Source organism: Muntiacus reevesi, chromosome 1 (assembly GCF_963930625.1).
Source record: "Muntiacus reevesi chromosome 1, mMunRee1.1, whole genome shotgun sequence".
NCBI classification, from domain to species: domain Eukaryota; kingdom Metazoa; phylum Chordata; class Mammalia; order Artiodactyla; family Cervidae; genus Muntiacus; species Muntiacus reevesi.
The window spans coordinates 224,118,613-224,179,560 of record NC_089249.1 but is presented as its reverse complement, the minus strand read 5'-3'; the positions used below and the strand labels follow the sequence as shown (position 1 = coordinate 224,179,560).

The window sequence follows — 60,948 nt, the reverse complement described above, 5'->3', positions numbered from 1 at the left end:
GGGGCGGCCCATGAGAACCACGGAGCTTCAGTGAACAAATCCCTCTGGCTTCCTGGCCTCTCTAGTCAGCCTGCCGGCGTCAGGGCGCCCTCTGCCTTAACCTCCGTCCCCCTCCTCTCACAGTGATTCCTCATTCTAATCACCGCACATCCAGGCCCACTTTGATCCACTCTCAGCCATCATGCATGGGGTGGGGCCCAGCAGGAACGCTCATCCTCACTTCACAGATAAGGAAACTGAGGCCCAGAAAGGGCCAAAACACAGTCCCTAGTTCTCCTTTACCCCAAAGCCCACACGAATCCATTTCTAGTCACTTCCTCATGTGCGGCGCATTCCTGGGTGAGTTTTCTGGACTTGAGTGGCCACAAATGGCTAACGATAACCAAAGATAGGGGTAGAATAAGGCGGATTGCCCACTGAACACAAACCCCTAGACCTGGGCAAGCCACCCTACAACTGCTGTCACAGAGCCCGCCCCACACCCCCAGCCCTTCCAGAGAGGCGTGGGTCCCACTTCCAAGCCTGCAGGACAGATAACTTACCTTCCTTCCATTGCCCACAGGTCCTGCCCAGCACTTTGCCCTGCCACCAGCGGGGCTGGATCTGGTGCCTCACTTCATGTTCACCCCCATGGTTAATGCTGACATGAATCTGTGGCCACCGTGGCATTCTGACAATGTGATGACCCTGAACTTCTTCCTGGTCTGGCTCTGCCCAAGTCCAGTCTGGAGGCTCACTGTAGCCCCAGTCAGTCCCGCCTACACAGCTGGCCTTAAGGTAAAAGGAAGGGCCCTGGCGGGCTCTCACCTGACCCTCACTGACCACATCCTCTGACTATGGGCTTTCCCACCAGGACCTAAAGAAATCGGTATCCCCAACATCTTCTATTTGACAGATGGAAAAACTGAGGTACATCAAGTCAACGGCAGAAGACTAGAACCTCAGTTTCCTGATCCTGGGTTAGACATACTTTCCTACCGCGCTGTACAAAAATCACTATGGGAATGGGGTTAACAATAATGAAAAGAAACCTCCTTGAGTCTGAGTTGGGGGACCCAGGGGAGTCATGGATACTCTAGGAAAGGAATTTTTGCCATGCTGTTTGGCTTGTGAGATCTTAGTTCTGCAACCAGGGAATGCAACCCCAGCAGCAAGAGCGCCAAGTCCTAATCACTAGACCACCAGGGAACCCGCTTTTTTGCTTTTTAATGTTTTAGAATGATTTCTTTTTCCTTAACATTGTGTTTGTTGTTACAACAAAGCAGTTGCACATTATTAAATGTAGTAGGTTTTTTTTCCCTCTATATAGGATTCTTTTCTCAAAGAATTGTGGGGGGAAAGGACAAAACAAAAACACACAGTGTCAGGCATCAAGACTGGGCAGCAGATGGCGCTCCAGATCCTACCTACCTTGCAGGAGTTTCATCAGAACAAGGGAAGCTCAGGGCAGGCAGAGGAAGAGTCCCTCCCCTCTGCCACACTGTCTGTGTGTAACTGCACCTGGCTTTGGGACTGTGGGATTAAAGTCTGTCTCCCCCACTGGCCTGGTCTCTGCATAGGACATTTGGTCATCCCAGTGTCCTCAGGGCCCAGCAACTGGTGCCCCATGAATGCTGAATCAATGCGTGCAGGAACAAAGTGGGGGAGTGGACACTTTGTCCTGGTGGAGCCTGGTGGAGCCTCCCCTTGGATTCCTGTACATTGGCTCATTAGTGATTATTTTATATTGATTACAGGTTCAAATGATCAAATTTTGGATATAATGGAGTAACTAAAATATATTATTAAAATTCATTGTACCTGCTCCTTTGTACTTGTTAAAGATGTGGCTACTAGAATTACCTCTGTACCTCACACTTCATTTCTATTGCACATTGCTGCTTCGGGCCCACCGGTGTTTTGCCCTCTCCTGTCCCACGGTTATCGCTGGGTCAGCTTTGCAGCTGCAGGCCTGGCAGCGGGGCCCCTGCATCACTTTCTAGAGCACTGTGGCCAAGTGGGCCTGGCTCTGGGAGGAGGGAGAATCTAGGGTGTCGACAGCCCCAGATCACAGGTAGGGGAGCTGGCCACGCAGGCGCCCTGTCAGCCTGGGGACTGATCTGCCAGTACCTCATGCTGACTGAGGCTGGTGCTAAGTGAGCCCTTCACTGTTGACTGAGCCCCCTGAGAGAACACACATGTCTCAGTCAGACAAGGTTCCTTGATCCCCAGGGATGTGGCAGGCATGGGGCCCCTCAGTGAGAGATACCTTCCTCCACAGTCATTCAAAGCACACCAGGTTTATTTCCACCACCTTCTACATTGTGGAGTCACAGAACCTTGGATCTGGAGGTGCCCTTGGGGACCCACTGTCTACTGCATCAGTGAGGAAATGGGGCACTTCTCCGTGCTTCACAACCAAGTCAGCAGCCCCAGAAGGTATTTTCCTTTCCACGCTCCTTCCCTTGGACTGTCAGAGGAGGTTCAAGACCCTTCCATGCATAGCTGAATCCAGCTTTGTTCTTGTGGACCTCTCTGTCCAGAATGCTTGTTGTCCCTTCCTCACAGCCAGCTCCCCTTGGGCAAGCAACTAGTTATCCTTCGAGCCTATGTTACCTGGAAGCTCTGGGAAGCAGGGTCCTGGTGCCACTCACAGCACACAACCCAGCACACTGGCAGAATGAGATGCATGCTCAGTAGACAATTGTCTATGAATGAATGCATGAATGGTGTTGCTTCCTGTGTCCCCCCACCTCATCCATAAAGGCCTCCACAGTACCTCCCAGTTCCCTCATTCCCTCTCTGCTGGACTGTGAGCTCCCCCAGGGCAGAGACATTGGCTTCATTCTGCATACATTCTGCATACTGGTCCAAAGTAAGTACTAAGGAAATAACCAGTGAAAAACAAGTCTGGATTAAAACCTTTCCTGATCTAGGGACAGATATCAGAATGGAAGCAGTGAGATTCTATTTCTTGGGCTCCAAAATCACTGCGGATGGTGATTGCAGCCATGAAATTAAAAGATGCTTGATCCTTGTAAGAAAAGCTGTGACAAACCTAGACAGTATATTAAAAAACAAAGATATCATTTTGCAACAAAGGTTCATATTGTCAAAGCTATGTTTTCTTCAGTAGTCATGTAAGGATGTGAGAGTTGGACTATAAAGGCAGCTGAACATTGAAGAATTGACGCTTTAGAATTGTGGTGCTTGAAAAGACACTTGGAAGTCCCCTGGACTGCATGGAAGATCAAACCAGTCAATTCTAAATGAAATCAACCCTGAATATTCATTGGAAGGACAGATGCTAAAGCTGAAGCTTCAATACTTTGGCCACCTGATGTGAAGAGCCGATTCATTAGAAAAGACCCTGATGCTGGGAAAGACCGAAGGCAAAAGAATGGGGCAGCGGAGGATGAAATGGTTAGATAGCATCACCAACTCAATGGACATGAGTTTGAGCAAACTCCAGGAGATAGGGAAGAACAGAGGAGCATGGCATTGCAAATCCATCCCATGGGGTCGCAAAGAGTCGAACACGACTTAGGAACTGAACCACCACCACCACCACCAGAGTTTCCTCCCAAACCTTCCCACTGGAGGTGGCTCGAGCGTCCTGACTTTGATGCCGAACTTCACCTCTTACCAGAGGTGTGGTTTTGGGAAGCTCCATCATCCACTCTGAACCCCAGGGGATGACAGCTGTGAGAAGCAAATGAAGTAAGCCCAGCCCCAGTGCATACTGAGCACTCACTATATTCCTTGGGACACTCAGGGACCACTCACTATTTCACTGAGCCCACCCTCTTCTACTCCCCAGCGCAACAGAGCCTCAGACCAGCCAGCACAGAAAACATTGCTTTATTAACTGCGTTTGCCAACACACGAGGATTGCAGAGGGGGTCCTGAAGCCACAGGCTCCAGTGAGGGCTAGGCTCTGGAAACCCCCATGAGTGAGCAGGACAGGATGGGACTGGGAGCTACGTGATAGCGGGGTCACAAGAGCATGCAGGGGACACGGGCACTGGCCACCCCGAGGCAGCCATACATTCTATTGCTCGTTAAGGGTAGCGAACATGGACAATGTACAAAAAGGAGAAATAGGTTTTTGCGTTAATGAAAAATACATTTTTTTTCTACAAAGGAATCTTTCCTAATACAAGAAAATAAATATTGCAACATAAGCCAAAAATAATTTAAAATTGCTCTTTTCAATATATTTTCAATATTTCTCTTGTATATTAACAAATGGCACATCAACTTTCTTTGAAACAAAGACAGAAGGTGTCTCCTCCTGTGACATTCATATCATCCCCCCACCCCGAGCCAATGTGGAGCGCAGAGTGTTGTGCGTTTGAGGGACAAGGTGGCAGGAAGTGCCTTAAAGAACAACCAAAGGTCCTGGACTCCAGCCCTGGCTCTTTGGCCAATGTGGCCAGCTGGACCAGGGCCATGGGAAGTGGCCTCCCCAAGGGCCTTGTTACAGGCATCCAGACCATTCTGCAAAGCTTGGGGTATGGGCAGAGGTTGGCCACATCTGGCAGTAAGCAAGGAATGCCAAGTCCAGCTGCTGCCAATGTCTGTCAGAACTGGGCATGTGATTCTCTAGAAACTGCCCTGGCAAGTCCCACTGTGTGCCCATACATGACACACAGACACACATGCACATGGACACACAAGACGTGCCCTGGCACACACTCACACATCCACAGCTCAACACCCATGTTTGGAAACCTGGGTGTCTTCTCCAAGGAACCTGAGACCTTCACACTGCAAATGTTCACACACTGTCACCAAGTCAGAGCTCTTTTAATAAAATAAACCCTTCTAACCTTTCTTCTCCGTATTTGTTCTAAAATACATTTATGATCCATAAAAATACTTTCCTTGCACATTATCCTTTCTCACTGTGAGAAGGGGGAAGGAGGTGGGCAGCAGAGACCAGGAGAGTGGCAAAGACCGCCAGGATAACTTCCAGAGCAGCTTGTCCCTCCCTGAGGAGGGCCACTGAGTGTGGGCAGATATGGTCACATCACAGACATACGTCAGCCTCTAGTCTGGAAAAGGCCTCCTGCCTTCTCCTCAGCTTCCCATCTTGACCTCAAAGGCAGCAAAGCTGTCTGCACTGTGGATGGGAAGCTGGAAAAAGTGTGAAGGGGCTGTGGCTGATGGCAGAAAGGCCAGCAGTGAGAACCAGTATCCTTGTCTTCTTTGTAGCCTGCCGGACATCCTAGTAGTGGACGGCTGCCTGGCAAACAAAGCTCTTGGGTCTGGCCTGGCAGACCCTGGGCAGCCAGCTTTAGAGGCACCCGGACTCCGTGCAGGACACGGGGCCCCAGGGATAATTCAGTTCAAAGCAAGAGCCAATTGAGAAGTGGGTTGAAATCTACAGGCCAACTTGAGTAGAGGCCCTCTGAAGGAGTGCTGGTCTCCTGGCCTGGCCCATCCAGTCCAGGCCCTGACCAGACCTACCACCTTCCTGCCCTGGTTCTCTGCCCTACCTCGCCCCCAGAGCTCCCAGACCCGGCCTCAGGATGGATGAAGGGTAAGCAGGCTAGTGCCGAGTCTACTGGACCTGAGCACCCCACCTCCCGGCAGAGTTTGGTTGTTCTTTAAAGCTGGTCCCTTTGCTTCCTGTGAGGTCAGACCAGGCAATCCAGCACAGACAAGGTTGTGACCCGAGGTGACCCGAAGCACGGGGAAGGAAGAAGATCTGTTCAAAGGCAGTAAACAGAGAATGGGGTTAGGACGCTGCTGCTGACACTGCACTGGCCACTACCACCAAGGCGCCAGGCAGACTAAACTCTACACAGTAGCTCATGCCATCCCAACGCCCAGAGTCCGTGAAGCCCACTCTGAGTCTGCTCCGACTGGACACATCTGTCCAGCCCTTTAAACTTAGTCATTATCTTTGTTTCCTGTTTTGATAAAATTCACATGAAACTGAGTGTCCATGACCATGCCACTGTCGTACCTTGAAAGTCTGGAGTCGGGGATGGGTGCTCAGCCTGCTCCCCATCCCGCTGATTTGCGCTTTGTGTTATGTGAGGGGGATCCCCATGGTGAGACTTTTGCCACGCTGGTTTCACCGTCAGTCTCCTCCTGCGGAGTTTTAGGGTTCAGGAGAGCTCACAGTGGGCCCAGGATCCGAAATCCAACACCAGCAGCAGCAGAACAGCATCTTGTCCGAGAGCTTGGGCTCACCTCCTTGGGTGTGTGCAACGAACATGTTTCTATACTTGGTTGCTAAAGAATTCCATTTTTAAAAAAAGTCCAAGTGACAAGTTGTCAGGTCCTGGCTGTGCTGTATTATGGTCAAAATATTCTTTGGCATCCACAGAATGATTCGACTGATTCACTGGACTTTTGCAAGGTTCTTGTTGGAGAAGTTCTGGCTTTACCAGTGGCAGAAGTGACCCAGGAGTAAGTCATAAAAGAAAAAAAAACATGTTTTCACTGAATTCCTTTTTGTTTTTCATTTGTTCCCTGAGCTATCACCCTGGGGCCACTCCACTGAAACTCTTCAGAGCTACTACCTGGGACTTAGAGGGTGAAGCGGAGAAGGCAGGACGGTGACGGTGGGGAGGGAAGGGCTAGAAGGGCACAGCTGGGAAAGGGGGTTAAGGCTCAGAGGGGAAGAGGAACCAGGAAGATCCAGCAAGACTTCAAACAGCCCCGGCAGGCCATCACTAACCCGTCCCGGGCCCCGGGATCCCACTGCTTGTTGGAAGGAGGAGTTTCCAAAAGGAAACCGAGGAAGAAGCTCATCACTTAGCAGGAAACTTGAAAAGGCAAATGGTCTGGTCTGGTCAGCTGTCTGGGATTGATCAGACCCCGGCCAAGACTGGCCCCGAAGGAAGGAAGGAAGGAAGCTGGAGTCCCAGAGCGATTCTCTGTAGTGGGCGAGTCTGAGCCCCACGCCCCTGACCGGGCACTGGCCCTCCCTCGCAGCCCTCCGCCGGCACTGGCGGCTGGCTGGCTGGGAGTCCCCTGAGAAAATGGCACAGCTCAGGAAGGACTCTGGGAAGCCCTCCCCAGAGCCGCCGGGCTGGGCATTGGCAGGGGCAGAGCAGCAGGGGAGTGGAGGATCGCAGGGTGGGCGGGCAGGCCTCCGATGATGTGGGTTGACCAGGAACAGCTATGGTTCCCTTGGAACCAGCAGGCCCTCTTCGCCCCCTCAGTGCTTTCTTGTATAAGCTCATTGTGCTTGTGACAGTGAGTAGACTCTGGCTGGGTATCACTTATCATACTTCCTTGGGGATCAGTGAAGTGCAGCAGGACCCCCCCAGATGGACCCCAGTGGGATTTGGGAGCAAGGCGGGGCAGGCCCATCTGCCATATAATGCCCAAACGACAGTCTGTGTCACCCAGCGGCAGCGGGCGGGAGTCCTGAGCTCTTCATCACCTTGCCTACATGTAGCCAGGAGCCCAGCAGTACTGCGTGGCCCAGGCAGGGACGCTGCCACGGCTGTGATGGTGCACAGGACCAGGGCTGGTCCTTGTGGCCAGAGCCGTGGAAGGAATCCTAACGTCCTAGGCCAGCACAGAGGAAAGACAATAGTGTGGAATTCGAAACTCTCTTTATATTAAAAATAAAACCACATCAGAGTGGCAGCCTCAGGGGTCTGAGACACTCAGCGGAGATTGGAAATGGCAGTTGTCACTGGGCTGAGGCCTCACGGGGGGACCAGGACAGGGGAAGGGGTGACTTAGGAGGCCAGCACCCCCATGCGGACCACCTCTTCAGCCCCTGCTTCCCGGGGACCTCGCTGCACCCCGCTGTCCTCAGCCTCCACATCTGAGTCGCTCATCTCCCCATCAGAGAAGTAGCCATCAGTCTCAGTGTCAAAGTGTAGGCTGACCTTTGGCCTCTCGGCCACAGCAGAAGGCGGTCCCGTCCCCGCATCAGGCCTGGCACCTGGCGATCTCCGGTTTCCCTTGCTCTCACGGGGCAGCCGGAGCCGGCCTGAGGGCTTGGGACTCGCTGTAGGGCCAGGCACTTGGACATTAGAGTCGGCAGCCATCGGGGCTGCCTCCTCCGGGGTCTCGGGGGCCAGTGGTGGGGGGCTCTCGGGAGCTGCTGGGATGGGACAGTCCCCAGCTGTAGGGCTGGACGGCAGGTGAGAAGGTGTTCGCCGTGGTGGCTTCCTGGCAGGTGGTCCCTGACCCCCTTTGCTGCTGCCAGTATCCTGGCCCCAGGGCTTCTTGGGGGGCTTGTCTGGTGTCGTCCGTGAACCGGGCCCATCCTGTGGGGGTTTCTTCTTAGCAGGCAGGCGGGTGCGGCCGCGGGCCTTCCTGGCAGGGTCGCCAGGTCGCAGCGAGGGGTCCCGCATGAAGCTCAGCAGTGTCTCCTCGTCCTGCAGCAGCTCCTCGGACAGCAACCCCGGGGCGGGGTCTTCGCGGTGCCCATTGTTGAGCGACCACTCACTCATGGCCATGTTCTCTGCGGTGATCTGCACTGACTGCGCCAGCCAACTGTTGAAGAAGGTGCCGTCGATGGGGAACGAGGTAGACAGGCCTGCCAAGGAGAGGAAAGAGGCAGGTGAGACGCCAGCAGGCATGTGTCCCACCCTCCTTCAGGAAGCCCTCTCCCCCGCTGCCCTGCACGCCATCACGGACCTTCCTCCCTCTCTCCCTCTGCACTAGACCCGGCCGAGTTAACCTGCTCTGTCCATCCCGCCTGCAACCCCTGAACACCCTTCTCCCCAGACAGATGATGTCCTGCTCCTGGGGACTGTCTTCATAGTTTGAGGAGCAGAGTACAAAGTGAAAATGTGGACTCCTTATTCAAAATTATTAAGAATTTCAAAGTGGCTACAGTGGAGCATTAACCCAGGCAAGGGCCCTTGCTGACTGCACAGGAGCACACCCAGCCCTGCTCACCACCCCACATGGCATCACCCTGGGACCATGAGGGATGGGGGGATGGAGGAAGGAGCCCTCTGGTCACCAAGGGGCGCTGGGTTTTCATGAGTGTCGGTTTCCTTGGATAAGGGTATCTGTCAGGGCCAGCTCCAGTTACAGGCCCTCCTTCCTTTACTGAGGTCTTGGGAGGCGGCCGCTGATGTTCCCATCAGATGCCAAGCTGTCTCCTTCCTGAGACTGAGGAAAATAAAAGATGACCTGGGGCTTCCATGCTAGAGGTGAGGTGGGGGCTTCCTTGCTAGAGGGGACCTGGGGCTTCCTTGCTAGTGGTGAGGTGTTCCTCTAGAGCACGCCCCTTCCCTGAGGAGTGCTCTAGAGGAAGCATATGACATCCTGGGAGACAACGCCCAAGGCCAAGAGCTCCTCTAGGAATACCATGCTTAACGGGGCAGCAGTCAAGAGATCTGTGACAGACAGCTGTGACAGTGAGATGCACTCGGCAAAGACCACCGCTGCAGGGGTCTCTGGTGGCTCCCAGAAAGTTTGCAGGGGATGAAGGGAGGGCCTATTTGAGGACATTCTGGCAGAGGGGAACAGGGACAGAGAATTATGGCAGGCCCTCACCCCACAACATGACACAGGCTTCCTTGAAGGGCCAGGATGTCTAGAGGCTCCTGAGTTCCTAGGCCCAGCCTCTAGTCTATGAGAGGAACCCTTGGGAGGCCAGATAGGGCTCCAACACCCCCAGTCTCCTCTATACCTGGAAGGTGGGAGTGCCTGGACATGCGGGGAGCTGCAAGTGCAGTGATGGTATAAGCCTGGCCATGTGCACCAGGCCACTCACCAAGCTGCCCCAGGACTGAGTCGGACCCTGCCTTCACTTTCTCTTTCTTCTCGGGGCTGCCCTTGGGGCCCTCGCGGCCTTTTCTTTTTGAGTCGCTCTTCTTGCCCTTTGTTTTCCTCCCAGACCGCTCTGCATCAGGGAAAGAGAGAGCAGGAGGGAGATGGTTACCCCAAGCAGGCCAGACAGAACCAAGACCCCTGCATGGAATCCCAGGAGAGCCCCATCACTTAGCGTCTCGCCTTCTAGGTCACCTCCCCTGCACCTCTGCGGCCCCCATCCAGAGCCATGTGGGACCTGGGATAACTGTGGCTCCAGCGAGTCAGGGAATAGCTGATGTGGGAAAAGGGGGTTAGAGTCCCTGAGGGCCTTGGTGAGGGGCTCAGCGACACGAGGAGGGGGAAGACCACTCTACAGGACCTGAGCTGCAGTTTGATCTCTACGGACTACAAAACCCAGGAGAGAGTCCTGGTGGGCAGGAAGGCTGGCTGGAGGTGAGCGGACAGGACAGGGCCTCACAGGCCAAGGCCACGGAGGTAAAGGTGCGTAGGTCACTGCGGGGTCAGCAGCCTCGGCTTCTCCTCCTGACAGGGTCGGCCCCCTGCCTTGCTCTCGTGGTCTGCTCTGGAGGTTAGACAGTTGACGGGAGACTCGGGGTACACCCCTGGCCCTCATACCCTTCTAGTCCAGGACCACATGGGTCTGCGGAGTCACAGAACAATACAGAGCAGGGGAGGGACATGCTGTGGTGGCGAGCTGCCCCGACTCTTCTCCTAGCTTCTCAGCCAGAGGCTGGAGGGCTTCCAGAGTAAGCGTTTTAAGAGAAGGTTGAGGAGTGTGGGCCCAACTCCCGGACTCTGCCTAGCTCTACTGTTTATTCCAGGTGTTACCTCGGGCCAGCCTCAGTCTTCTCACCTATCACACAGGACAGTGCCTAGATACTTGGAGGGAGGCTTCCCAAGTCCCCCACTGCACTCGCTGTGGCCTGAGCTCCTCCCAAGGGCACAGACCTTACACAGTTGACCCTGGCAAGCCTTTAGCGTCACTTCAGACATTTTCTTTCTTCCCTGGCTGCAGCTATGCCAGGGCCCTTCCAGTTTCTCTAACAAGACAAGCTCACCTCCAGGTCCCCAAATATATGGTTTCTTTGTCCCTCCCCTGGTTCTGTTCACAGCCTAAGTATCACCGCCACTGGGAAGCCTTCTCTAGGCTCCTGGCCAGACAGACCTCAGGAATATACTATGGGTGAAGCGTCATAACACTGAGGGCATTGGCTTCGGGCAGAGGCAAACCAGTTTTCTCTCCAAATGCCTTGCCCTGACCAAAAGGTGGCCTGTTGCTGCTGCTCAAGTCTAGGAGCTACAAATGTCTCCAGACTCAATGCGAGAATGCGGACCCTCCGAGCTCCTATGTTTCTGGAATCCTGTGCCTAAGGGCACTGCATGCCTCGCCACTCTCCACTGCCTTCCTGCAGTGGGATGTATCGCCTGTGTGAGTCCCAGGAAGCCTGAGATGTTCCAGTGTCACCACCACCAGGAAGCCATCCCTGATACCTGTGTCCCTGCACTGGCACCCATGGCAGCCCCCGGACACCACCTTCCTTTGTCTCTCCAGATAGTGAACTCCGTGAGGACAGGAAGCCCGTCGTTCAGTCCACGGCAGGGCACCCTGTGCCCAGCACAGAGTCCAGTATTCTGTCGACCTCAGTCAGTGCTTGCTGAAGGAGCCGACAAACAAGAGGGAGCCTGGGAAGGCCTGGGGGCCTCCTGTCTAAGCTGCCCTAGTCCTGGGGGTGCACAGTGAGCCCTGACATCTAAATGGCCGTGATGCAGCATCTGTATCAGGCAATGCTGATTTCCGGGGCAGGGATGGGGCATGGAAGGTCCTCAGTTGTTGACTCTGGTGGTGGCCCAGCCACTCTCCTCTCTCTGCTCCAAGCCTAGCCCAACTGACAGGCTCTACCTGCAGTGGCAGCTTCTGGCTTAAAAATCTCTCCATCCACCTATTTTTACTGCATGGAATTCAACATCAGAGCACCATCTTCTGCACTAAGCACTGTTCTCTTTAATATGTTAACACTCCACAAAGGGCCCTGTTGTCTCGCAACATCCACACCTAACAAGACAGACCACTCTCAGAGCTTCTTTAACCTTTGATTTCCAGATCTGTTAAAGGCATGTGATGGTAAAAGCCTAAGAAAGAGGAAAAAAAAACCTACTGGCACAGGGCCTCAATCCTGTCAGATGGGGTCAGAGAGAAGGAACACACAGGTCCTCTTCCACCCCTGGGGCAGTTGCCTTCTTCACAATCAACACACAGGCACACAGGGGTTCAGGGAAGCTTGCCAGCTTGTTCCCTTCCTGCCCTGGAACCAGCACAGAGCCGCTGAGACTCCTGGTTTGCACTTGTACATGTGCAGCTCCCTCCTGAACCACAGTGGGTCCCGTACTGCCTCAGAGTCCCGTGAACCAGAAAGCTCCCTGAGGGCAGGCCTGATGCCCACATCACATCTTTGCTCCTTGCCTGCCAACACACACCCAGGACCCTGGGAGGCCCCTGCCTTGGCCCACTAACTGGGTACAGAGGGTAGGGGTAGGGTCAGTGGCCGCTGATCCCGTACACATGCCCCACCAGGCTCTGAAGACACACAGCTCCCTGGAACCTAGCCCCCTCGAGGGTGTGCTCACGAGAGGTGGCCACCGGCAGGCAGGGAAAGCGCCTACCTCGACACAGATCCTGTTCGATAAGTTTCATCTGCAGGTGGAATATCTGCTCCTGGAGCTTGCAGATGGCATGTTTCGTTCTCTCGCGCCTTGTCACCATGTAGCACAGATTTCTAACCTGAGGAGACACAAGAGAGATTTTCCACCTTACTCATGGGCAACCACCTCAACCTCCCAACTCTGGGGGGCCACTCTGCCTAACCTGCCCAGGATATCTGGGAATCAATACCCAGGCCCCGAATGCATTCTCAGTCCTGAGCTGCAATTCTCTGATCTCAAACACAGGGCCGGGCACAGGCTTGGCCCCAGGACCCGCAGTGGAGCCAGTGTGGGCAGGGAGTGTGTCCACAATGGTCAGGCTGGCAGCTCTGCCTTCCTTCCCTGGGCCTGCACTTCCTGGCTGAGTCATGCCATCGCTCAAGGCCCTTCCAACATGACTGCTCTCCCCTGTATGTAAATCCCCCAAGGCCTGTCATGGCCTGACAAGGTCACTAAGTTCATCCTTCAGCTGCCTGTCCAAGGCTTCTTACACATCAACGAAACTCTTCAGCCACCAGCCCCTGGGCAAAAACCACCTCCTATCCTGAGACACAAATGACTGGCACATGAGAGAGCTCCAGCAGAAGAGCTCTGAGTAGAGAGGCGGTCCCTGATGCACTGGCGTCCAGTCTGCAGCTGACCCTTGTCCACGTGTTGCACTGGCTTGAGCCAGGTCCCAGCTGCTCTGCTCAAGGTCTCATGTGCACTCGGCCATGTTCCCTCTGCCAGGGACAGACTCCTCTGGGGGAAGGGCAGGGCCTCTAGGACTACCTTAGGCCAGCTAGGAAGAGCCTCTTGGGGCCTGGGACACCATCTTGCTGAGCCCATGGGACAGGGCCCACCCTGCAGCTGGTTTGGAAGCACCTGAAGAACGTTGCTTCCTGTCCACCTGGCACCTGGACCCCGTGTGCCATCCCTCACTGGCTGTTCTCAGTGTACATCATCTCTCTGGGACCAAGTCCAGGCCTCCTCCCTCGTCAGGACACCACCTTGCTCTGACACTGTCTTCAGATCGGGTCACAATCTCCAGCAAAAGGGACAGCTGGCCACTGGAATCCTGGGTCCCACCAGGTTCTACCTCCTGCTGGGTTCCATGTTCAAGGCTGAGTTCGGTCTTCATAGCATCAAGCTGCCTGGGCATGACCTGAGGGTTCCAGGGCCCTTGCCTCTTGTCGAGACCATGACTTCTCCCACCCTGGAGTAGCCATGATGAGACCTCCCGGCTGGCATAGGCCGCCTCCTCTGTTCCCTGAGCCTAGCTGTGAAAGAGACCCCGACCACCTGCGCCAGGCTAGCAGGCTTCTAGAGGACGGGCTCTGGGTGGGTTCTCAGCACCACTCTGCACCTCAGCCTAGACTGTGAATACCAGGCTCTCCTGTGGTCAGCACCTCCCCAGGGGGCTCAGCCTGTGAGCCCTTGCTCCCGCACACTGGCACCATCTCACTTCTTCACAAATCCTGGATTCCCTAGGACCTCCCTCCAGCTAACCGCCTCCTACACATCCCTAGGCACAGGCTTGTGCTGGTCCCTGGGCTCAGCTGCGAGAGGTGCCACCAGAGTCCCCTTCTTAAGGCTTGCTGCTCAGCGGGGCAGAGAAGTACCGCTCTGAACAAGTCCTGACAGGACCAGGCAACCCTGATCCAGACTTGGGGGTGGTGAAAAGGCTCCCTGGAGAAGGGGGAAGACAGGCAGGACCTCATCCTTCAGGTCTTGGCTCCAGGGTCACCTCCAGGAGGCTTCCCTGTCCATCACATCTAAGCAACCCAATCTCATTCTCCTCATATCCTGGTCTCCTTCCTTCCCAGCAGTCATGTGGCTGAGCACGCACAGGGACAGTGGGGATAAAGGCAGCTGGGTGGATGCATGGCTACTTTGGGGGCCTGAAAACACACTAGTCAATATATCTAGCCTAAAAACAGATCAGGTCTACTTCCTATTTAAGTACAGATGCAGTTTTCTTTCTTTTTTTGACTTTTAGAAACATTAGAACAAGATTTCTCAAGGCAGGCCAAAATGAATTCCTGGTCAAGATTAACCCCCAAATCCCTGGGGTGGCTGGTTAAAAGCACAGATTCCCAGGCTTGGGGGAGTATCAAATTCTCTGGGGGTGGGGCCCTCAAATATATATTTTACATAGCACCACAGAACCTGAGAACTATTGCCAAGCTCCAAAGTGAGCTGCATGGGCTACTGAGTTTGACAGCTCAGCACATATAGGAAGATAATATTCCAGTGGGGGTTTTTTTGGTCCTATTAGAAATTCTGATTATGTATACTTTACAAAACAGCACAGTAGATATGAACGAGATATTAAAAATACAATATATTGGAGGTAAATGCTCAATTTTTTTCATAAGGGTACATACACTACCCAATCAATAATGTCTGGAGATTTCTGCTATAGAAGATTCTGTGAGAATCAAACACATTGTTACACCTTACTCCCAGTTCACTATGGAATCATCAGCTCCTCTAATTTTTCCTAAGACTCTGGTAACACAGCTACATGTAACTGAATGCTGTGAAATTCCTTTTCCATGATGGCTTTTAGGGAAAAGTATTGCAACCATCCTAGAAGCCAACCCAGGCTATTGGACTCCTTACATTGTTTTTTTCTGATTATAAATACAAGCCAAAAACAAACAATCCAATAAAAAAGTGGACAGAAGAACTAAATAGACATTTCTCCAAAGAAGACATACAGATGGCCAACAAACACATGAAAAGATACTTATCATCACTAATTATTAGAGAAATACAAATCAATACTACAGTGAGGTATTACTTCACACCAGTCAGAATGGCATCATCAAAAAATCTACAAACAATAAATGCTAGAGAGGGTGTGGAGAAAAGGGAACCCTCTTACACTACTGGTGGGAATGTAAATTGGTGTAGCCACTATGGAGAAAAGTATGGAGGTTTCTTAGAAAACTAAAAATGGAATTACCATATGATCCAGCAATCCCACTCCCGGGCATACCCAGAGAAAACCATAATTCAGAAGATACATGGGCCCCAATATTCACTGTAGCACTATTCACAGTAGCCAGGACATGGAAACAACCTAAATGTCCCATCAACAGAAGAATGGATAAAGAAGCTGTGGTGCATATACACAACGGAATAACACTTAACCATAAAAAGGAACAAAATTGTGTCATCTGCAAAGACGTGGATGGGCCGAGAGACTGTCACACAGAGTGCAGTAAATCAGAAAAACAAATATTGCATATTAAAGCATATATGTGGAATCTAGAAAAATGGTAGAGATGGTCTTATGTGCAAAGCAGAAATACAGATACAGAAATAGAGAGCAAACGTATGGACGCCAAAGGGGAAAGCTGGGAGAGCGCAATGGACTGGGAGCCTGGGACTGACACATATACACTGCTAGGCATGAACAAGACAGTGAGACGCCACTGCACAGCACAGAGGACTCTGCTTGGTGCGCTGTTATGACCTAAACGGGAAGGAAATCCAAAAAAGAGGGGATACAGGTATATGCGTGGCTGATTCACTCTGCTGTACTGCAGAAACTGACACAGAAGTATAAAGCAACTATACCCCAATTTTTAAAGAAAATGATAAAACAAACATCAAAGAGCATAAAAGCCAATCAGGTAGAAAAGTCCTCCAAAACTAGAGCAGGGATCAGTAATAAGAGCAGTTTTTATGTTTTGATAAAGTTTTTTTTTCTTGGCCACGCCATGTAATCTTAGTTCCCCAACCAGGGATCAAATCTGTGCCCTCTGCAGTGGAAGTGCAGAATCCTAACTGCTGGACCACCAGGGAATTCCCTTGATAAAGTTGTTTTGACAATAGCAAGTTTGGCAGAGAGAGACTGGACGTGGGCTAAGGAGGGCAGGGGGCAGGGAGGATTCTTAGCCAGCTACCTTAAGCTAGAATGGACCAGGGTAGGGGCATTCACGGAGCCTAGGGAGGTTATAGGAGGAGCAGAGCATACTGGGCATGAGATGCTGGAGCTTGGGAGGCAGGTGTGGGATGGAGTCAGCCTCCTGACGGGGAGTAAAGCTGTGGAGCAGAGGCACAATGAGAGGAAAAGCCTAGTGCAGTGAATGATCGCAGGGACCACGGAACACTCAGAGAGGGAGCAGCAGGACTGGATTATCAGGGATGGGGAATCTGGTCAGAGCATCCACAGGAAAAGTTATCTCAAGACCAAGGGCATGTTTAACTGTGGCGACCACTGCTGACAAGGCTGGAGGATAAGGGTGGAGAAGTGGGATAGATTGGAGGCTGCTGGCAGACCTGGTGGAAGGTTCTGGAATCTGGTAGTGGCAGGGGTCTGGCCTGCCACTATGGTAGATATAAATGAGGTATTAAAAATACAATATATTGGAAGTAAATTGCTTCAAGGAAGCTCCAAGAGTGAGAAGCAAAGAAGTAAGAACTGTGAGGAATGACAGAAAAGGAAAGATAGAGACGAGGGTAGAGAAACCGATGATTAGAGGGATGTGGGGGAGGGAGGACTTGCTTTTGAAGATAGGACAAGGTAAAATGGATTCAAACAATGGTGCAATCCTGGAGACAGAGAGGGGATGAAGAAAAAATAGATCCTCCTGTGCTGTGGGTGTGGGCTGGAAAGAGAGCCCGGTGCGGGGCAGGAAGGGGAGAACATGAGAGCAAAGGGCAGAGAATGGGTCCAGAGGGCACTAGCAGGCAAAGGTTCTGGTCTGAGGAACAGAAGATGAGGTCTGCTAAGAGAACAGGCAGTCCTGAGGGAGTGGGGGCAAGGCTGGGAACCGGTGGTGGTCGAGAGCCCAGAATGCTGCTAGCTAATGTCTTCATCAAGGCTGGCTGGCAGGCACCTTGGGGTGCTCGCCCACTCACTGCTATAAGATCTCTGCTGGTTGGCAGAGTGGCTCCTACTGGGTAACGCTCTGCCCGGCATGTGGCCTTTGCACAGGGATAAGGGACTGGCAGTGAGCTAATGCCACAGGGTAAGAGTGAGGAAAGCAGAGGACAGTGAAGGAGAAGCTGAGCAGACAGAACAGGGGACTTAGAGGTCTGGGGCTGCTGATCAGAAGCAGGGGGAGTGGCTGACAGGGCCTGAGTGGGTAGAGAGGGGGCAATGGGGTGGAAGAGTCTCAGAGTTGGGAGCCGTGGGGTTGAGAAGCTAGAGGCTGGAGACTACAGCTGCCCACTCGGCTTTAGTAGGAGGTCAAAGAGACACAACCCAGGCACTGAAGATAGTAATGGTGTGTGACAATTGACAAGGAAACAGGCGGAGTGTGGGGGAGGCAGGGCCAAGTCTCCTGGGGAGAGCTATGGACACGGAAGCTGGGGGGAAGTTCCTACATGTCTGTCCTCTGGGGCCAGTGTCTGAGAGCCGCTCCTGCCCTCTCGACTCTTCTCAGGCCAGGTAAAACCTTTAATAAACTCTTGGTAATCAGATCCGGAGCCACAGGCAGTAAGTGAGGCCTCGTGTAGCCCACACTGCCAGCCCGGTTGCTAGGGGACACCAGCCAGTGTTTGTCAGGTTGATCGCTGCTCATCAGTGCTGCAATTTTTTTTTTTCTGTCAGCTGTGAACAACTCTGAGAGGCTGCGGTAGCCAGGCCTTCCTGTGTTGCCTGCCAGGGCCGAGGCCAAAGGCTGAAATATGAGGAAAGCACATCTTCTAGGCTAAGCATAAAATGGGATTTCATGCTGGTGGCACCATGACCCCGGCTCCTGCTTCTCTCAGCAAAAGTCTCGCCTGGCCTTGGGAGGCAAATCAGTCAAGGAGGACCCAGGATTCCTGGGCCTAGCCCTGGGCCCGCCCTTTCAGTCCCTGGAGCCCACCCTCCGAGCAGCCCGTCAGCTAAGGGTCACAACAGCAACACCAATCACCACTGACAAGGGAGGGTGGAGTGCTAAGCCCTGTCCCTGCCAAATGTCCCATGATTCAAGGTCAGCGAGACTCTTATTCCCATTTCACAGACAAGGAAACTGAAACCTGGACAAGTAGAAAGTGAAACTCAGAAGGCAGAGCTGGGCCTGCTCGAACTGGATGCAAAGCCAGGCTACCCACAGCCTCAGTCTCAACTCCTCCCCTGAATCCCCGATGGATCCAGCCCAAGCTGGCCTGGTGCCCAGTGACAGGCTGGACACTCTTGACTGTTGGCACCGGGCCATGGTCAGAGACAGAGCCTGCTGGACAGGCTGACAGTTATGGGTCTTTGCAGAAAGCCTCCCCCGTGGCACAGTTTTCAGCCTGCTTCACTCACTCAAGTCACCAACGCGTGGCGTGAAAGGTTCTGAGGCTGGACTGGAGTGGGGGGTCCACAGAGCACATGGCTGCCTAACTTCCTCTCCTCAGCCTGCCAGGGCTGTGTACTCAGCTGCTGCTCTTCAGCCTGGCTTGGAGGCTGCTGGAGAAGCAGGGACCCTCCTGAGCCCTCAGAAGCTGAACAGACTGCAAGGCTGGCCCTGCCTCCTCCTCCTGGGGGCAGAGTGGACTGATTCACACCTGACCTGGGAGGGCTCTGTGCCCCAACCAGAGAGGCCTGTGAGGTGGGGATCCCACAGCTGCCTCGGCATCTTAGCCAGTGACACCCTCAGCCCCTGGCCTCACCTGCACCAGCTGAAAACGGGGTCGAGAGGCTGGGGCACTGAGGAGGGAGTACTTTTGCCCAGGAAGAGTACAGAACAGAGAATAGGCCAACAACTCTCTGACGAGCCCCTCCCCTCTTCAGGTCCAAATTCAGCTCAACTCTAGAAAACACACGTTCCTCCAAGGTTCTCTCAACCTCTGAGCCTCACTGCTCATCAGGGATGGCACCACAAACTTCTCAGCTCCTTCTCCAGGATGATGGTTCAACAGGTGAGCCTGTCCCCTGACCTCCCCATGCAGCCCAGCCAGGGTCAGACACGTGCTGAGCAGCAGAGATCAGAGAGGTCAGACATGATGTGTCGTTTGGAAACAGGAGGGCTAAAGGCAGGGTGTGTGGACTGCAGACCCTGGGGGTGGCCTGAGGATAAGTGTGGAAGCAGCTCTGGTCTCAGAAGGATCTGTCCCTGAGGGCCCTGTCCCATGGGATGGGAGGCTGGGCTGCCCAGGGAGTGGTGACTGCAATGCAGGTGGCCTTGCTCTTTGTCTCGGGTGACACTGTGGACTCGTGATGATTTCCCCACCCCCCACCTTCTGGTTGCAGGCTGGCCTCCAGGCAGTAAGCTTCCTCCCTCCCAGGCCAACAGGGCCATTTCCGCTTGACCAGGCCTCAGGGCAGATGTATCTGGGGGTGAAGGAAGGTAGAGAAGCTAGGTCCAGTTTCAGAGCCTCCACCTCATTGCCCCTTACCCCAGTACTCAGTAGATGCTGAGTATCTCTAACCATTGTACAGCCTTGCCAACTGAGACACACCTGAGCAAAGTAGCTGCCTTAAGTCACACAAAGCCTCCAGAACGCTTCCACCCCTACCGCTTCCTAGTGTGGCCTGGGAGATTCTAGGCATGCGTGTTGTGTGTGTGTCCATGGAGGACACCCTGACATGACCCCTCATGCTCCAAAACCCTAGAAATGAGTCCCAGAGAGGAGAGGAGAGGCCAAAACAGCACCTGGGGTTCGGAGGACTCGATCAGGGACCTGAAACACCCTGCTTTATGCTCAGGTTGCCTCCAACTCGGGGGTGGGACTCTATCTAGAGGGGCTTTAGCTGGAGGAGTTGGGGAGGGATGTCAAAAAAGCCAAGTCTAAGGGCACACAACACAGAAGGCAGGACCCTCTCACCTGTTCTCTGGGAGGAGGAGGAGGGATTAGAGGCTTTTGGGGGGCCTCTGTGCTCTAGGAAAGCAACTCTCACTGGCCCCGGATCTCCACAGCCCGGCCTAAAACCATGAAGTCTGCACACCAGCCTTGTCTCACTCAGCCCCCAATGCTGTGTGCCTGGACCAAGGCAAGATCGCCTGCCACCCGGCACACAGCTGAGGGGTTCCGGCTGACCCACTCACTCCATCTGGGCCCCGTGATGCCACCTCCAGGGTGAGTGTTTGGAATCTGCAGCCGCAGCAGGACAGTCCCTGCTTAAAATCTTTCTGCAACTTCCAGAAACATCGTGGTCCACCCACCCAGCCCCACGCTTCACTCCATGCAGGCTGTTGCTGGTTTCTAGCCCAGTCTCACGCCCCGGGCCTCCGCTCACATGGCTCCCTCAGTCCAGAACCCCAGGAGCTGCACTCACAGCTGTCTTCCCTGCTGAGGCAGCACATGCAGATTATACTGATTTAACTCTCTTGTGATGCCCCATGCCTCCCCGGTCTGACTCTAAGCAAAGCTCCTGTGTTGAGACCAGGCCAGGCCCACAGAGACAGCTAGGGGTCAGATGCCTAGATCCTCCCCCAGCTCTGAAGTCTCCCAGCCTCACAGTCGTGGCAGGGCCCTCACCCTTGATCAGACCTGCAAAAGGGTTAGGACAAGAGGGACTTAAAGAGCCCAGAGCCGGATCCTCCCCTGTTCTGCAAACTCTGTTACTCCAACCTGTCCAAGATCCGGAGGCCCTCAGCACCTTGGCCAGAGCTCACCGTTTGAAACCTGGAGAGCCACGGCTGTGCCGGGGAAGTGAGGGAGGGGTGGAAAGGCCTGCTGGGACACCCACCAGGCAGGCAGGTGGGCGGGGAGCAGCAGGGGCACTCACTCTCTCCAGGTCCTGCCGCAGGTGCGTGAAGAGCTTCAGGCGGCGGTAGAGGACGTCCTGCTCCTGCTGAGCCAAGTTGTCCACCTCGTCCGTCTTGGGCGTCAGCAGCGGCTGGTTGGAGTTGGCTTTCCTCTTCAGCTTCCAGTACTGGTAGATGAAGTCGACCAGCGCCTCGGCCAGGTCAAGGCGCTCTGCCACCTCGGCTGGCTCTACCAGCTCATAGAAGTCTTCCTCCAGCTGTTGCAGCCGCTGCTTCCGAAGAGTCACCTTTTCCAGGTCCTCGCTAGCTGGGCTGGGCTCCACAGGCTCAGACGGAGCTTCACCCCGTGGGCCCCCATCAGTGTGCTCCTGGCAGAACGACTTGAACTTGACCTCATCGTTGTCTGCTAAGATAGTCCTCATTTCCAGGCTGTGGTCAAAGGCGCATGTGACATGGAATGCCGTGACGCAGGAAGGCATGGAACACTGGAGGGAGACAAAGAGCAGCATGAGGTATGAAGGGAGCCCTGGTGGGAGGGAAGAAGGATCGGGGGGCATCCCTCAGGGTGCCACTGGGAAGGCAGCATGCTGGTGAGACCCTAAACAAAACGGCTGCCAACATCCTGCGGGGTGTCGGGGGTAGGGGCCATGCAAGAGGGCAGGGGAGTTCTGGGGGAGCTGAAAAGGAATGGGGTACAGCATCACAAGCCCTAGGGAAATGGCAATAGTTAGGTGACTGACAGACTCTCTCAGGACGAGCTGCATTTCTGTGTGGACAAATGACTTTGGAATCTGAGACGTCAAGAGAGAGAGGCTATTGATGGTTCCCTGCCTCCTCTACTCCTACAACATCATCTAAGATGGGGAGCTGTGCCCCTCTTTTGTCCTCTGGGAAGCGGGGCTGGAGTTGGGCCCGTCTTCCTCTCTTGTCCAGGCAAGCATGGCCAACTCACGGCCTTAGTTGCCTGGGATGATGATTGTGGGCAGCTGCCAAGTGTTTCAGTGACAACCCACCAAAATATTAGTGAGGCCCTTTATGCTGCACTCACAAGCCATTCTGAGAATCTTACAAACGGTGGAGGCACGTCCAGTATTTGCAGTGACCACTGTTCCCGGAGACATGAGAGAAAGAAAGGCTGACCCTTCCACCTCCCAGCCGATAGACCAGGAGCATCAGTATCACACAAGAACTTGCTAGAAATAGGCAAATTCTCAGCCTCACCTCCCAGCCTACAGATTCAGAACCTCTGGGGGGTAGGAACAGCAGTCTGTGTTCTCACAAGTCCTTTGGGTCATACTGAGGCACCCTAGAACTTGGGAGTGGTTACTGCTAACAAACTAGCACAGCCCTGCCCTGTGTAGGGAGAGCCAGTCAGTTTAGCTCAAAGTAAAGTTTAATTCCTATTCCTCTCACATGTCCACCTGACATTGGAAGGGAAGTCAACGTCTTTATGAAGCTCAGAGGCACTTGCTGTTAGGGAAGCCAGAGTCCTTGGTACTATGATGGGGTGGTGAGCCTGGCTCCCCAGGCCTTTACCCCATGCCCAGTGATACTATGGATGGAGGAAGGTCCAGCAGATGGGGAGCTGACTGTGGTCCCCATCACAGGCCCAACAGTGGCTGTGTCGGCAGCACCGTGGGGAAGGCGGAGGGTGGTGGCAGCGGCCTGCTGTAGAGGGTGTCCCAGACGTGCCCCTTGACATAGCTGTAGCAGCCCCCTGAGTGGGTTCCCAGGCAGCAGCCGCGTACCTGGATGCAGGTGCCCGTGCACTCCTTGCAGAGGCTGCAGGACAGGGCCCAGCGGCTGGCTGGGATATGCGAGATCTTGGTGATGGGCTCCATCTTCTCGGGGCAGCCGATGCTGACCTGGGCAGGACACGGGGAGCTGCGTCAGGCCTCTCATCTTTAGCCGGCCTCCAGGGCTTACCCAAAGAGAGGACTGTCTGCTGGAACCAGGCGGTGGGCAGACAGGGCAGTGGGGGAGTCCCCAGTGGACCACTGAGCAAGCGTTAGTGTGTGCTCTCCAGTGGCTAGGCTTAAACAATGACTGGGAGAGCATACATCAGTGTGTGAGGCTGACCAAGTATATGAGTGCCTGTGACTGTGTGGGTCTCAAGACAGAGACATTTCCATGTGCAGGTGAGTATGTGTGCAAGGTCCCCTTCTCTTTTGTACCTCAGGCCTTTGTTAACAGCATCTTCAGAGTTATTAGAACTGGTGATCATTTTGCTTATGTTTCTGGGTGGCAACTATAGGTCCCCACAGCAGAATCTCTTCTTGGGGACTTCCAGGGCTTTATTGGCCAAGGGGGATGTGTCTTTGTTCAGCCCCTCCCAGGGGGACAGGCCTATAACCACTCGCATCTCCTGGGCACAGCCCACCCCTCAGCCTCTGAGGCAGAGCCCATGCCTGAGGATAGGAAGAGGGTCCCTGTCCAGAGATCCTGAACCAGAGTCCCACAAGTAGGTCCTGGTTGCTTCTCTGTGTCTCTGCTGTGCCTTGCCCAGGGTATACTCAGAGGTCATCCCAGCCTTCAAGATGCGGATGTGGGAGCAAGCGACTGCTGCTGACATAACCACCAAGATCACAGAAACCTGCGAGGTGGGACGCAGCAAGGACTTTCAGACTGCAAGCCCAGGAAAGGGAGGGGCCGCCTGCTGACCGGGCCACCTGGCTTGCTTCCGGGCACAGGCAGCATTGGAGTGGGGCCTCATTCTGGCTCAGGGCACACAGCAGGGGAAGGGCTGAAACGTCAGCGAATGTCAGCATTTCACACATCAAATTAAGATGGGAGTTCAAGGCCTCTGCTCACTCACTGTGGGCCCAGACCACCCATAGCCCCTCCCCTCCATCCCAGTCACAGTCCTACTACCCAGTTTTAACCAGGCTCCCCACCTGATTTCCTTTTGGGTCATTTGGCTCACTTTTAAACAAATGCTTTCCTTTGCTTGGGGCCACTGTCTAGATCTGGGCAAACCTATAACCTGCTCTCCCCTGACTTCTGTCCAGCTCGCACACCTACCACCTGGATCCCCTAGTGGCTCAAAATCCCATTTTCCCACGGAAACCACCACCGAGTTCTGCGTAGGTCCAAGAGTAAAGTTCCCTGTGGGCTGCTCCTGAGTTCTTCCCAAGCTGGACATTTGGAATCTGCCATTTCATGTAGCCCATCACCTTCTTTTCCCAGTGCTCTGCCATCTGGGTTCTGAGTTCTGTTCAGACCCACTTCCCCATGGCTGGGCCCCAGGGCCACCCCACCCCCACCTCTGCCCACCTCAGGAATCCACAGGGCACAGCTGACGTGCACCCACTTGGTCCCACTTCTAGTGGGCTTCAAGGCTCCTCCTCGCTTCGGGCAGAGCAGGCACTTCGGCTGGACACCCAGAGCACATGTCCGGCACAGCCAGCTGCCTGTGGGCACCTTGAGGATCCCATAGCATGCCTGGGGAGAGAGCAGGGAGGACACAGGTCAGAGGCAATGGCCAAGGTGCGTCTGCAGTGTGCATTCAGCTGCAAACAGTCCTAGCCCCAGCCCATACTGGGAGCTACAGAGTGACGCTGCTACTCAGCCCCACCAAAGACCTCCTGAGGGACTGTAATGCAAGGGCTCCAGTGAAGCTCTGTGCAGGCACTGTGCACTGAAATGTCACCGTTTCACAGTCCTCTGTGAAAGGGCTCAGCTCTGCCCTCTGCTGGGAGGACAGTCACTGCAGCAGAGGTTCCTAACCCGGGATGGATTTCAAGGGCATCCATGAACTCCCTTAAACGGAATACAAATTTGGGTATGTATGCTGCCTTCGGACAAGGCCCAGAGCTTTCGTCTTTTTTCCCAGGTGTCTGTGATCCGGGATCCTTCTGGTCATGCCTAGGGATTATGGACCTAAGAGCTGCTGGGTGTAAGGGATGTGAACAAGGTGAATGGGGAAAGTGGCGTACCACCCAGCCACCTGCCACCCAGGAGAAGCCACTCTGAGCTCCCTGGGCACCATTCCAGCAAAAGTGGGTGAGGGAAGGCCTCAAAGTCAGGGCTAGAGTGGGTCCACGGAGTTCTAGTCAGGTCTTCCACATCTTCCATGAACTAGGTCCAGAGCTGCCCCAGACCTACAGCCGTGGGGCTCAATATCAACAGGGGAGCCTCGTCAGGCCGCACGTGGCTCATGATACTAATAATGTTAACAAATATGAACAGCCCTTACTGTACGGTTCTAACCAAATGACTCAGAGTAAGGCACTTAATCCTCACAACGACTTACTTTTATTTATACTTGAGGAAACAGCAGCTCAGAGAGGTCAAGAAACTGACCCCAAATCACACAGCTTGCGAAGGGCAGAGCCATAATTTGAAACCAGGTGGCCTGGCTCCAGGCTGTGCTCTGCATCACTACACTGTGCTGCCTCGTTGTGAGCTGAGGAGCAGAGGAGGACGGGGTAGGACGGTCCGTGGGCAGAGTCTGAGGGAGGCTGGCGGCAAAGGACAGGAAGACCATCCAATAGGCATTACTCAAATCTGGCCGAGGGGGCTAAACCCTGGAACCATGGGCACTCACACCCTTCCCTTCTCCCCACTTGCCCTTCTTAGGCCTGCGCCCACAGCGCTGCTACACCCCCACAGCCAGGGTGAGCGGTCAGGCAGGGGCCTGCCAGCATCACACAGCAGTGGCCATGGGGGCTGCCCACCTGGTGCACGCAGACGTTGCATTTGTCGCAGAAGACCATCTCGTTGCCATCTTCGCCCTCGGGAGAGCGGCACACGTCACAGACGACATCCTCATCGTACTCGATGCCCAGCCCCTCCTGCGTCTCGATGGCCCGCGCCATGTTCTGGTGGCACAGCGTCTCCAGCTCCTCCAGCACACGCTCGAGCGTCAGTTCGTCCAGCTCTGGCTTCTCTGTGAGGATAGCAGGGCAGGGGGTCAGAAGCCCAACCTCTCGGAGCAGGTGGACAGGAGCGTTTCTACCTGCACACTGTGTTTACTGTCTCCAGCCCCAGTTCCGTCGTCTGAAAACCGACTGGGTTCGACCATGCAAAGGCCCCGGAGGCCTGGTATGGTGCTGTGACTTCAGACCCTGCTGGTGACCACACACACACGCTTGTGTACACACAGATGCTATGAGGGTGTCTGTCTCTGGGATGCAGCCGCCGCCATGGGGAACCCACTGCCTGAGCTGTGTGTATGGGGGGCCCCTGAGAAGGTGGCTGAATCCAGCAGAGCTGGCCTTTCCTGGGACATGGTAGGCCTTCAGCCAGAAGGCCCATACCAGCTGACCAGCCCCATGTATCACGCTAGACTTCTAACTGCTCACTCACTCCTCATGTAACAGTCAGGCTTACTAAGTGCGTGGGTGCACGCTCAGTCATATAATACTCCCCCAAACCCTGTAAATGACATGCTATTACTGCCTCCATCTGACAACTACAGAAATTGAAGCACAGTAATCAGTAACACAGCAGGGACTTTCCCCCAGACCTGTGCAGTGCCAAAGCCCAGCAGTGGCCACTGCCATTCTGAGAGGTTTAGAAGAAAACCCTGTGTGGCCTGGCCCCGTCCCATTCTCACCTGGCAGGTCACCTACCCATCTCCTTGAGCTCTGAGTTGATGAGTTCCAGCCAGTAGGCATCAATCTCGTCCAAGTCATAGCGGCTGCCCCCTGGCCAATCAGGCTGGGAGCCCTCACCAAGTTCAGAGCCACTAGGGGACACCTGGGTAGGGGGGCCTTCCAACGGTGGAAGAATCCTAGGAATTCAAGAGAAGATATGAGGAGAGGGTGCCCTCAGCCTGCTACTCTTGCTGGCTCTGAGGGCCACCCCCAGGGAGCTGGCCAGCCTGACTGAGGGGCTAGCAGGAAAGTGAGGTGTGAGACTTTGATGCCAAGCAGGGCCTGCCTTCTTCCAGTCCCTCCTCCCACCTGCCCACCCTGCAGAGGCTGTAGGAGGCCATTCCCTTTGCCATCCTGGGCAATGCCCGGTGCCAGTCACTTTGGCACAAGTTGGATAGGGCCGGCTGGCCCCCAGGTCCTTCCATATACCCTTTCAAAGCTGGGGAAAGGCCCCCAGAAGCTCCAGCCCCTCCTCCACCAGTAGCCTCAGGGGACCCGAGGCCAGGGCTCCTCTGGGGTGAAGAGGATGCACCTGCTACAGTCCCAGGGTCACACTTCAGGTCAGCCCTCTCTCAGGCCATGGCTCTGCCTCGGAGGCAGCTTGCAAGGGTCCTGGCTACAGGGCAAGGTCTCCAAGCCCAGCTCCGCCACTTAATGTGTGACTGGGTAAGCCACTTAGCTCCTCTGCGCCCCAGAAAATGGACTAATGGTAACAGCACCTAGCTTCCAGTTGGCATAAGGATTAAATGGATGAACACGTGTGGAGCTCTTAGAACTGCGAGTGGCGTGTAGTAAGCGCTATATTCGTGTGAGTGTGTATTTTAAGACCTCTGGATATCACTTTGCTCCTTCTGAAATGGAATATGAGGGTTTTCTGCCTTGGGAGGGCATGGCTTCCTCTCTTGGCTCAGCTGTGTGCTGCCCCTCAGTTGCTAATGCCAGTTCAGAATGCCAGCTCTTCCCACCCCCTACCAGTTGCCATGGTTATTGCTGTGGAGCCTGGCCTCCATCTGGCCGGCCCTGCCAGGGCTGAGAGGCCCCTTACTTGCCCAAGAGGCCTCCTGGGGTCGAAGGCAGGGCTGCCAGGGGCTGTGACTCAGCGTAGACTGGAAAGGGGAAGGCAGGGCCAGGGGCGCACAGACATGGCACAGCTATGGGGAGGGCTCTGGGGCTTCAGTAAGAGCCCCGGGTGTCGGCAAGGGGGGCAGGTAGGATGCAGGGCGGGGGGCGCAGAATGGCCTCCAGGCAGGAGGGAGGCCCAGAGGAGACTGAGGGAGGCAAGGATACAAGGGAAGGGGCTTAGAGTCCCCTTCTGCCACACAAGATGCCCAGATCAAGGAAAGTCCTAGGCAACAAGAATGACGTGACGCCCACCCCCAATCCCAGACCATTTCAAACAGAAGCAATAGTATTTGCTTTGCAGGACTCTCAGTCCTACAAAGTTCTGCCTTGCCTTGGGAGGCTCTTATTTAAATTAACACATTCTTTCAAAAACATCGTCATTTTGTCACGACCCTGCTTTGTTTGTGTCCCCAGCATATGCTCAGCCTGGGGTTTGGGATAGCCCGAGCGCCCACCGCCTAATGGCCTAACTACCCACACTATGTGCTCAGGACGTACCTGGCCAGACCTCTTGGGGCCAAGATCACATTCCTTTCTCCGGGAAGCTGGGGTTAAAGGGCTATCAACAGACAAGGCATTTCCTGTGCTTCCCGGGGTGCTCATCGTCACCTGTCTGGCCTCTTCTGGCTCCGACTATGGAGGAGGCGCCCCTACCATGGGTGGTTTGACATCACCCTCAGTCAAGGCCTCAGTCTTGGCTGCAGCCAGTAGAACCGAGGTCAGCTGGGAGGAGATGGGTGGCTGGGCTGGGATCTGAGGGCGGGGGGGGGCGGGAGGCTCTCACTCCAGAAGACCAGATAGAAAACAGAGGCTGGTTTTGCCCTGGGCTGTGTCTTTCGGCCACCCCCGAAGAACAGTGCAGGCCCTCCTTCAGTTCATGATGTGACAGTGAGGGGTTCTCATTATCCAGAGATGTTTAGGACCATGAAGTGGGTAGACCTGCTCAAGGGCCAGGGAGGACTGGGCAAGAAGAGAGGGATGGAGGGGGCCAGGGAGGCAGTGGGGGAGGGCAGAGTCAGCAAGCCAGGGTGACTGGGGCATGAGACTCTCTCTGGGCCACACAGAGGCAGCCCAGGGCCTGTTCCTGTGGCTTGTGACTTCCTGGCCCAGCCCACAAGGCCCTGGCGGTCATGCAGGGAATTCCCCAGAATTTCCCAACTTCCTCCTCTATAAAATGGGGACAGCAGTGTGCCTTTTAGAGGGCTGATATGATAATTAGATGAGAAGATGAACTTGAGGCTCAGCACAGCAAGTTCTCAGGAACAGAGCTCCTGGAACAGTTCTGACCACGGCACCTGCTGTGCCGGCTTCCAGGTGACAGCTGTGAAGGTGGTCCGGCAGATGGAGGTGCCAGGCTGCAAGGAGACAGGGAAAGACGGGGCCCAGAGGTATTTCCATGGGAGCATCCCTCCCCTTCCAGTCTTATCCTCTCCAAAGAGCAGGATAGGCCAGGCGTGCCTGGCTCTGGTCAGCCTAGACCTGTGTGTATGTGGGGAATGTACCTAGAAGGGCCAGAGCTGTGTGAACACATGCTTCCATCGTGATCTCAACAGATAAGACACCGACTGAAGCCAAGCTACTTGTGTGGCGGCATCTGCAATTAATCACCCAGGCCAGCAGATGCTTCCAGAACCACCTGACATTAACATCGAGGACAGGGGACAAACTGTTGGGCCAAGCCTAATCAGGACTCACCCCTCTCCGCCCAGCTGGTGGCCTACCCTCTGCCTTGTTACCCTGGGCCCTTGGCATGTGAATTCTCAACTAATCCTCAGCACTACACTATCAGGCATATACTGTTATTAGATCCATTTTATGGAGAAGGAAACAGGTTCAAAGAGGTCAGTTACAGTTCTTTGGTCTGTAGAGTAGACAGGGTGAAGCTGGCTGGGAGCCTGACCCACGTTTTTGGCCCTGGGTGGAGGACATGTAAAATAAAGTGTTTCTCCAAACTCCACATATGCTCTCGTCCAGAAAGGCCTGGAGCTTCCCTGATTCTCAGAGGGCCAAAGATAACAGGCCTTGTGAGCCCAGGATGATAAACACTGCCCAATACCCAATCCTCACTGGGCACCAAGTGGGGCTTAGTATGTGCTTTGTCTCTGTAATCACGTGCCCAGCACAGGCCTGGCACCAGGCTGTGTGTCTGTGAGCCCATCATAGGTGTGGCTGCCAGGGAAGCATCAGTGCCAATGTCAAGGGAGGTGACAGCTGAAATCTTTGCCCTAGGCCCTGGCAAAATGGACCTAAGCGAGAGCCCCAGGGCTGCCAAGGTTGGGAATGGACTGTCAGTTAACATAAATCTGCCCAGCCCCGGCAGGCTGATGTGCAGGGGGGACGGAGGGCCAGGACAGCAGGCCCCTATGGCCCAAGACATGACTTGGAGGGTTTCCCAGGGTGCAGGAAGAAGCACTTGGCTGAATTCTGTCACTGGAAGCAAGGCCCACGGCCACAAGGCCACCTCCTGACAAGAACACAGGAGTCTCTCTGACCTACAAGACCACAAGGCTCCCGAGCCCAGAGAGGACTCAGCCCTGATCCAATTCTGATTCCTAGGAGGCAGCGGGCCCTCCTCAGAATCTGATCATAGCAACTGTTCTGTGGACATCTGGTGTGTACCAAGCACTGGATTTCCTGCTCCTAAGAACTCCTCAAAAAGGTTTTAAGAAGCCAAGAGCACAGTTTGTCCCTATTTTAAGGACTAGTTAGAGGTCTGGAGATATCCCTGAGAAGATCTTCTGGCGGGACCCAGTTTGGAATGACATCAAGCTAATCCACGGCCAGTTTTCACTGAGTGTTCGTGTGGGCTAGGTCTTGTGTCCAGGGCCTTCCACGCATCATTTCTCTACATCATCTTGACCACTGCATAGGGCAGGTGCTGTTGTTATCATCCCCATTTTATAGACAAGGAAACTGATGCCCAGGCAGATTACATTCCCTGCCCAAGGTCCCACTGAACTTGAGAGGCAATTTGAACCCAGGCTGTCTGGCTCCAGAGCTGAACCCAAGGTCAAAACCTTGGCCTTAGAGGTAAAACTGCAGGATTTCTGGAACACTGCAATGTCTTTTCAAGAACAAAAGAAACAGAATAGACACAGACTAGAAAGGAACCCCTTGCCTGGGCCCCACGCCTCCCCTCCCTATGACCCCTGGCCTGGGCCCCACGCCTCCCCTCCCTATGGCCCCTGGTCTGGGCCCCACACCTCCCCTCCCTATGGCCCCTGGCCTGGGCGCCACGGCTCACCTCACCACTGGCCCGGGAATGGCCTCTGCCCCCGCGGGCACCTGCACGCCCTTCTCCTGGTCCTTGCCTCCCCTCCCTATGGCCCCTGGCCTGGGTGCCACGGCTCACCTCACCACAGGCTCGGGAATGGCCTCTGCCCCCGCGGGCACCTGCACACCCTTCTCCCATTCTTGCCGCCATGGGTCTGCCAAGACATAGTAGTCATCCGGGCTGAGCTGGTACGAGTCTGGGATCTTCATGGCTGTGATCAAGTCTGTCCGGAAAACCTGTGGGGAGACAAGGTGGAGAAAGAATGGTTTCAGGTCGTCTTCAGGTGATCTGCTTCACAGCCCAGGGCAGGAAAAGGCAAATGCTAAAAGCCCACTCACTCAAAATGAGAATATGACACAAAAGCAGTAAGTACAATAACCCATCTTCCCTGAACCCAGCAGAGTGCTTTGCACACAGAAGATCTCCAATAAATGTTGAATTGAATTTACATGCTCAGATCTGCTCAAGGACAGAGTCTGAGTGATCGATAGGAGTGGACCTTAGAGGGAAGAGGAAAGACATGTGGGAAAGGCAAAAATACTGAGGAAAAAATCAGTTGGCAGAAAGGCTTGTGTGAATGCAATACTGCCATGAAGTGTCTGTTTAGGGAATTTCTGTTGAAGATTCAAAATTATGTTTGTTGTTGTAACCACAGCCACAAGTGTAAAAGAATCCAGGCAACTACATGCCGGAGCCTCAGGCAAATAGCTGAGGGAGAGGCCAGGCTTTGGGACAGCCTAGAGAACAGCCTCCCATGGCTCAGGGTCTCCATGGTCCCTGAAGAACAACGGTACCATATGTTCTATCCAGTGGGCGCTCTGCTGTGCCATGCGTTATATGACGGGGAAGGAGAAGCGTGTTGAATTCCTTCTCAACCAAGCCCTTCCAAACCGCCTGGGGCCAGGCCATAAGTGGACACACCCTCATGCTTTGGTTTCCTTGTGAGCACGTGCTCACTCGGGGAAACTTGGGGAAGCTTCTTTTCCCAGCGTTCTATCTGTGGCCCCCCACCCCAAAGCAATCCCCACGCCCAGCCCCAGGAGCACTGGCAGTGCCTCATCTGCCCCAGCTGCTTGGCCTCACCTGGGCCCCACCAAGGGCTGCTCTAGGACTTGGTGGCAGCTCTAGATACTATGTGACTTTCTTTGGTACCAACTTTCCCCGTGAACATCACAAATTAAAGGAGAGTTCACATCACAGAGAGAAGAGAAACCACTATAGGGAGTCCTCCAGGTTTCAGACCCGACTCCAAGCCCATTCCCCTCCCTGGAACACCAGCCTTCCAGGGTTGGTGGCCATTCACTGGTAACCTCTGCCTGCAGGAGGCCCCACCTGCTGGCTGTCTGTCTCACTTGAATCTAGGAGACAACTGAAAGGGGGCGCCAAGGGGGCTCAAGGCAGCGTCTTGCAGAAATCTAATTAACGTCTGCTTCTAGCCAGAGAGGGCCCTTGCTTGCAAAAGGTCAAGTTTCTTGAAGACTCTATTTGCCAATATAATTTAATTGTTAAGACTAACACCCTAACATTTAATTAGGGTGTCAGTGTGAAAAAATTAAAATGAGATTACGATTAAATGCTAATTACACAGAAGATGAAATGTGGCAAAGATTTCACAGCCCTGATAATTTGCATATCTTATTAGCAAGTAGCAAGACAACTGATATAAGAACATAAACTCAGGTAGTGGGTGCTTCTGTGGCGTCCTTCAGCACCCTCCCTTCCTCCGCTGGCTGGGGCCAGGTTATTTCCCTCTGGGGCCCCCTGTTCAGGACCCGGCAGGGGTAAACTGAACCCACAGCAGTCTGGCGACTGTCTCAAAGTTCTCCCAACCCTGGCAAGCCCTACGTGGTACATCTAATGCCCTGTTGCTCTGAATGCCATGAGGAACCACCCTCCAGGGAAAGCCTGTCATCTTGCCCCTTCCAGAGCCCAGTGTCACTGTGTGCCCCTCCAAAAAGGCACTGGTGAGTCTGAAATCTCTTGCTGTTCCCTTTTCCTGAGCTATAGTTCAAATGCTGCCTCGTGGGATCACCCTGATCACTCCAACTCAGGGTGGCCAACCACCCAACAGAGCCACTTTCCAGCCCGTGGTCCTGTCTCACTTCCGAGTATGTATACTTCTGAAAATTAACTGGTGTGTGCATGTTCCTTGCTTCTTGTCATCTCTCTTGCCACACCTGTCCTGTTATCTGCAACATTCTCAGGGCTTGGCAGGGTGACTGGCACATAGTAGATGCTTGATAAATAGTAACTGAGAGAATGATTAAATGAATGAGTGAATAAAAGGGCCCCTCTGGGGAGTTACCTGATAAGTCTGATGACCCCAGCTGGCTCCTTGGCAGTGCTTTTTGAACCCCCATGAACTGGAGAGACACCTCATGGATATATCCAGAGCTGAAACAACCCAAGTACGTGGAGCGAATGGAGCAAGAGGCAGCCCTGGTCTGCAGGTGCAGACAGAGTGCCAAGCCACACCAGTGGGGGAGAGGTGGCTCTGTCCTAGGAACAGGCTTGGTGCTGGGAACTCAAGAGCAGGAAAGGATCCCATGTACAACTCAGCTACGGAGATTCAGGAGAGAAAGAGAGTCTGGTCCCAAGAGAGTTGCAAGCTTCATGTGGTGTGACTGGATGCCACTGGCCCCTTGGGCAGAGGACTGATGGAAGCAGAGGAAAGGCAGCACCATCTTACAGGTACCAGCCAACACTTAAAAGAACACAGTGTGTCCAGCACCAATCTAATGGCTGTCCTTGAATTAAATGTTGGCTCCTATTCCAACTCTGTGAGGTGGATGCTATTATCATCCCTAGTCTACATTAGAGAAACCTGGGACTCAGGTCAGTTTAATAACCTACACAAGGTCCTACATGTTAGAAGTGGTAAAAGAACCCAGACAGACAACTCTGGAGCCATCCAGCACTCCTCTGCAATCTCGCCCCTCTTGGCCACCTGCTCACTGCCAATGCCCTTGAATTAACCCAAAGCCAAATCAAGGGGTTTCCCCAAAGGCTGGAATATGCAAATCAGATGGTGACCTCTGCAAGTTCCAAGTTCTCCAGTGGCTTTCTACTGTCTTCTCACTGCCGTCAGGACAAGCCACGACTGCATTAGTAGTCAGTCTCCCTTCCAAGCACGCCTCACACTTGGCACAGGGGAGGACCCCACTGGGACACATCTCCCTGCCAAAGTGGGGGCGGCCCGTTTCACCCTTAGGGTGTTACTCCAGCCCACAACTGCTCTAGGAAGGCTTCCCTGATGCCAGGCTGGGCTCTGGGCTTCCTCTGGACTCCCACAGCCCCTCTACTGGTATCCCTTGGTTTCCTGCCAGGTCTCCCCCACTGGAAGGTAAGCTCAGTGAGGTCTGGCCAGGCTACAGGCATCAACAGTGCATGCAGGGCCTGACACATGCTAGGTGCTAACTAAGGCTGAATGACTGAAGAGCCTCCCGCGGATCTGCCACCATCTTTCTGGGTAGCTGCCCGAGGATACAGCTGGGGACTCTGTCCCTTCCAAAGGAACCCCTGAATACCCATATAAAACCTGTCCACAAACAGGGCAACCCAAACATCTTTCTGTCTTGAATAGCCAAAGGTTGGGCTTCCAAAAAAAGGCTCAGTTATTCTCCTAAAATGCCTCTGAATTATTCACGAAAACTAAATAAATAATAAAATGGACACTGATGAACTGGAGGCCTTGCCATGGCAAGGAAGCTGGAAGCTAGAAAACAAGCAATTTTCTAAGAATGTGAATGTTTACTATTTTTCTCTTTTGGCAGAAGTTGACAAATTGTCTTTAAAGGTCTGCTGCCTAGCAACCAAGTTCTGCTGAGCTGCTTGGGAGACGTTAATTGTAGCTTCTTCAAACAGTATGAAGAATGTTTAAAGGTCTAAAACTCTAACCTAGTAACCAATGTGAGTGCCAGAGGTGCCAACGCAGCTCTGAAGAGAGCTGGAGACCCTGCTCTGCCCAGACGTGGGGAAACTGCATGGAGTTTACCTTATAGTTCCTCTTCCCAAGAGTGAGACCACAAGCACTGAAAAGTCTATCGCGCTTTCTGAGCCTATTTCCCCAAGGAGAACCAAAAATGAGCTATGCCAGAAAGCGTGTCATGTCTCAAGACTGACATGATCTCCAAAAGCAGATGAAGACGATGACAACAGGCAACTTTCACTCTGCTATCCTCAGCATTCCTGTACATGATCATGAGATTTATGAATATTATTTGAACATTTCATCCTGGGACCTTGGTTTCTGTTTCCTTTTCTCAAGAGTGAAGTATTATATATCATAGTGTATTTCAGACCAAAAGAGGCACCAAGGGGAAGTTCCGTTACTTAAGGAAAAGCCCCAGCACTTATCGTAATTACTGAGTACAATTATCTGTGTAATTATTTGTTTAATGTCCATCTCCTCTAATAATCAAGCTAAGAGAGGCAGAGACTACGTGTCCCGCTTATCATTGTGCCTATTTGTGGCACCATGTGCCTGGTACACAGCAGGTATTCAAGAAATGTTTGTGAAATTAGTGAGTGAGTGAATGAATGAATGAACCCCAGGATTTGTCTAAATCCTATATAACTAAACTCTGAAACTTCCTCTCCTGCCTAGCAGGGAGAGTGAAGGCAGAGGGCTGGCCCAAAGGATTCTTCCAGGCAGAACTCAGGAACCGGTCTTGGTTGCTGTCCCAAAGCCAGTGAAAATAGCTTTGGCCAGGAAAGCCTCTCCTTGCCTTCTATCCACATCAGAAGGCCCAATGCAAAGCTAGGAGTGGCCACTCTCTCTAATCTCCCAAAGGATGTGTGACAGTCTGTCTTGCAAGAGTCAAGTAAAATTACTACCAAATGCCTCATTTGAAATCACCGTGTTTTTCTGAGCACCTCATCTCATTAGAAAGGACAGCTAACAGCGAAAAGTAATTGCCCTGCTGTAGCATGCTAGGTGCTATGCTAAACGCTTTATATATACAATCTCACCTAATCCTCCCACTTTACAGATGTGGGAACCAAGACTCAGAGAGGTTAAACCACTTGTCTGAGGTCTGTCCTGTGCTTTAACCAATGCAATCCAGCCTGCAAACCAGTCTGCTATTTCTTCTCTTAAAAAAAAAAAGAAATCTCTCTCTTGGGCTGGAAATTGATAAAGAGTATCTCAGCCAAGAGCATACTTAGATACTTAAAATTAAGCATAAAACACCAGAGAAGGGCTCTGGAAATAGCTTCCCAGTCCCAGTCAAGCTACCACTAGGCTAATTTGGTCAGACACTTACACACACACACACACACACACTCAACATCTCTTTCTCTTTCACAAGGATAACAGCACTTCCTGCTCTTAAAGAGAATTTATTACACACATTTCTTTTGCAAGACAAGTCCCAGAGGCCGGGAGGCCTTTCCAGCTGGCGGGAGCAGCAGTGTTTCCGACTGTATGAGAAGTGGATTCTGCCCCCCACCCCAGAGCAGTGGGAGGCCCAGTGGAAGGGCTCCCCTCACCGCCCGCCTGCCTCCCAAGGTAGCAAAAGAGCTGTTGGCTAGAAACATGGCTCAAAACCACAGGGTCAAGCAAAAAAACCCTTTTCTGGAGAGTCTCCTGTTTTACTCTCAAGTTTGGGAGCACTCTGCCTTTCACTACAACATATGCCATCACTGTTTTAATATACAATATTATGTCATTTCAAACATTTGGATAATACCTCTGCTCCTCTAGGAGCATATTATCCCATGGCTTTGAACCCCAACACCATCTGGCCACCCTTGCGTTCACCCAGGGGGGAAGGGGCCCATTTTCAAAAGCAATGGGTCAAGCAGAAATGCAGCATTTTCACCCTCCACTCGTTGCCTTTCCTAGGGAGGGCCATCCTTACATAGGAACTTTCACAGACACTGGATCTGGAAGACCTCCGCTGCTGGCAGAGGCTGTTCACAGGGTCACCTCTTTCTCCCAGGCCCCGCTCCAGGGGTGAGAGGCTGAGCACTGGTGAAGGGCCTCTGTGGAACCCACAGAGAAGCCCCCCATTCGCTCATCTCAAGGTATGTACAGTTTGTCACCAGGGCCTAAAAAGGAGCCCAACTCCTGCCCACCCCGTTCTGAGACCATCCAGGCTTCCATCCCAGGCATGCGAGCTCCACCTTCGCTCACGTCTGGGTTCTCCCCCTCCCCTAGGCTCCACGGGCCTCAGGACAGGACAGTCACACCTACAGAACAGAAACTGCAGGACAGCACTCTACAGACAACCACCCTGAGGCTCACAGAGAGACTGTACTTGCCCGAAGTCTCACAGTTCCTCAGTGGCAAGCTGGCTACATCCCTCGTAACGGACCCTTTCCTGTGCAGCACCTGCTTCCTGCTAACAGTCAGAAGACAGGCTCCCCAGGGACAGGGCCTGCGCTTTCTGTGTCCCTGGCACTAGGCTGGGCCTCAGAGGTGCTCTTGAGTGTTTGCTGAGTTTAATCACTATTATTAAGGTCCTAAAGACCTATCTCCCTGCCTGTTGGCTGACTTCTGGGGACTCTTGACTTCCTGAAAACACAGCTTTCTACCTCAAAAGAGCCTGTCCGGGGAAATCCTCACTTCTCAGCCTGCTCCTCCATCTGCCTCTCTGCCCCAGGCCGGAGGAAGACATGGCTTCAAAACAGCAGTCTCCCAACCACCTGGCTTCCAGGTCTCTTCTCAAACTACCCATCCCACCCATGCCAGGCCAAGGGCTTAGCAGAAACCTGTCAGTCCCATGGTCGTTGTGGGAGAAGGGAGGAGCTGTGGGTGATGCCACACCCACATGGCGAGCATTTGTTTAGGTTACTGAACCAGGCTGGAAGGCCTTCCATTTTTCCCTCAACTTTTAGTGTGGACCAAGCTGGAAACTCCCATTTAGCAGATCATGGAAAAAGGTCTACGGCAGTAGTTCTTAACCCTGACTTCCAGCAGGAGGGCTTTGAAAAAGTACAGGTGCCTGGGGCCCTACTCCAAAGCATTCAAGTCAGAATTCTTGAGAATGGTATGGGATAAGGGTCTGATATTGGTATTTTAAAAAATAATCCCTGGTCAGTGATCTCCATCAGGCTCTCAGAGGTATGACCCACAAAGTTACATTCATGCTATTTAGTGAGACAGGCCAGGCCAGAAACCCAAGGCCTAGAGCAGCTCCCCCGGGCTAGGATAATCCCGTCCTCTCCTTCAGGACGGGCCTGGCCAACTTAAGCTCCAAGGGACAGAGTTCAGCTTTGCTGGGATCCCACTGGCAGGCAGAGCAGAGGAAGGCAGCAGCCTGTGTTCCTGGGGTCAGCCCCACCTTTTCCCTCCACTGCCAAACGGATCCTGGGGCCAACTTCAGACTAAGTGTACTGCCACCAAAACTCCTAAACCAGCCTCCCAGGAATCCCAGGGCCTGTTCTTTCAGCCCCGAGTACTGAGGCCTGCAGTCCCCTCTCAATCAGGCTGAGGAAGCCACCCACTGGTTAAGGGCCAGAACGAGAAGCTGGGCCTCAAGGCCTCGGCCCTGTCCAGGGTCCTGACTCCTGGTCGGAGCATCCTGTTCCAGCCTGGGGCCTCTCCCTCTGGTGTGTAGGGCGCCCCTTGATTTGCACCCTCAGAGTGCACATACCATCTCAGGGGCAGCCCTGCCAGTCTCATCTAAACCCATTCCCTGCCTTTTCCAGATCTGGTGGCTTCTCTGTGCGCCAGTGCTGCTATCATGCTAAATACTCCTGATGCTCAAATCCCCATTCATCACTGTCCATCTTCAAAGATGAGGAGACGAAGAGACCTCCCAGTCCCGTGGCTCTGCATGCAGCTACCAGGAAGGGACTCCTGCACCACACACATCAACTTGCATGTACTGAAGCTGGGAACTTGAGCCAGACTGGGAGCAGACCGTGTGAACAGCCTGAAAACCACCCCCCAGGCTTCCTACTCTGGGACCGAGCGGGAGGGCCTCCAGAAGCCCTTTCACCAGGGTGTCGGAAGCCCTCAGCCCCCAGCACCAGCAGATTAGGAAGGCCTTTCTCTCCAGCCCGTTCACAGAGAGAGAAGGGACAGCCAGTGAAGAGATTTAGTGCGAGCATTATCTGCCGCCAAATCCTCGCTTTCATCTCCGCCTTCTCACGAGCCAAATCACTTGGAAGCTTTCATCGATAGTTTCCTCTCTGCCCCACGAAAACTTGGAATTTATGCCGGCTTATGGCTCAGTCTCCTCGCTTAGGGGACGAGGGAAACCTCGCAGGCTGCTCTCCCCCTGCTGTGGGAGGAAAAGCTTGTCCTTGGCAACAGTTCAAGACAGAGAAGACTTCCTCAGCCCTCCAGAAGCCTAGGACTTGAGGGCGTCAGAGGCCCCCCTGCCCTCGCAGAGGCTTCTGGGCTTGAACCCAGGGCTGTGCAGAGCCAGTCCCCATTCAGCACCCGTGCAATGGTTCGATTCTATTTTTGGTGGAGAAAGGTTCAAAGGCCCTGCACAGGAAAATCCAAGAGGGAGGGGAATTCTCAGCGCCATGCAAATCACACTTTCCCCTCAGCCTCTGCTTGACACCTGTTTCCCCTAGCCGGCAGCCTATCCTGGGTATTGATAGCAGCCAGGTCCCCAGGATCTCCGCCCAGAGCAGAGGCCCCTCCTCCTGCTGCTTAAAGTGAGAGCTAGGGGAAGGAACTAAGCCAGCCCCAGGGGCTCCCCAGAACTTCCCCTCCATTCTCCAATCTGAATAGCCCACGAACGCAGTGATGAGGTGAGATTCTCAGAGGCGGGTTGCTCAGTTTCAAAACAGCAGGGTGACTACTGCCTTTTAGGACCTGCTGCTGCTGCTAAGCCACTTCAGTCGTGTCCAACTCTGTGCGACCCCATAGACGGCAGCCCACCAGACTCCCCCGTCCCTGGGATTCTCCAGGCAAGAACACTGGAGTGGGTTGCCATTTCCTTCTCCAGCCTTTCAGGACCAGGGAGACACAAAAGGTGGCTAGGGTTTTACTAATCCAGCCCAAGTAGTAACTGGGAGCCCTTGCAGCTCTCAAGATGAGGGTGTGGGTAGAGGAGTGGTCCCAGGGACTCCCAGGGCCCTATCACACTCTGCCTCCTACTTCCCAGTGCACAAGAACACAGCCTGTCCACCCAGTGAGCAGGGCTACTGTTAGTCACTCAGACGTGTCCGACTCCTTGCGACCCCATGCACTGAAGCCCCCCAGGCTCCTGTCCGTGGAATTCCCCAGGCAAGAATACTAGAGTGGGTCGACACTTCCCTCTCCAGGGGATCTTCCCGACCCAGAGAGAGAACCCTATTAAGAGCCTCAAGAATAACATCCTCCCATGCCCACCTCACTCCCAGTTTTTATTCCAGTCCTTACTGCATTCCTGGAGATTCCTCCTTCCGTCTCTACCCCTCCACTGTAGGGCCAAGGGAGGACAGTTGGTTAGGGGATCAGAACAGGAGGCTTCAGAACTCAAAATGGTGTCCCCAGCTCCAATCCCCACAAAAGATGAGTCCCAGGGTAGGCCAGCTCGGCGGGGAGTCCTTTTTCAAATGCAAGATTCTGTGGAAAACACCCCTAGGGACTGGCTAAGGACAGCAGCTCCTGGATCACCACTGCTGCGAGAAGGGGAAAAGAGGTTGCCAGGCTCAGAACAAAGATATCTTCCTTCAGTCCGGGCCAGGGCCAAGTGCTTTGCCCTAGAACTCTGAGCCTTCACACTCATGCTGTTGGCCCCAAAAACATCACATCTTGACTATATATATAACCTCAGTTTCCTTACTATAACAGGAGGGTTAAAAAAAGTAAAGTGTCCAGCCCGTGTGTGCGTGCTAAGTCGCTCAGTCGTGTCTGACTCTTTGTGACCCTAAGGACTGTAGCCCGCCAGACTCCTTTATCCATGGAATTCTCCAGGCAAGAATACTGGAGTGGGTTGCCATGCCCTCCTCCAGGGGATCTTCCTGACCACCGGATCAAACCTGTGTCTCCTGCACTCCTGCATTACAGGTAGATTCTTTACTGCTGAGCCACCGGGGAAGCCCTGTGGGTTGCAGAACAATGTCTCTCTTAAAGGTCAGACTCAAAACCACCCCACTGGGGACTCGGGGCTCTTGCAGCCTCATCTGTTCCAAAGGTCTCTTCTGTGCCCACTATAATGCATTAAAGACCTAAGAGGGAGCAATGAGGTTCTAGGATGTTATTTTCAGGGGCTACAGGAGGCAGGGCCCCATGTCCATTTGTCTACCCACTTCTAAAACTTCTACAGCTCCAGATGTCATAAATGTCTCTTACCTGTCCCAAAAGACAGGGTCAAAGCAGGGAAGGAATAAAGTGCAGATGCACCTGAAATGGGCATAATAGAGTGGATGACCTAACTGGACGACTCTGAAGACGCCATCCTTCATCAGCAAATCCTGTCACTCTTGGTTCAGCTCCAAAATGTCCCATATCCTACTGCTTCTTACTCCACTGCAATCACCCAGCTCTAAGGCCACCATAATTTCTCTCCTGGACAAATGCTAAAGAAGCCTCTCTGCTCCCACTCTTGCCCACCACATTCCCTCCCCCTTACAGCAGTCAGTGGGACCTTTCATTAAAACATCAGACTATGTCATTACCCTGCTTAGAATCCTTGAAAGGCTCCTCCCCTCACTCAGATCAGTAGGAACATCTTTACAACAACCTATAAGGTTATGAGAACTGGCACTCCCACCCTTTCCTCTCAATCACTTCACTCAGCCACACTGGTCTTGTTTTGCAATGACTGCGTCCTCTACCAGGAATCCTGTCTCCCCATACACCTGCACTTCCCCCGCACAGTCCTCCCTCTCCAGAGGTCTCTGTTCCTGTCACCCTTCCACTTCTGTTTCATCTTTCTCCAGGTTACTTGTCATTACCCACCTCGGAGGGCTTCTTTTCGTTCTGCCGGGGCCAGCCCGATTTGGTGCTGCTGGGCAGTTTGGAGCATCTTGATGCAGACGTAGCGTGACCTGCAGAGAAAGCACAGCCCATGAGGGGCCCCTGGAAGGCCAGGAGCACCACCCACCATGTCCAAGGAAAGGAAACCTGTTTAAGGCAAGCTCTGGATTGAATGTTCAGGAGGTGGAGACCTCTGTGAGCATCTGGTGGACTGTCCCTGCTCTGGGCCTCTCCAATGATGAATGGGGTCATTGACGCCTCCTCCACTTACCAACCAGAAGAGACTTGGGAGGTGAAAGGCAGTGGGACAAGGACTCAGTATTAGCTTTCTGTGTGACCCAAGAGGGTTGCTCTAAAGTAGACGCATAGACTTAAGCTTGAGCCCTGGCTCAGCCACTTATTAGCTCCTCAGGATGGGCAAATGACTCAGTCTGAGCCTCAGCTTGCTTTTGTATAAAATAGGGGCAGAGAGTAACTATCTTCAAAGAGTTTTTGTGAGAATCAAATGATACCATGCCTGTAAAGTCTTAGTATAATCCCTTGCACATGGCACTGCTTTGATACACACTACCCATTATCACTCGGGTTCTAAAGGCCCTTGTGGGACTATACTAAGAGTGGGCTCCACTCCTATGGGTCAAAGGAGCATAGCCTAGGTGGGCAGTGGGGGGACTGGTGAGAAGGGAGTATGCCACAGCCCAGCCCAACTCCAGTGCAGATAGAGGGCTCAGCTGCCAGGTGCTCTCCCCTGCAGGTGCCTGGGGCTTCAAGGGTTCCTTTGCCTGAAATAAAGTTAGAAGCAGAGGACATTGAAACAGGCCACAGGGAGCGTGACTGCACTCACAGGTGGCCAGATGCTGCAATCTACTGCCACAGGGAGGAAGAGCCAGCCAGGTCAGACTCCAGAGCCAAGCTGGAGTCTGAGCAAACAGACCCCGAAGGACAGTGAAGGAAATCCGGAGGGAGAGAGAGGCGAGGACTGGCTTCTCATCCTAATGCATGTGTTCCTGAACCCTCAGGTTCCTGGGGGTTAGAGAACTCCAGGGACTCTAAGGGGGCCTTGAGGCTCTCTCCAGTCCCACCTGCTCACCGTATATGTGAACAAGCGAAGTCTACAGCTGCAGGGCTCCAGGCTTTCACCTGAGGGGACCACTAGGTGGGAATCTTCCTGGCAGCGCATCTCTCCTACACAGGGCAGAATGGAACTCTACTCCGACTGGCTCACGCAGGCCTGGGTTCGTGGGGCATCTGAGAAGAGCTGCCTTCTGGTACCAGGGACAAGCCCACACCTAACACAAACTTTTTTGTCTCCACATTTCAGAAGAGGCTCCTTAAGCCCCGTTTTCTGTGTAACAGTGTCCCCCTCTATCCAGCTGACACACCCAGCCCCCACATAAGTCTATCTCTGAGATTCTACTGCCAAGATCCCATGAAGGTCAGGCTCCTTCATTAATTTCTTCAGCAAACATTTACTCATCACCTATTACGTGCCCCATCTAGCTGGATACGGCAGTCAGCAAGTCATGACCTCTCTTACCAAGGGGCTTCCGTTGATAAGGAAATGGCACTTGATTAGGAAATAACACTGATTAGGCCATTATAATGAAGAGTGACAGTTTTTTTTTGCCTGTTGTGTGGACACTTCCACAGGGCCCCGACTCAACAGCAGGGCCAGAGGGAGTGAGGTGTGTTCCCAGCAGCCCGGACCAGCACAGGCAAAGGAAGACCCAGAAGGGAGTTGATCTGTTCCAACCAGAGCAAAACACAGGGGTTGAGAGCGAGAGGGTAAAGGGGAGCAGAGCGGAGGAGGACAGCAAGGCCCTGAAGGCCATGGTGGTGTGGGGGGGCCCTCAGAGGAGCAGAGGGGCCCGGGCTGCTTTATGCGTTCATCAACACGGAGACTTGGAGCAAGGCCCCACTCCCCCAGCCCGGGCCTGAGGCCCCGGTAGTTATTCACAAGCTCCCCGGGCAGGAGCCCGTGGGGAAGGCCTTACTGTCGGTGGTGTCCGAGTTGTCGCTGCTGATGGAGTGCTTCCGCCTCTTCTCTTCCATCTGCAACGAAAGTAGGCCCCATTACACTCACAGGCGGCTCGGGAGACCCTCAGCCTCTCAGAAAACTGCCCGTCAATCCGCCTCCCTACACTCGCCCCGCTGCAGAGCAAGAAGGAGAAGGCCATGCCCTAGCCTTCTCCTCAGGCAGCCTCCCCCTTCTCTCACCCACCTACATGGGCCCTGGGGCTGCGGGAGGGGGTAGCATCTCTCATCTCCTGAGCCCAGAGCCTCACACAACAGAGAACCTAGTCAAAGATGACAGTGAGGGAGGACAAGGGCGGTCAGTAGCCCCAGAGTGAACAGTGACTTGGACCTGCCTCGCCCCGGCTCCCTCACCCACCACGGAATCCCCTCTCACCTGCAAGTTGCACGTGGCGCCCTGCTTGAGGCAGAGGAGGGAGGGCACAGAAACAGACAGACTCTTCCAGGAGGACCAGGCGGCGGGAGTTGAGGGACAAGCCAGCCCACAAGCACTGAGCCTACACTCTGCCTATCCTGAGAGTGGCAGCCAGAGGGGCATGGAACTGGGGTGGGGGCAGGGAGGCTCCACGCTGGGTTCCTGAGCCACACCAGGGCCAGAGTGAAGGGGCTGCGCTGCCCACCCTCCCCTCAGAGTCCCTCTGCAGGTAAAAATACAAACTCACTTTCCCTCCACTACACTGTTTAGCTTCAAGGCAGAAGGGCGGCTCTCCCATATTGAGCTCTTTCCCCTACCCATGCCAACTGAGCTATCTCGTGTTCCTAACAACCTGGGGAGTTGTGAGCTATTAGCTTCATTTACTGAGGAGGCTCAGTGCCTTGTCCTGCTAGTGACTTGGCTGAACCAGGATTTGAATCCACGTGGTCTGATCCCCGAGCCCACACTGAGCTGCCTTTGTGCCCTTGTCAGCTCCTGCCTGTTGGAAGTGCTTTCCTACCCACTATTTCCTCTAATCCGGCAGAGTCCTGGGTGGCAGAGCCTGCTCTGGTCCCCTCTTGGAGGGGAGCACACTGAGAGACTTGTTAACCTGCCTTAGGTCTCACAGCTAGTCAGCGGCTGAGTCCCAATTCAGAGAACAGACCCGGGGCTCGGAGCCCACGAGGCTTTTCACCATGCTTTTGTCAGCCTAGACCCTGGGCTGCCTCATTGTACACAGCAAAGGACAAGGAGCCAGTGTCAGTAGGGAGAAAGCCCAGCTGCCAACCAACCAGGCTGCCCAACCCCACTGTGAATCCCATTTGCCACCTGCTGTCACCCCAAGTCTACTCATACGGAGCCCTGGGAGGGGTCACCTTATTTTACTGTGGCCTTGCAGAGGCCTTAGGAGCACTGGCTCTCTAAACCAGGTTGCAATTACCCAGAACTCTGAACTACTCAGAAGGACCCTCTGGCCTCAAACTTGACCTTAGCGAGGAGCTTTTCTCCACCCCCATGTCTCCCAAGAGCAGGGTCAGGATGAAAGGTTCATTGGGACTGTTTGCTGCCCAGCTGCAAAGGTGGAGGCCAAGGGCTCTCCAGAGGGTGTGGAGGTCTGGAGGCATGCCTGGTGGAGAGGAGCACAGATGCCAAGGAGGCAGGAACCAGAGTTGAAACGGATAAGTACCCATTGCTTGGGGAGGGGCGCATCCTGGCACACAGGGACCCCAATGAGGCCTCAGAACTGGCCCTTGGTGCTGGCAGGCATGATGGCTGCTTCTCTTTTGCAGGTGGGGACAATGAAGCTCAGAGGTTAAGTGACTTGCCCAAGATCACAGTTCTTGTAAGAGGTTTCTCTGACTCAGGAGACCATGCTCTTGACCTTGAGACTACTCTGCCTCTGTGTAGCCCAGTGGCTCAGGTCATAGACTGAATGACTGAATGGGGCAATAACACTCCACTACCCAGATCCGTGCCCATCCTTGCTATCCTCTGGGGTCTGCATGTGACAGAGGTGACTGTAACACAACTCTGACTCCAGCCTGAATCTTGCCAACCCAGCTGTCACAGGTGGGGTAGGAGCAGGGGGAGAAGTGCTCTTCATGCACCCATCTGTTTTCTTCTGAAATCCTCTACATGAACTGCAATTTTCTTCATTTCCAGCAAATAGGCACTTGCAAGCCAGGCTGTCCCATAGCATAAAAGCAGCAGCACTGGATTCAGGGAGGCCAAGTTCAAATCTTATCTCCACCCCTCACTAGACCAGGGACCTTGGGAAAGACATACTTCCCCAAAGACACAAATTGGATCTGGAATTATACATAAATCTCCTGAACTTAAAATGCTGGCAACTGACTTAGATATTTAAAACACTTAGAGAGGGCCAAACTAAACACATCTGTGGGCCAGAATCAGCTGGTGAGTGAAGGAGAGCAGCATAAAGCCCCTAGCACAGTGCTGGCATTCCATATGGGTGCTGGTTATTAATACCACAGCAGACTTGGGCCAGGCGAACAATTCTACCAGCAGCCACCTGAAGGCCTCCTCAGCAAGGCAGTGAGCTGTGCAGTAAGGAAGGTCCCTGACAACAGGACCCCTTGACTGCCAGGATCTCTTCCTACTGCTGTTTCCTGCTGCCCAGGACCAGTGTGACCTGTTAGCACGCGGACCTGCACCCCACCCTCAGCCAGCTCCTCCGTGAAACACCCCAGAGTCCTCCTGGATAGCGTGTTATTATGGGAGCAGATTTTGCGGCGGCTTAATTGGAATAATAACTAGGCTTCAGAGGGAAACCACTGCTTTGCCTCTTTTCTTTGAACCAAGTCTGTTCGAAAGGTCTCCCTGCCTCAGGTAAGCCTCTTCTCAGTGGCCAATGAAGACTCAAATGAGGCCTGGCCTCCCCTGCAGGACAAGGCTTTGCCCCATGATGTCCCCCTCCAACCCAGCACAGAGGACACGGAGGATTCTTACCAAAGCTGAAATCCAGGACTACACGTGCAGGTGGGGGATGGGGGTGCCAAGACTTGACCTTGGCCTCTCGTTTTTCCTCTCTGCTGGCTCCCCTAACCTCTCCCAAAGCAAGGTCTGCCCTGAGAATATTCAGGGTCATGAGGCACTTATTTTTAGGGACAGAAAGTACCACAAAGGAGACTCTGGGAAAGAAGTGTCCCCTTTTCCTGCCATTGCCACCAGTCTGCTTGCACTCTTACACCTTCCCCAGCTATGGAGACACACACAGCTCTCCTCTGGGAGTGTGGATGTCCTAGAGTCCCCTAAGTGAGCAGCCTTGCTGTGGCTCCTCCACCCCACCGCTGACCCTTGGCAAGTGCAGTGGGTGCTCCCTCCAGAACACACAGAGAATCCAGCCACCTTCCCCATCTTTACTGCTTCCACACTGGTCCAGGCCAGTCTCATCTCTCGCAGGACTGCTCATTCATCTCCCAACGTCCACTACTGCTCCCTCATAATCCAGGATCCACACAGTAGCCAGAATGATCTTCAGAAAACATACATCGATCATGTCATATGTCCTATTTGAAATCTTTCACAGGCTTCCTGTTGATCAAGGGCAAAACTCAAACTTCTAACCATAAGACTTTATATGATCTGGTCCCTGCCTACTGCATATTGACCACCAGCCCGTTTCCCACCACTTCCCAGTCAAACCAGCCTCCTTTCATTTCCTGAAACAGACAGTCCATGCCTCCAGACCTGTGCACAAGTGTGCTCTATGCCTGTAACGGTCTACACAATCTAGGCATCTCTGACTTTTCATCCTTCAGGTTTCAGCTTAAACATCAGAGGTCTATGCCAGCTGCCTTATCTACAGAAAGCCCACCACCCAGTTACTCAGCTTCTTTAGAAGTATTTGTTGAACTACTTGTTGAATGTCCTTCTCCTTCAGAGTATATGTTCCACAACAAGAAAAAGTATAACTGTTTGGATCCTTGCTGGTGCCCAGAGTTGTACCTAGCACATGACAGGAGTTTGGTGCACACTCAGTGCTGAGTGTGCTCTTGTCCCCTCCCCCCAGACGTGTGGGGCCACACAGCCCAGCAGCCTGCTCACAGCCTATGGGAGCAAACACCCCAGCCCCAGATTTCGACCTGTTTGCACAGCCCGCCTTCCCCATCTTAACCTCACAGGTTTTCCAAGAGGCTTTATTTGGTTGGGCTCCTGGCTAATGATCAATGTCAACTCAGTAATAGGGCAGCAATTTGGTGGCAGATGTTTTCTTGGCAGCACTAGCCACTGGTCTTAGTGGGGACCTCAGGTCTGGACTTGAAACACCAATGCCCAATGCCAGCCCCCTTTAAAGACCTCTCCGCAAATAAACTCAAATAAACACCCTGGGCCTCCATTAACGCCCCTCCAGCTGACCCTGGAAACAGTGGGTCTTTCAGGCCTGCTACTGCAGCAGCTCCCTGGGCAGTTAAAACAGCCCAACCTGGCCTCCGGCCTCTCCTCTCTGGGGGCCACCAGGCCTGCCCAGCCTGCCACCACACACAGCAGGATTTCGTCTTCCTCCTTTAAAAAGGGGAGGAAAAGGCTTTCAAGCAGGCAATTTACCATTCCAGACACAATCTTTCAAAGAGAAACAAAAACTCTCCCTGTCTGAGGCAGACCACTAAGGCGTGTGTGTAATAAGATGCTAATACAATTTAATGATATTTCGGCTGGAAAACCTGTCCTCAGAGCCTGCTTGCGTCGGGAAGGCCAGACATTCAGAAAACAAGAGCTGCATACTCTTAAACCGTTTTAAATGGGGGTCAGAGCCCCACTCTTTCCTATCTCTCATTAACTTTAATGCCTTCTCAGGGACAGTAACTGCTGTGACAACAGTGATTTTGTACACACAGATCCTCAGACTTGCTCCTCCAATCACAGGGAATCCTAACCCCCCTCCAACACCCATCACTGCTCGCCTGTCCCGGGGGCACCCAACTCCCCTAGAACACACCCTCCACACCCACCCTCCAGACCCAGTTCTGAGGACATGGCAAGGGGATCCTTGGAGACAGAAAGGGGCTTTGTCTACTTTGTCCTTCAGCACCTTCGCACCCTACCCTCCACCCCAGAGAGGGCAAAGTTCAGCCCACTCATTCCATGGATGACTGCCTGTTGGCAACTGCAGGGTCCTTCTGGTTCCTTCTTCAGAGAATGGAGCTGGCTCTCTGGCCTACCTTAAAGGGGAGAGGTCAAAGGTCAGCTGCGTTTGGGTCCTATCCAGGCTATTAATAGTAAGAATTGCTAATACCAATCAGGTGCTTATCCCATGCCCGGCTTTGGGCTTAGTCTTCTTTATGCAATGCATCACTTAATCCACACCCCCGCCATGAGGTAGGTACTGTCAGTAACCCCAGGTGCAGATGAAGAAACTGAGGCATGGAGCAATTGCCACAGGTGGTGACTGCAACGCCAGCACTCAAACCTAGGCTGTCTGACCTTAGAGAGAACACCTTGCCCCCCACCTCGGGGGGTGGGGGGAGGAGGGGTACAGCACGCAGTGCACAGACCTGCAACTCGGGAGTATGGCTGGGGTACTCCAGATTCTTACGGGTTTCCTGAGAATCTCCCTGGGTTCCTCAACTTTGAGACACATGGTGAGGCTCTTACATGGAGGACAGGGCAAGGCACGGATATTCCCCTCTTCACAACTTCAACTTGGCCTCCCCTTAGAGACCCCAAAGGGAAAACTGTGAGTCCCAAAAAGAGCCTGCTGGATGAGCTGTGAAGAATTTGGACTGGAAGCCTCTGACTTGGGTCTTGAGTATAAGATAAGTACCTCCCTGATAACTGGAACAACCTCAAGGATGTGGAAATCAGTGCCAAAAGCCTAACCTCAAGATTCTGGAAGGCCTTGGGGTCTGGGGATCAGAGTTCCACCTCACCTGTCAACAAAAGCTAAGTGGAGATTTCCGACTGCCTCTTGGATCAGTGTTATTGGCCATTCAGCCAGGCCATTTAGGGAAAGGAAAAGCACGTTGGATGGGAAATGTTCTGGAAACATTTGCTGCATCCCGAGCCCAAACAACTCTACCCTTAAACACTTCAACTCCAAAAGTGCTGGGGAGACCCTTGGCCAAGCAGTTTCAAAACCAACACTCACTGCAAGTCTTGCTGCCTGGGGCGAGGACTTCCCTCAGTGAGGCATTTGCTGTGGAACCAAATGCTTTTCCACTCTAGACAACAGCCAACTGCACTTGGGACAACTGAGAGGCCTCCAGATCAAACAAACATCCCTTTTTTCCCCTACCATGCAAACTTTCTCAATAAATTATTCGCCCACTTCGGATCGGATCAAAGCCTGTTTTCGCAGCCTGTGACCTAAAAAGCAAATAGCATCTCTTAAACATGAAAGCCCTCCTCCCTGCCTGGGTCGGCTTTATTACTCATTCCTTCCTCTTACAGTTATTCTGTTGTTATTTTCCTTCTCTGCTTGTTAGATCGTTCTGCGAGTCCCAACCTGCCTGAGGAAGATGGGACAGGAGAGATGGTGCCTTCACTTGGGGCCCTAAGGTGGGAAAGGAAGTCAGGGTAGGGGAGAAGCCAGCACCCTGGGAACCCAGGAAACAGGGCCAGGCCCGGTTGGCAGCTCCCTGCCCAGCTCTTCTGCCAAATGTCCTACTGGGAATTTTACCAGTGAAGGGAGGGAGTTAATGTCACCCTGGGAGGAGGGGCCAGGCAGCCCTACCACCACCCAGGCCCAAGATTAAGTTAGCAAACATAAACGTTAAAGGGACATCCTGACAGCATGTCGGGCCTCAAAGCTTAGGGTTCCTCCCCCTTGCAACAAAAGCAAGGTAGCAGTCAGTTGTGTCCTCTCAGCTCCTCGGTTAGGAGTGCAAACGCGATGCCTCCTGATGACCCCTGCAAACTTAAGACCCTGTATAAAACTTTGTGTCTTGGAATTCCAAAGTGGGGGGGTGGGGACAACGAGAGAGAATGCTAAGCGCAAGGGCAAGGTTTGGGAATTTGCAGAGACCAGAGGCGCCGTATACTTCCTGCCCTTGGCACTGAGCAAAAGGAAACACAGCCCTTCCCGCCCCCACCAGCCCAGGGCATGAAACCAGCAGACAAGGTGCTAAGGAAAAACGTCCCGGCCGGCAGCAAAGGCTAAGGGGATTGGGAGGGGGGTGGCGCGCGCCTCCAGCCTGCCCCTAAAGGTAGTCCGCGGGACAGCAGGCTGGAGGCGCGCCGGCGTGATTCTGACCGCGGGAGCCGGGAGGAGGAGCCGGAGGTGGCTGCGGGGGGCTCCAGCCCTGGCTGGAAGCGGTTCGGGCAGGGGGTGGCGCCGGGAGGTGGCCTTGACTCGGGAGCCGAAGGAGGAGCTTAGGTGTAACGGGTGAGAGCAGTCGAGCCCCTTGGGGGTGGCAGCTGTGTGTGGTGGGGGACAGAGTGTGTGTGTGGGGAGGGTGGGTGTCCTGGGCCTCCAGAAGCTACAGTGAAGCCTTTCTGCTTGTCTCGCAGACATCCTCCTTTTTTGACATTAAAGCTACGAACCACCAAGCTGACCCCCTCTCATTCTTTGGCCTGAAGCACAGGGTATCTCAGGGGCCAGGGATAAGCGGGAAGGGACCGGAGGGAGCCACAAGTCTGCACCCAGGCGGAGAGGAGGCGGGCAGAAGCCGCTCCGCAGGCGCAGGCGAGTGGGTGGGAAGGAGGGAGGGAGAGAGGGAGGAAGGAGGTGAGGCCGGGAAGATGCCACTGCCGGGGGCGGGGCGGGGCCGGGGATCCGGGAGAGGGACTGCTGCGGTGCTTGGTGGGGGCGGGGGCTGCAATGTCACTCATTTGGGGGTCAGGTGTGTAAGTCCCAAGCTCGGGGCGCCACTTGCCTACATCTCCCCAGTACCACCCAGGGATCGGGGAGGAGGCGGAGGGCAGGGGACTGCAGAACCGTCCCCAGAGCGGGACGCGAACCGGCAGAGTTGGGAGAAGGTAAACAAGGGCCACGCCCCCTGCCGTCGCCCCGCGGGCGCGCACCCGCCGCTCCGGCGGCCGCCGGTACATTTCCACTCCCAGCAGCGTTTCTCCCCCGCTGGACTCCCGCGCAGCCCTGGACGGGGGGGCTGCCCCCGACCCCAGCCCGCGCCCCCCGCGCTGGAGCTGTGCACCCTCCATACTCACCTGGAAAGGGTATCCCCCGCCCCTCCAAAAAACTGCTTAATTTGTGCAGAGCCTCCGCGCCCGGGAGCCGAGCATGCTGCCCCCGCGTGCATAGCCCGCGTGCACCCAGCCGGGAGAGGGGGCGACAGGGCGGAGGCGGTGGCCCCCGGAAGGTGTCTGGGACCGAACCGGCTGCACGTGAGCCCAGCCCGGGGTCATGTGCACCGGCTCGACCCGGTTCGGCGCCCGGACGTGCTGCGTATCAACAAAATGAAACTCGGGGAGACAGGAGGGCAGATAGCCCCGGGTCCTCCGAACCCACGTCCCCGGCCGCGCGACCTCCTCTCGGCACAGGTCTCTCCCGCCGCAGCCCCTCCGCCCAGCCAGAGCCCGCGGGGCAAGTTGCAGCCCAGGCGCGCCCCCGCCCGCCCGCGCCCCCTCCCCGGCCCAGGGGCGCTTTGCCGCAGTCATTAATAAAGAAGGTCGCCAAGCTCACCCTTCCAAAAGTTGTTGTTGCATGCGCCCCTCTCAGCCTCCCCGCAATGTACTCTTTAAAACACGACTGACCAACATGCGCAATCTCCCCTGTGCTGTGCATCGGCACCCCCCCCCCCCCCGCGCGCGCTGGCTTCCTAGAACAGGCAGCCAGCAGGAGAGAGAGGGAGCGAGCGAGCAAGAGAGAGAGAGGGAGCGAGAAGCGCTGGCAGATCTGTTGCAAAAACACAAAATAACGCCGTGGAGATGCGCAGGGCCAGTCGCCGGGGGCTGGATCTTACCTTGCTCCGCGGTGCCCTTCCGAGGGGCGCTACCCACGGTTACGCGCCGCGGCTGGGGCCGGCGTGGGAAGGATGCTCCTGAAACCCGGAGCTCCTGGGGCCGGCGCGGGCGGGCGGGGGGCGCGCATCCATCCGGGGTCGTGGCGAAGGAGGCGGCCGGGGCCGTGGGGTCCCCAGCACCGCACCCTGGCCGGGGACGGTCAGCGCGCTGGACCTAACTAAGCCCTTGACGCTAGGAGTGGGCGCAAAGTAACTCCATGGACGCCTCTCACCCACCCCCCCAAATAGCCTCCAACTGCGATGGCCGCGGTCGGCACCATTCACCAACCCCCCTGTGTATGTTTCTGTTTCTTTTTAAACCAAGACTTCCTTGTGATCTCTTTAGAAAAAAAAAAAAAATGTGTTGGGGTGGGGGTGGGGTGGGGGCAGGCGGGAGGAGCGAGGGAGGGGGAGTAGCCACTTTTTTCTTATTCACTCGGATCTCCACTCCTGACCCCCCCTCCCACCCCCCCGCCCAGTTGTTTGGCTCCAGCAGCGGGTTCAGGTAGCGTTGCAGGCCTCCGGGTGGAGGGTACCCTGCTGGGCCGCTCTCTTGCCTGCACCTCGGGCCTGTACTCCCCACGGGCTCTGGGGCGCCCCCAGCCCGCCCTGTCCCCAGGGCCGGGCCCAAGCGGCGGCTGCGCCCGTGCAAGTCCCATCAGGTCTGCTCACACTTCACACACTCACACACATACCCCGCCCCTCCACTCTCACTCACACTTTCTGCTCACACCCCGCCCCCTTCGCGCCCCACACCGGGGCGGCGCCCCCCGCAACCTTTAAAAGAAAAAAAAGCAAGCTTATACTTAAAAAAATCTTTTGGCGCCATATTAATGACGTACTTAAAATTTGCCATTTCTCCCTGCGTCAAAAAGACGTTTCTTTGCAAATAACAGCCTGAAGGCGACACTCGCGGAGGGAACGAGGTTTGCACAGAGCACCCCGCCTCCCGGGGTTCCAGCGCTGGAAGACCCTCGCTCTAGGCCCTGCTGGTTAAATCGCTGGTTTAAAAATGCGAAACGAATAAATCGCGTGGCGTTTTGCAGCGCCAGAAGTGAGCAGAAAGTGCTGGCAGGAGCGGAGGGGAGGGGCGCGCGCGAGTCTGGGGGAGGGGGCGCGGCTCTCCTCCCCCACCCAGAGCAGATGGAAACTAACATCCCGGGCTAGGGAAACTTGAAATTGTGGGCGACCTCAAGAAGGAGGGGCGGTCCGTAGAGAGGGTCCCTCTCGGGTTCGTCGCCCCCTCCCCCCGCCCGAGTGCCTCTTGGCGCCCGGCTCAGCCCCGCATTTCCGGGGGGTAGGGAACGCAGTGATGTGTGAGTGGGTGGGTGGCTGCACGTCCTGGTCCCAGTAGGAGTTTGCCCGAGGGTATCCACTTCCCCCTTGCTCCTTCCCACTCCCCTTAAAGGGTTAAAAACCGAGGGGGAACTTCCAAGGATTGGCACTTGGCGAGGAAGCGGGGCGCCCCTCTCCCCACCCTTCGCCTCCTCGCCCCTCCTCCTCCGGCTCCACTTCCCGACTTGACCTTGTGGTGCACAAACAGTGCGCTGGGATCCTCGCAGTTTCTGGAAGAAGAGCTTGCGCTCGCCAGGCAGGCGGGCTGTCGGGCGGCTCTCGGGCGCTGGCGGGGCCTTGGGTCGGTTCCCGGAGCCGCGAGCCACACCCACCCAGCCCGCTGCGCCCGCCGCACTCACCTTCTCTCGAGGAAGGAGCCTGGCTGGCCTTCTGGATGGGGAGAAGTGGGGGGCAAACTGCAGCCTTCTCAGATGCTCCCAGCTAGGGAGGGGGTGGTCTGGACTCAGGCGGGGTTTGGGGGAGGGGGAGACCTGGGAGCCAGGCCCAATATCCTCAAAGCATCATTGCCAACTTTTTCTAACCCCTCCTTTTTGGCTGTCCCTCAAAGATGATCCAATAATTTCTTCAACCTCACCTTTGACTTTGAAGGCACGTGGGTGAGTTGTGAATTGAAACAGGAACCGCCTCCCCTCTCCAAGACTGAAGGTTGTTTATCCTTTTTTTCCTCTACACCCCTTCTGTGGAAAGATAAATATTCAATTTACATAAGATGACATTTATGTGACAATTAAGAAGATTCCCTGATGGAATGTTGTGAACACATTTGCTTATAGGAGAAATAAATCCAATAATAAACAAACTCATAATAACAGCACAAATCCTCCGACAGGGCGGATTGTCTACACAACAAAGAGGGAGATGATGGATGCTGAAATAAGCACTTTTTGCCACAGGAAAGAAATACGAGCTCAGAGGGAGTCACTGCAACATTTCTCTTCCTTGGCCTTCATTCACAAAGTCTAAGGAGGCTTGCCAGCAAGATTGAGGGGCTGGGTATCACCTCCCAATTAGATCTGCTCCAACCTTCAGTAGTCAGTTGCTAGGTTTTCCGAACCTCAAGCTCAGTGCCCAGAAAGAGGTGTCCCAGGCTCTGAGCATGTAACAAAATGGTTAAATACGGAGGCTCTAATCCTGTCTCTGCAGATCCAAGACTGCTTCATATGTACAGGTGAATTCATCTCTGCGTCTCTTTTTCCTCTTCTGTAGAATGGGGTGGTTGGAGGCTTCCTGAGGCCATGTATACATATATATGGACTGTAAGTGTATAGCAGGCCTGACTTAGTGTATACGGTGCACATTAGCACTTTCCCTGGTGCCTACATTTTGGAAGGGTGCGAATACACTCCCTGAAAGCTGTTAGCACTGAGAAACTGAGGGACATATAAAAGGATCTCCCACCATGGGCCAAAGGGAAGGCTAGGAGAAAAAACTGAATGATTATGGACTTCATGGTCAAGGTCCAGATGGTAGCTGCATATCTGAGGTGAGAGTGAAGATATCAAGCTACAGTGGCACAGTTGAAGGGAACTGCTCTTGTTAGAGCTAGTTGTAGAGGGTTTGCATGTAGGAGAGGACTGGACAGGCTCCTCCTCTTAGCCATCCTGATTCCAAGGCAAGCAGTTATTAAATGACCTAGAGGAAGAAGAGGGAGTGAATGACCATTTATAGGGCACCTGCTCTGGGCTGTGGACTGTTAGTCATCCTACTTCATCCTCAGGAAAATGCATGTTACCTATTCAAAAGATTTAGCAACTTACCAACAGTCAAACAGCTAGCAAGTGGTAGCAGAACTGGCACCTAGTCCAGCAGAACCCAGGACCTATGTGCTTTCCATTTTACCACACCGCCAAAAATAAAAAGTATTAGCATTACTGGTTTGCTTGGGGATGGGAGCCTGATTGCTATATTGATTGGCAGGAAATAATTGTATGAGCAGTGCTTTTTCTCTGGGGTAGTTTCCCTGACTTTGGGTGAGATCCAGGTCACCTAAATAGTCCTTGGAAGGTACTTCTTGTTTAGGATGGGGTGCTCCATTAGAATCCTTGACTTTGCACAGTTCTGTGCTACTGTTTAAGGTTAACCTTGGAAATGTAAATAGAATGATAGCATTGAAGCTAATTATAACTCCTCAATCCTTGTTAAAACTTTCACAAATCATTCATTAACTTTTTACAGAAAAAAAGAGAAACTTGGTGTCCTTGGAGATGTAATCATTAATTATTTTCAACAAATATTTAGTGGGTGCCTTCTGTATGTTAAGCATCATTCTAGGTGCTGAGAAAACAGCACAAACATGATAGAAAAAAATGCCTCTTCTCTAGAGGCGGAGAGGGAAGACAGAGTCAGTGTCTCTCACACACAGGAAACTCACCACACTGCTGGTGGGGGACCTCTGACAACCAGGCATACAGGAGGAACCCCCAAGCAACCAGAAACCAACACAGTATTGCAAAGAAATTATCCTCCAATTAAAAAAAAAAAAAAGAAAGCCTATTCTGACTTTGTAGTTAAAGGAAATACATAATTTTTTTAAAGTTGAAAAAAACCTATATTTGAAGGTTAGTAGGTGCTGTGGAGAAGAATTAAGTAGAAAGGGGGATAGGGAATGTGAAGATGCAATTTAAATAGAGTCCTTAGAGAAAAGCTTGCTGAGAAGGTGGCTTTTGAGTAAAAGGAGATGAGGGAATGAGTTGTGAGGGTTTATGGAGGAAGAGCATTCTGAGCTAGGGATTTTTTTTTTCTTCTTTCTTTTTTATTTTTTAAATTATGAAAGTACAATAACACATTTACAGGAGACTTGGAAAATATACATCAAAGTTACATATAGTTCCACTATATATTACAATTCTTTTTTAAGTAGATAAATTAAGATATTTAGTTGGAGTTTCAATATCAAACTCTCAAAAATTAATAGAATGAATAGAAGAAAAGTAGAAGGATATAGTTGATCCGAAAAGCACTATGAACCAATTCAACATAGTTAAGATTTATACAATTTTCACATGACAGCAGGCTACAAATTCAATTCAAGTTCCCATAGACTATAAACCAGGACACACTGGAACATATCCAGGGACATAAAGTAAGGTACAAAAATTTCATGGTCTACAGGTATTGAAATCACACAGAGTCTATTCTCTTGTCACTGTGGAATTATGTTAAAAATCAATATCAAAAGATATTTGAAAATAACCCACATATTTTCAAGTACAATGTGACATTTACCAAGAGAGATTAAGCTGGGAATTCTCAATGTGAAGTCATAGACACCTCCCTCCAGAGGTCTGAGTATAGAATTCAGGGAGTCTTGACCTTAGATGGGAAACAAAAATTATATTTTAATTTTCACTAGTTAAAATTTGGCATGTTCTTTGATTATGAAAGCAGACAGAAAATCACAGAACCTATGATATTGTTCCCTATAGAAATCATAGATATTTTCATATCATATTATAGTTGTTGCTATTACCTTAAAATATCATAACACTCATTACTACTTCAAAATTATGCTGTTAGCTCTTGACATTTAATGGATTCATATGAAACATATATTACTATATATACATATAGTATATATGTACATATATATTACACATTTAAAAAATGTTTTGAGGGTCTTTTCTTGGGGGGGGGGGGTTAGATTCCATAGACTGTAGCCTACCAGGCTCCTCTATCCATGGAATTTCCCAGGGAAAAATACCAGAGTGGGTACCCATTCCCTTCTCTGGGGGATCTTCCTGACTCAGGGATCGAACATGCATCTCCTGCATTGGTAGACAGATTCTTTACCACTGAGCCCACAGAAGCCTGCCACTGTAGGAGATGCAGGTTCAATCCCTGGGTTGGGAAGATCCCTCAGAGAAGGAAATGGCTACCCATTTCAGTATTCTTGCCTGGAGAATCCCATGGACAGAGAAGCCTGGTGGGCTATAGTCCATGGGTTTGAGAAAGTCAGACATGACCTAGCAAATAAACAACAACATTTCAGTATAGTTGGTCTTTATAATTTATGAAGCTTATTTTATGGATTTAAAGATATTCAGAGTCTACAGGCATCATAGGCTGCCAAAGGGGTCCATGACATGAAATAAAGATTAAGGATCACTTCCTCTACACAGAGACAAACAAGTGCAAAAACCTTCAGGTAGGAAGGTGCTTAATATGTACACATATAGGGAAGAGATTATTTATGGCATTGTTAGGAATTTGGCTTTTGCTAGGAATAATATGGAGGGTTATGAGAAGAAAAAGGGTATATTCTGACACTCGATTGCACAGGTCACCCTTCTGTCAGATGAAGGACAAACTGAAGGGGAAAGGTTGAAGCAGGAAGATCAGTTAGAAGTTCACCATAATAAAACAGGTGGGAGGTGATGTTTTAACTTGGACTAGAGTGTTATAACAGTGGAAGTGGTCAAATTCTGTATATAGTTTGAAGAGAGCTCTGACAGGATTTTTTGATGGGGTGTGAGAAAACGAGAAGTCAAAAACGACAAGAGTTTTGCCTTGAACCAATGCAAAGAGGGAGTCACCATTAACCTAGATAGGGGAAACTGTGAAAAGAGTAGGTTTGGAGGAAGTATAAGGATCTCAGCATAAGACATGCCAAGCTTGAGGTACATATTAGATATCTAAGTACAGCTATCCTGTAAGCAGCTTGAAATGCAACCTCAGCCCAGGGGCAAGGTCTGGGGAAGATATCACTTGAGAGTCATCACCAGGTAGATAGTATTTAAAGCTACAGTGATGTTTGCCATTACTTCATGGCAAATAGAAAAGGAAAAGGTGGAAGTAGTGACAGATTTCCTCTTCTCGGGCTCTAAAATCACTGCGGATGGTGACCGCAGCCATGAAATCAGAAGACAATTGCTTCTTGGCAGGAAAACTATGACAAATCTAGACAGTGTGTTGAAAAGCAGAGACATTACTCTGCCGACAAAGGTCTATATAGGCAAGTCTATGGTCTTCCCGGTGGTCACGTAGAGTTGTGAGAGCTGGACTGTAAAGAAGGCAGAACGCCAAAGAATTGATGCCTTTGAACTGTGGTGCTGGAGAGGACTCCTGAAAATCCCTTGGACAGCAAGATGAAACCAGTCAATCTTAAGGGAAATCAACCCTTAATATTCGTTGGAAGGACTGATGCTGGAGCTGAAGCTCCAGTAATTTGGTCATTTGATGCGAACAACCAACTCAATGGTAAAGTCCCTGATGTTGGGAAAGATTGAGGGCAGAAGGAGAAGAGGGCATCTGAGGATGAGATGGCTGGATGGTATCACCAATGCAATGGATATGAACTTGGGCAAACTTCGTGAGATGGTGAGGGACAGGGAGGTCTGGTGTGCTGCAGTCCATGGGGTCACAAAGAGTCAGACACAACTTAGTAACTGAACAGCAACAACAACAACTGATGTCTGAATCACCAAGAAGGTAGGTGTAGAAAGAGAAGAGGTCCAAGGATGGCATCCTTGAGCACTGCAAGGTTAAGAGGTCTGGAAGATGAAGAAGCAAGGTGCTGTTAAGAAGAAAGTAATCCAATATTTCTCCAAAGAAGAAATACAAATGACCAATAAGCACATGAAAAGATGCTCAACATCACTCATCATTAGGGAAATGCTACACTGAGGTACTGCCTCACATCCATTAGGATAGCTACTATTAAAAAAAAAAAAAAAAACAAGTGTTGACAAGGATGTGGAGAAATTAGAACACTTGTGCATTGTTGATAGGGATGTAAAATAGTACAACCATTGTGGAAAACAGTACAGTCATTTCTCAAAAAATTAAAGACAGAATTACCATATGATCCAGCAATTCCATTTTTGGTGTGTACTCAAAGAATTGAAAGCAAGATCTTGAACAGGTATTTATATACTTATGTTCACAGCAGCATTATTCACAGTAGCTAAAATGTGGAAGAAACCCAGTATCCATTGATGGATGAATGGATAAGCAAAATGTGGTATGTGTGTGTATGTGTGTGTGTATAAAATGAAATATTTTTCAAATTTAAAAAGGAAAGAAATTCTGCAATATGCAATACCACATTGATGAACCTTGAGGTTCCTATGCTACTGAAATAAGCCAGTTACAAAAAGATAAATGTTGCATGATTCCACTTGCATCAGATACCTAGAGTGGTGAAATTCATAGAGACAAAAAGTAGAATGGTGGCTGCCAGGGGTTGGGGAAAGGGGAAAATGGGGAGTTATTGTTTAACAGATATAGAGTTTCAATTTTACAAAATGAAAGAGTTCTGAAGATGGATGGTGGTGATGGTTGCACAACAATGTGAATGTACTTAATATCACTGAACTGTACACTTAAAAAAGGTTAAGATAGTAAAATTTATGTTATGCATATTTTCTCACACTAAAAATAAAAAAGAATTGGAAAAAAAAGTGAAAAAAGGAGCAATAGCATTCAGAGATAGAAGGAATGTCCTGGAAGCCAAGTGAAGAGAATTTTAGGACAGAGGAAAGCCCAACGTCCAAAGCTGCTGAGGAGTCAGGTAAGATAAGGACTGATAAGTAATCATCAGGTTCAGCCACATGGAGGCCACCAGTGATCTTGACAAAAGCCATGTCAATGGAGTGGCACGAGCACAAGTTTGAACAAGTGAAGAGTGGGAACATTTATAGTTGTTACAGCTGATTTCAAGATATTACCTGAAAATGAGAGGTAATCTGTATATACATGATTGTAGAAATGGATAATTATGCATGTGTAGAAATTCAACTGAAACTACTTTTGTTGAGAATATTCCAGATGACATGCATGATAATGGATGCTACAGATACT

At 52.8% G+C, this 60,948-nt stretch overlaps 1 protein-coding gene across 8 annotated transcripts; it reads right to left on the bottom strand.

The window, feature by feature from the left end:
• Window positions 1–3,827: 3,827 nt before the first annotated feature.
• Window positions 3,828–54,812, bottom strand: JADE2 (jade family PHD finger 2). 8 transcript variants are annotated; one of them, XR_010660906.1, is made up of 13 exons: window positions 52,476–52,560; window positions 43,920–43,977; window positions 41,908–41,996; window positions 31,137–31,294; window positions 26,639–26,799; window positions 25,742–25,953; window positions 24,339–24,506; window positions 22,814–22,930; window positions 21,086–21,550; window positions 12,409–12,526; window positions 9,689–9,817; window positions 5,954–8,497; window positions 3,828–5,692 (listed from the first exon to the last, which is right to left on the bottom strand). XR_010660906.1 is itself a non-coding variant. In XM_065918568.1 (12 exons), exons 2-12 carry the CDS (start codon window positions 43,975–43,977, stop codon window positions 7,689–7,691), a joined length of 2,484 nt encoding a protein of 827 aa, XP_065774640.1. In that variant the 5' UTR covers window positions 54,725–54,812; the 3' UTR covers window positions 3,828–7,688. The 8 variants fall into 8 exon arrangements, 7 of the variants coding, with proteins under 7 accessions (XP_065774640.1, XP_065774639.1, XP_065774638.1 ...); XM_065918568.1 differs by lacking the exon at window positions 52,476–52,560 and adding an exon at window positions 54,725–54,812 and having other exon boundaries at window positions 3,828–8,497; XM_065918567.1 differs by lacking the exon at window positions 52,476–52,560 and adding an exon at window positions 54,489–54,536 and having other exon boundaries at window positions 3,828–8,497.
• Window positions 54,813–60,948: the final 6,136 nt, after the last annotated feature.

What these genes read in the sequence shown, in the direction of transcription:
- JADE2 (XM_065918568.1), bottom strand. Translation starts at nt 43,977, where the DNA reads ATGGAAGAGAAGAGGCGGAAGCACTCCATCAGCAGCGACAACTCGGAC. An exon ending in ACGAAAAGAAGCCCTCCGAG is followed by an intron (nt 31,295 to 41,907) that starts GTGGGTAATGAC and finishes GTCTCCCCACAG; the next exon opens with GTTTTCCGGACAGACTTGAT. An exon ending in CTCAGAGCTCAAGGAGATGG is followed by an intron (nt 25,954 to 26,638) that starts GTAGGTGACCTG and finishes CTATCCTCACAG; the next exon opens with AGAAGCCAGAGCTGGACGAA.